At 36.8% G+C, this 72,089-nt stretch overlaps 4 protein-coding genes and 1 long non-coding RNA gene across 7 annotated transcripts; 2 read left to right on the top strand and 3 right to left on the bottom strand.

The window, feature by feature from the left end:
* Window positions 1-23,183: 23,183 nt before the first annotated feature.
* On the top strand, window positions 23,184-23,929 carry LOC121730542. Its single transcript, XR_006036124.1, has 2 exons — window positions 23,184-23,333; window positions 23,685-23,929. It is a non-coding gene; the product is annotated as an uncharacterized LOC121730542 (long non-coding RNA).
* Window positions 23,930-31,650: 7,721 nt separating this feature from the next.
* On the bottom strand, window positions 31,651-32,383 carry LOC121730057 (protein lethal(2)essential for life-like). Its single transcript, XM_042118845.1, has one exon. It carries the CDS (start codon window positions 32,256-32,258, stop codon window positions 31,740-31,742), a length of 519 nt encoding a protein of 172 aa, XP_041974779.1. The 5' UTR covers window positions 32,259-32,383; the 3' UTR covers window positions 31,651-31,739.
* A 2,598-nt stretch (window positions 32,384-34,981) lies between these two features.
* On the bottom strand, window positions 34,982-35,706 carry LOC121730056 (protein lethal(2)essential for life-like). The gene has a single exon (XM_042118844.1). It carries the CDS (start codon window positions 35,613-35,615, stop codon window positions 35,076-35,078), a length of 540 nt encoding a protein of 179 aa, XP_041974778.1. The 5' UTR covers window positions 35,616-35,706; the 3' UTR covers window positions 34,982-35,075.
* A 2,952-nt stretch (window positions 35,707-38,658) lies between these two features.
* LOC121730055 (myrosinase 1-like) lies at window positions 38,659-44,586 on the top strand. Its single transcript, XM_042118843.1, has 9 exons — window positions 38,659-38,879; window positions 39,463-39,563; window positions 40,323-40,515; window positions 40,838-41,009; window positions 41,765-41,972; window positions 42,353-42,447; window positions 42,745-43,047; window positions 43,338-43,579; window positions 44,217-44,586. The coding sequence occupies exons 1-9, from the start codon at window positions 38,791-38,793 to the stop codon at window positions 44,341-44,343; spliced, it is 1,530 nt and encodes a 509-aa protein (XP_041974777.1). The 5' UTR covers window positions 38,659-38,790; the 3' UTR covers window positions 44,344-44,586.
* Window positions 44,587-44,730: 144 nt separating this feature from the next.
* Window positions 44,731-71,282, bottom strand: LOC121730054 (zinc transporter 2-like). 3 transcript variants are annotated; one of them, XM_042118840.1, is made up of 9 exons: window positions 70,610-71,282; window positions 49,732-49,886; window positions 48,849-48,953; window positions 48,267-48,567; window positions 48,020-48,116; window positions 47,407-47,562; window positions 46,565-46,696; window positions 46,062-46,170; window positions 44,731-45,527 (listed from the first exon to the last, which is right to left on the bottom strand). In XM_042118840.1, the coding sequence occupies exons 1-9, from the start codon at window positions 71,218-71,220 to the stop codon at window positions 45,382-45,384; spliced, it is 1,812 nt and encodes a 603-aa protein (XP_041974774.1). In that variant the 5' UTR covers window positions 71,221-71,282; the 3' UTR covers window positions 44,731-45,381. The 3 variants fall into 3 exon arrangements, with proteins under 3 accessions (XP_041974774.1, XP_041974775.1, XP_041974776.1); XM_042118841.1 differs by lacking the exon at window positions 70,610-71,282 and adding an exon at window positions 66,239-66,478; XM_042118842.1 differs by lacking the exon at window positions 70,610-71,282 and adding an exon at window positions 62,421-62,537.
* Between the last annotated feature and the right edge of the window lie 807 nt (window positions 71,283-72,089).

Raw genomic sequence — 72,089 nt, 5'->3', positions numbered from 1 at the left:
ATTATTTTGTGTGCGAAAGCTAGCTAGGTTAGGGATTGGTCATGTCAAATGAGAAGTTACACAAACATTGATTTGACATAGCCCGAATAATGGCCCAAGAACTAACGACAGCCAGACTTTATTCATTTTATAAAAGCTAAAAGTTTTTCTGTTTATGACCTCTAGAGGTAAGAACGACTAGCAACTATTTAGTTTCGGTCGCGGTTGCTTTAGTAGGTATCCAGTTCTGAAGGTCCAATACTTCAATAAAATACTAGCTAAACGCCGAGCTTTGTGAGGGCTCGCGTCGTCACACTTTGACTGATTGATCATAACGCATCTACATATAAAAAACCTTGATTGACTGATGATAACACATCTACATATAAATGAAAATTACTATGTTAAAGCACAAATCAATAGGCGTGATAGTTTTTCCGTAAAGTATAAGTATCACAAAATGTTCAGGATGTGAAGCTCATTTTTTATTCGATTTCCGTATTCGGCGATCCGGATGGACTCAGTAGAAAATACATTAACTGCCGCACACTCGCACACGTTCGTTTCGTTCGCACGTACGTGACATTAAGTGGGCGGGCGCGGCAGCGCGGCGCGTTCGCGCGTAAAGAAAGCGAACGTTTGCGCTAGTCTCACTGAATTCCGAATTCGGAAAAATTCCGAATTCGAAAAAAGCGTTCGCGGCCAACCTAAAACGCCCCGTTCGAAACGCCCCGTGTCGTTTAAAATAAACGAGCATATAATTTGATCCAGCGAGGCATTCAATTCCCGAGGGTTTAAAAAGTTAGTCGTTAGTTCGCCGACTCTCTAGCGGAGTTTCCAAATAGCCCTGATTAAATAAAGAGTTCTTCACTTTAAGAATTTTACTTTAACTTACCTGTCTATGTAGCTCCCGCTAAACGAGATTTTTTCATCAAAAAGTAACTGTATCTAGCATGCGCACAACGAGAAATTTTTGTCTACAAGTTTTCGCTATGTTTGATGGTTTGTCTCTTCATCTCTATTGACCCTTAAACATGACATAATGTTTTTTCGGGTAGTAAGAGTTAAGACTGTAAATTACAGTTTTAAGTGTCAAAATTAATTAACTTGGGTTATAGAATTACTAAGTGAGCAACTGTGAGTGACGAGAAATCAACAGAACAGCAACTTACGAACATTAATTCTTAAAAATACAACATTTTGTATTTTGCTCAAATATTATGAGGCTACTCATTAGCAGCTTCATTTGAGCGATCTAATATCTGTTTGAGTGTCGTCCTGCATTTTTTTCAATATTTAGCAAATGTATTTTTTATAATAAGCGGCATTTTATCTTAAATGAAGTGTTCGTCCTCCGAGTCAAGAGCCACGCTCTCGACCACTGGACCACGGAGGCGTTAATTTTAAAGGTTAATCACACCTCAACAATATTATAGCCGTTTTTCATTTCAAAGCTCCCAAAATTGACTTGCTCTTCCTTAGTAGTTTATGATTCGCCGTAGCCCTCGAAATGTAATTAAAATTACCCTACGGCGGCGACGAATTTCGATAGAAATTCATAATTTAATTACATGATCGTCGACGGAATAATTTTATTAACAGACCATAATTGACGATCGACAGACACTGGTCTTGAATCTCTTGTGTTTTCGTTAATTTCACTTAAAAACAACTGCAATGTATCTTCATCAAAGTGAATAATGAATATTGTAGTATTAGTCATCAAGACAATAACAAAACAATGTCTTAAGTGTTAAGCTAAATCACTATTTTTTTTTTATTTCGACCCTGAAAGTAATAAAATAGCTAAGGGCTAAGGGGTATGAAGATTTTTGTATGGAGCCTGGCCGGCCTACTTTCCGCCATTGTGTTTTTCTGTGTTCACGAATATTTTTTTTCAAAAATGCAACTTTGGCAGCTCATATCTTCGAAATGTGATACCTTACGTGGTTTTGTCCAAGATTATTATTTGTTTCTCTTGATGTTAGCTATCCGTTTTTGTGGAAAAAATATTCGTGAACGCGAAAAACACAACAGCGGTACGGTAGGTCGGCCAAAATCCTCGTACCCTTTCATGGCGCAGGTTTTAAATGTTTAAATGCGTTATTGTCGTAAACCTTTTTAGGGTACAGAACTCTAAAAAGGTTTACGACAATAACGCATTTAAATATGATTGGTACAGACCCAACCGGTAAAAACGTTTACTTCGCGTACGTTACTTTATTTTGTTTAGCTATGATACGGTTGATGGTTTTCATTAAATATTTCATGTACATGAAATCTCGATTTAATAATACATACTTAATTTGTTGTTAAAATTATATTTACAAAAATAATTTCTTTACTAGCAACTAGCAAGTAATTTCAGAAACACTTCATTTAATTTTAATCAAATCAAATCAAATCATTTAATTCAGGCATCAGAGGCCCATATAACAAATACCTTAAATCTAACATACATATAATTATATAATAAATACCTTAAAACTAACATACATATTTTATATATACTTAAAAACTAACACTGTCACATTTTGCCGGCGACGTGACTCGCTTCGTTCCGGAGTCTCCCCCGGAACCTCCGATAGACTACATCCATCGGCCAGAACTCCGGCGCCTCGAAAGTCGACAGAAGATTCGTCGGTACTCTCACCACAAAGGAGCTAAAGTTAACCTTGTGGCGAGACTGCAGACGCTCGACCCTCAGGCGCAGTGTCGTCTTCTTCTGGATGTAGTCCACGACGTCCTGGACCTCCATGGACCAGTGCAGGCGGGATATGTACAGGGGCGTCGCGGGGACCTCGCTCCGCAGACGCAGCTCAGGTACATATGGTGCGGTGCCGCGATGGTTGCGGGCGGCGGGCTTCTTCTTCCTCCTCTCCACCAGTATGAAGCCCTCCTCATCGCACCTCCTGCTCTCGTCCTTGCCAAGCCGAGAAGACTCCACCTTGCGGCTCTTCGTAGCCTTGCCTTTAAAATGTATAACACTGATTGAATGTCATCTGAACACATTAAAGCCGAGTAGTCGGCCCTTTTTGCCGACTATTCGCCGACTACAAAAGTGGCCGGATAGTCGGCTTTACCGACTAGTCGGCACATCTCTATTATTTATACGTGTACTTGAATATTTAATAATAAAATAAATAATTAAGGGTCCCCATACAAAAACAGATTTTTCCCCACTTTCGATATTCTATAACGGTACGGAACCCTTCGTGCGCAAGTCCGACTCGCACTTGGCCGATTTTATTTTTACTTCGCATTACCAATAAAATGTAAAATACAACATTTTCTTCCACGGAACACGGCCTGTATCTGCCAAAACCAAAAATGTATTTTAAATATTTACGATATGCTCAAGGATATTTGGCCGTATATCCTTGAATATAATTTACCGCGCGCGTGTCAATCCTACCTAAGGGATTTTCACATGAAGCTGCGACGCCGTGTTGCAAGACCGCTGCGGTCAATCAACGCGCGGTTGTACAAACTCGAAACATTTTCTTGAGAGTTTAAATTAGCAATAGAGACAGACATGACGAATCTAAATAAGGGTTCCGTTTTTCAACATTTGGCTATGGAACCCTAAAAACGCAGCGTCTGCGTCCGCACCGAAACGCAGCGTGGTGTGCAAGCTCAAACCCAGGAAGAGGAAGCCAATTACCTGGGATGATCTGCGGGTAATTCTGCATTACCGCGAGTTCTATATTAAATGACGTGCCGTGTGGGAAATAGGAATCGAATTTTTCGTGTCCTCATACCTAATTGGTTCGCATATATGAATTTTTCGACGCCGGTATTTGCGTTTTGGGAGTTACACAGACCACAGTGCACTCAGAGAATTAACGTGGATTGAGAAAATTATGAAACAGATTGTTAAGGTAGGTACTTAAAAATTTTCAAAAGTCTAGCTATAGAAGTTCTTGTATAGAGTCAGACAGACGGACAGACATCGAAGTCTCAGTAATAGGGTCCCGGTTTTACCCTTTGGGTACGGAACCCTAAAAAGTACTTAAATAAAAACAAGTTGTCTTCAAACAATATTACAGAGTACTAGATAGCTGACATCCTCCATGTTAATATCAAAACATCCAGATGCCTATAAGAAATTGTCATGCTTGCTTATGCGAATTTTATTCATTGATGCAAGACTTCTTACAGACGAACGGCACGCGTTGACAGCAGTTGACGGCAGTCGACGGCACGCGTCGACGGCAGTCGCTCGATTATTTTCTTTGATTTTTAACTGACTTCCAAAAACGAGGAGGTTATACTTTCGGCTGTGGATTTGTTTTTTTTATGTATGTTCAACGATTACCTACTCCGCCGTTTGTGAACCGATTTTCAAAATTTTTGTTTTGTTATATTAGGTTTCTTTCCAATTTGGTCCCATTTTCACAAAAGTGGTGACCTGATGATGAGATCCATGAGTAATCGAGGGAACTCCTCAAAATTTTTTTGGTTTTATATGAAGTATTTCAGGCATATGTTACCAAAAAGTAAGATTTTGCACCAGGATACTCCATGGTTCGAAGGTGGTGAACAGAACTCCTTACTCCTTATATTTGGGGGTTTCGGCGTTGTCTTAAGAACTGAAAGCATATACTATTATGCAAATTTAATTAATCATCATCATCACCACTATTCCACCATACATCCATGAGTAATCTAGGGAACTCCTCAATATTTATATGGAAACATATAGTGATTTCGATTATATGGGAAGTGTCCTAAGCAAATGCTACCAAAAAGCAAGATTTTGCAATTAGATAATATACCATGGTTCTGAAGGTGCTAAGAGAACTCCGGATTCTTTATAAATACAAGTTTGCGGCTTTCGGAGTTGGTTTAAGAACTGAAAGCATATGCTACTATGCAAGTTACATTCATCATCATCATTATCATCATCATCACTACCACCAGTCACCAGACCATGAATTATCAAATTATAACCCTATTATTGGTACTTTTAATCGTCTTTAAGATCGAAACCCGAATCTGTCGAACGATTTAAAAAATTATAATGTTAATTCAATGTAAATGATTCGAATTTCGACTTTGGTGTGTAGGTTGCCAAGTTAGCAATTTGATCATGAGATCTTTGAGGTATGCTAATCTCCTAAAAATGTATACGGACGATTATAGTTATATTTGAGCATAATATTATATTATGTTGAGCTGATGAGTTTTCATTAGTGTAATGATAGAAAGAAAGTTACTGAACAGAACTTTAGAGCCTTTAAAGACAGGCGTATGAACATTAATTTTATCATTGCTTGATTAACGCCAAGCATATTATACAGTGGTATATATTATAAGTGGTAGTGATCTCAGACAATGAGTTCTCACATCATGAAAGTGTATCCTGGATCCAAAGTCACTAAGCATACTGCATAACATATTAGTCTGTACAGGAAACCTTATAAATGACTAAAAAGAGTAAAATTATTATTTTTAACAAAAAATTAAAACCGGCTTCCAGGGTAAAAACAATAATAATTTCTTATAAATAAAAAAGTATTAAATAATTTAATAATTCTTACTCTTTGAAGTGCCTTAGGCATAATTCTCCTCAACCTCAACTATTTCTGTACACAATATCTTCATTATTTTGAAGTCGGTACCAGTTTTAAATATAAAAAATATTTTGTCATAGAACTCAGTATTATTAGCTGGTACCGTCTTCAAAATAATGAAGATTGTGTTCAGAAATAGTTGAGGCTTAGGAGAATTATGCCTAAGGCACTTCAAAGAGTAAGAATTATTAAATTATTTAATATTTTTTTGTTCATAAGAAATTATTCTTGTTTTTTTTTTATGAAATTAGGGGGCAAACGAGCAAACGGGTCACCTGATGGAAAGCAACTTCCGTCGCCCATGGACACTCGCAGCATCAGAAGAGCTGCAGGTGCGTTGCCGGCCTTTTAAGAAAGAATAGGGTAATAGGGGAGGCTAGGGATGGGAAGGGAATAGGGGAGGGTAGGGAAGGGAATAGGGTAGGGGATTGGGCCTCCGGTAAACTCACTCACTCGGCGAAACACAGCGCTAGCGCTGTTTCACGCCGGTTTTCTGTGAGAACGTGGTATTTCTCCGGTCGAGCTGGCCCATTCATGCCGAAGCATGGCTCTCCCACGTACAAAACCCTGGAAGTATTTGTTTAAATATTTTACCCTGGAAGTCGGTTTTAATTTTTTACACTTGTCGACGCGTGCCGTCGACTGCCGTGCCGTAAGTGCTCTATTTGTTTTGATTGTAAATTTGTTGTGGGTCTAAAAAACCCACAACGAATTTCAGCCGTTTTCGACTTTCGTCTAGGTCAGCCTTTCCCAAAGTGGGCGATAACACCCCCTTGTGGAGGTCTAAAGGGTGTGGGACCCAAAAAAAATGCGGGCGTTGTGTAGAGGCTTAGGGGGGTAATTTGTACTTTCATTTCATCCGGATCCGGATCCGGATGCATTTTAAATTTGTTCTCAAAGGGGGCAGAAAACAAAATAAGTTTGGGAACCAAACTCGCGACCTATTGTTTTTTAGCTGGATTTTTCCTGTTTTTTAGCAAAGCCGCATATATTTTACAACGGATATAATAAAACAGAGATTGGTGACCATAAATTTGACGAAACGATTTGATTCCCAATTTGTGGATACAATAAAATGCCGATTCTTGTGAATTGTGGCGTTTCCAGCTTTTCAAAACGATATAACTTTTTCCATATTTTTTATACCTGCAGGCTTAGCACGGCCACGACGGCCACAGTAGAAATGCGAAAGAATGAAAACGCTGACAATTTTTGCGGACAATTGACATAATATTTCTTTTATTAATCCACCACTTTGTCTACTTTGCCGTAAGAATATACTTTTCTATGGCCATGCTAGGTCTGCTGGTAGACCAACTAGCATCCTCATCGCAATCCCGCATCGCGCTATCGCAGTTTTATAATATTATGTCACGGCGGAAATCAACCAGGCTTCGGCCTGACCGAGGATTTCCTCTCGACTTTACTTTTTTTTAAATGGCTCCTAGGTGGGTTGCCAATGTCAGAGTGAGTGGCGAAGACTGTTGTTGAAAAAGGTCTTATAGCTATGTCCACACTGTGCCTTTTCTTGATCATCAAGGGCGTTCGTTATAGCGCATTCAACAGCGCACGTGAGGTATACCCGCGACGCATGCCCTCTGACCGTATCCAAAACTTTCGCTTGGTTCTTTTTTTTCTGGAATTTCATTTAAAGACCAAATAAGTCGCACATTTTCTACCCAGTACAATGTTCTCGTCACACATGTTTCAATAATCTGACAGACACTACAACTGAACAAAAATGACAATGTTGGCGTTGCGTTCGTTGACGCATACAGTTATTATTGAATGCGCCAAAACGAAAGTTGAATGAAAGAAGATGACGAAAATTGAAGATGAAAGTGCATAGTGTGGACATAGCTAATAATGTGTACAGTACAACATATCGGATTTTGGTCTGATTATTTACTGTTTGTGCTAGTAGTTCTCCGATCTTTTTGTAATATTAACTCTTTCAAAGAAAAAATTAGGCCACACTTTTGCTTTGCAGTCAGTATTTTTTTCCATGCTATTTTTTCTTTTTCGAATAAAAATTTCAAGGCTTTTTGAGTAAAGTTTTATAAAAGGGCTACACCGTTTTGAATTCCTTCGATAAATAGCTAAAATAGGGTAAGGGAAGGGCAATATAAATTTATTACATTTAAAGACATGGGGTAAACTCGGAAACAATATACTTAGCTTAGCAATATCATTTCTAAAATACAAATATTTTCCTAAACATGTTGTCGTGCTTGCGAACAAAGATGCCAAATTGTTGGTTATAATGTTATATCGGTGGTAGGCACCAGTAGTAACGACGTTCCGAAAGTATAATATGATTCTTTATTCAGATATAAACCAATTTTTATTATTTTTCGGGTCGGGTCGGGTTCGTTGAAAAGTAGAGTCTCAGAAAAACCAAAAATTGACGTTGGGCATTTTTCATCTGAAATATATATGAAGTCTAAAGTAACTCTTTCAGCGCTGCTACTTTTACGAACATACACTGTACGCACCTTTATGTAGGTATACAAGATAGTGTCGTTAAATATATGAGATAAAACAATATTACACTCACATTAAAACATATTGAAACTGATTACATATTAATAATATTATATTATGAAGTGCATACTTATGCAATAATCGAACCTTTATCTCTCAATATTGTACGATAATTGGTTTTAAAGCACGGCTTCGATTTCAATTGAATATTAAAATGTAATAACTGAACGGACGTAATTCCACGTTCGATACTTACATTTGTCGATATCAGTGTCATTTCACAGCACTATCTGATCAGTTCCCGAATTGGCACATCCCTATCTGATATGTTGAGGAGGTAATTGCAATGTGTAATCATGTTACAGCGACGTAGTAATAGCATAGTATTAAGGGGGCGACTAACCCTAAAGTGTCGATTTTATCATTCATTTTTATACTTGAAAATAAGCGCCGAATTGTTTCATTTTCTAAAATTAGATACTACATTATATTTCCCAGAATTCGATCTGAGCAAAAACACGATATCTTAAAATTTTCTCGATAGAAAAAAATCACAAAGATGCATCTAATTTTCACAAATTTTTCATTTATTGCCATAACCGTGCATTGAACTAAGTTAATATTTTTACACATTGTATAAAATTCTGTCATTGAGAGATCGACCTATCTGATTTTTAAAATGTTGTATATTTATCGAGTTATTGAGAAAAAACTAATTTGGCGATGAATCCGCGTCGTCCTTTTTCACCTGGCACACGAAAGACGGGTGTGAGTGTGAAGAGAGAAGGACGATGTTAGATTTTTTGGGTTAGTCGCCCTCTTAAGCTGCATTTCCACTGAAGGTGGGCTAAGCGAATAATGTGTTTTTGAGATCCAATAGTATCCTTGCTCTTAGCGAGGTTATGCAAATGGAGCAATTCTATTGGTTCTCAGAAACACATTCTTCACAACGCGGTTTAGCTTAGCACCGGTGAAAACACACCATACGACTTTTTGTAGCGATTCAACGTTTTGTCACGCTTGTTACAAGTACTCCTAAATTTTAAGTTAGAATTGTAAATTTTATTTTAAAAAAGAATAATTTTTTTCTCACTTTTTTGGTAAAAAGTGGGACCCCGTGCGAGTTTCTTACGCCGGTTCTTCTCGCCGGGATAGTTCCCGAACCGGTGGTAGGCACCATTAGCATCAACGTTCTGAAAGTATTTGCTACAAATCTATTCGGAAATAAAACAATTTTTATTTTCATTTTATTTTTATAATAATGCGCATGGAAATCTTCGCTAATTGTCGTAATCACGAAAACACCCAAATCTATGAAACGTAAGAGCCCCAAACAATGCACTTACATTTTGCACCTTGTTCAAAGGAAATAGAAGTAAATACTAAATATCATAATATAGCAGGTGGCTGCATCCACTGTCGCCGTTCCGTCAATAAGTGCCATAACTCACCGGAGACTGGGAAGCCATCGCGGCGTTACCATGGTCACAGAATATATATTAGTAGTACCAACCATGGTAACGTCCAAGGAACGTCAGACGCCTCTACGACGCTGCAAAACACTGTTTTTCTTAAAGTTAAGTTTAAAACAGCGTTTGCAGCGACGTCTTCCGACGCTCGGGAAATACGACCGTAGCCGAAAAATTACGAAAATTTCTTTGCGCATTATCACTTTGGGTGCACAGCAGCGGGGCTAAAATGGTCACATTTAGCAATTCCTCTCAATCAATTCAGCAAATGAATTGTCAAAACTGTCAAACTGACAAATGTCAAATTAATACGAATTACTAGACATGAATTGCAAGCAGACTTGCATTTTGCGATTTAAAAAAAATGAATCATATTATGATTCTCCAAAGCGACCATTTTAGCCCTGCTGTAGTCTGTACTTTTTGCAACGCGCGATTGCAGCTCAGCGATACAACAGATTACAGAGCGAGTGTATGATTACATTTACCGAGTACGTCAATCGGCGGGACAGCGCTCTCGCCTCTCGGACAGTTTTATTGGCCTGTTTTGAAGTGATGTCAGTTGTCACACAGTTGTCACACTTCGTCGACCCCCTTCAGAGGTTGTTCAGAGGCCGTAGCCAAAGTCCCTTCGAAATTTGTTATCAAAATGTATGGGATTTGACATTAGTCTTCGAAAGCGAAATGTAATATTTTAATGATGACTTATGTCAAACCGCATACGTTTTGATAACGAATTTCGTCATCGTTTTTAACGAAAGATACTTTGTCTAAGTGGGCTGGTGTGATATACTCATGCCTGTTTTCACCAACGCTCTCATAACGCTAAGTGTTCGCTAGCGATCTTTGTGGGTCAAATATCTCTTAAAACAAACACATTTAAAAAAAAAGTAATGTTTTGCAAAAATTCTTACGCCCTATGGACGAACGTGACACACAAAATTCGTGAAATCTTGAAGGATATGTACCCTTAATGGCCGCTAGGGGACCACTTAGCGTTAGGAGGCGGTTGGTGAAAACAGGCATCAATATTATCATGATTCTAGTATCACGCGAATCACAAGTAAGTACTACTGCGATACTGCGATTCGGCCTATTAAACCATCAATATTATCACAGAATCGTGATAATATTGATGCGTCATGCGTGTAATATACCCAAATGGATGAACCCGTATTTGACATTAAAAAGTATAAAATACGGTAAAAACTAAAAAGATTGTTTCGTACCAGTTGTTCCCGAAACAATATGTAACAGGTGTGATTCCGGGGCTCGAAGGGTACAAATATTCACTCAATTTGAAAATACAATGTGCGTATGAAATATTTTATTCGAATAACTCTTATCAACGTGTGTTGAATTTTATACATTTTGCTGGAAATTGAAACTGTCAGTACATAGAAAATATTAGATCGAACTCAAATTGTGGTTTGGAAAATCCGAACTGCCAGAGATTTGTGCGCTCGTATCTAATAGCAGTTTATGATCCTTGCTATTATTTGAATTAAAAAAGAAATAAACAAAACGTATCCTTTGTGTTCCCTGATATTTTCTGTTATTATCGAACATAATAATATTAAGGCCAGCCGAACGGATAGAGTGATATACTTATATTACACACAAATTGGCACTTAAAGAGTTCATGGTACAATAATCCTAAGGTGTCGATTAAAAAATAACATTTTTTTACGTAAATACTTTATTTTTATTTATCCAATCAAGTAAGAAAGTGGTACTACCATTCTTTACTGCTCCGCATATTGTTAAGTATTTGTATAATACCGTTTTAAACATGTTTAGTATTTGCATAAGGTTACCCCCTTCCCAGTTAGGTCCTTCCCTTAAATAGCCCTTTGTACTTTTTTTTCGCCGTAAATTACTAGAGCAGGGTAATTCCCAATTAATTCCGGGCAAGATTTCGCGACCGACCGGACAATTTATCTTAGGGTCTAATAATTAACAATTTTAATACCCCACTTTTAAACTAAATTAAGAATTTCAACACAAAAATCCGTAGGATATAAAGGAGGAAACAATTTATCACGGGCTTTGAGCGCTGCGACCGAATCACGTAACGTAACGAAATAAACCTAACACCCCTCGCTGCGCCGGTCGGTGCGGCGTTGCCTTGCATCAGCTTTTAACATCGTTTCAGTTGCGCAGACTTCAGCACGTAAAAATATAATTTAAATAATATCTTATATCTTTAAACGAGCAATTCTTGATTTTCATGAAATTTAGTATATAGGGGGTTTCGGGGGCGATAAATCGATCTAGCTAGGAATCGTTTTTAGACAATGACATTTTATTCGTGTTTTATCGAATACCGAGCAAAGCTCGGTCAAATAGCTAGTAATCTATTCTAATATTATAAATGCGAATGTATCTCTGTCTGTCTGTCTGTCTGTCTGTCTCGCTTTTATATATACGATATAAATAGTTTATGGGTAAAGTTGTGTAATTATGGGCCTAAATAAGCTTTAAAATTTGGCATAAAATATAAAGATTAATTTAAAAAAAATGAAATATTATGTACACACTGCACAGCTGTTTTGATTTAAGGGGTACCAGGGTTTTTTTTATAAAAGCTTTACACTAATTTTGTTGACATCGCGCGCTATAAACTGAAGTCCACGCGGACGAAGTCGCGGGCAACAGCTAGTGATTAATGATACGACGTAGTGTTGCCGCAACATACCGTTTCCGATAAATGTGGCTGCACTCCAACTTAGTACACTAACAATTATGCACAGCACATATTATGTCTAATTTTAAGCCCTTTAGTAAAGGGCCTAGTAACTTCATTAATTTCCTAAAGTAATTTAAGCTGACCATACAAACACGCTAACTGTCCAACTGGCATTAGTTAGTTGGTAGTTGGTACTGATTGTGCCGCCAGTCCCAAGCCCACATGGTACAGCCACAGTATAAGTATTATACAGTAAGCCATATCCTTGAAATCAAACTCTTTTAAGTTGGGGTCAATTCACAATGTAACGTGACGGGGCGATAAGAGGCATTCTTGATTTTAACCGTTGAAAACTGAACTTTATTCGCTACACAAGAAGATAGAGATAAAATTAAAATACTCGCCGCCCGCGGTGTTGGGCTTCCAATTTTGAAAGGCTCATATCATTTAAAAGTGTATCTAGCTATACCTCGGTCCTCGTTACGTTGCAATATGACTTGACTCAATGCGTCTAGTTTTAGACGCATTTTTTGCTACTTTATCGAAAGACTGAAATAGGCGGGTCCACACCAAGCGAGCGAGCGAAAAAAACGACACCGCTTGGCTCGGCCTCGCGCGGCATGCGCCGTACGCTCGCTTGGTGTGGACGTTGCTCGCCCGAGGCGGGCGCATGCTCACGCTCGGGCGAGCGCGCGCGCGTCCGAGCCGAGCGGTGTCTTTTTTTTAAATGCTCAAAGGTGCCTCGGTCGTTTGCCTCGCGCTGTGTGGACGTCATAATATGTTTTGGTTTGTGCCGCGGTCAAAAATAAACGATCAGAGTCGACAACTAATAAGTTTATAGTTTATACGCCGCAAATGTATGCCTTTTTATGCCAGGGATCCCAATTACACTAACAGAGAAAAATCAGCCGCAAAATGAATATTCCTGTTAAGGATCTAAAAAAATGGAGTCGTTGTTAGGATCATACAGACGAGATTCTCCTATTTTTTATAGTTGTGTATAGCAAAAGAAAAGCATAGTATTAAGCTACCATGGCTGTGCATACGTGCGGTGCCATCGTGTCTTTGTGAGCTGGCTCGGGCTGTTCGAGTGAGGCAATCTTGCTGTGTACGCCCGTTCGCGTCGCCCTCGGCGAGCATGCCTCGCCCGCGGCTGCTCGCTTGCCGCGCGCGGCGGGCGGCTCGCTTGGTGTGGACCCGCCTAATGACGCTTATGTGTGCGAGCATTCTAGTAAGAACATGATCTACTGTTTATATTACATTGTAGTCAGCGGTCCAAAACTAATGACTTGACCCCAGTGTATGGATGGATAGAGTAATGGTTATAGTTAAACTTACTGACCTCTTAAATACCTATAATGAAGGTTTTACTCTTAAGCCGTAAAAAAAATCGTCCGCCCATATTGAATTGTTATAGCTGTAGTTCCCTACAATACTTGACTTCTATCAAGCAAACCAGTGTTGCCATATATACAGATTTCTCCGTATTTATAAGTACAGATATTTAGTGAGTAATACAGATAAGTACTGGATACAGATATTTATACAGAATTACAGAATTTTGTAAATATGATTAATTTTGTAGAAATTTTACAACGAAAAAAGCTAAATCGGGCACCATTAAAGGTCTTTGGCATACAAAGTAACTGATTGGTGCGAAACAATGCTATAATCTAGAAGTTTATGAGCAGTTGCTGTCGAAATTTAATAAAAAAATTTAACAAACGAAAATAATATTTCTATCTTATTGCTATGTTTTCTTTTATTATGTTAAGGGCCTTCACCACTTCCTAATAAGTGCCGGTTTCCAAGGCCGGGAGTATGGATATAAACTGTGCATCTATCTGTCATTGAACTTTGTATGTCACTGTCAGGAGTCCTGACGTCACATCGATAGCCAATGGGAGCACTCAAATGTCACTTTTAAGTAAGCGTTCATTGGTTGCACTATACACCACAGATTAAGTAAAAAGTTCAATGACAGATAGATGCACAGTTTATCAGGACGTTTGACAAGTGCAATTTTCGATTCTAAAACTTTTACGCGGCAAGTGCAGCCATATTTTTCTCACGCACGTGCTAACTCGCAATAAGTTTAGCAAAAGTTACAAAAGTGCATCTTATTTAAGAAATATCAAGAAATGCTTCAGGTAGCCTCCTTCATACGCGCGCATCCACAAGTCCTTCAGGTACTTACCACGGGGCCAAACTGACGTGGTGTGAAGCGTCCATAGATATAAAAAAAAATCAACAAGTCCTCGTTGACTACAGAAACCATTTTCTTTTTTTTTTTTTGAGGAGGAGAAATGCATTACGCATCCTCCGCCCCCTCGGGGGAAGGGGCAGGGGTATCTCGGACTCCCTCCGGGTCACCGGAGATTTACCGACTAAAACCCCCCATGCCCTCGTCAACGCTAGACGCGAAGGAGCGGGATCGTTATCGCACCGCGTCCTCCGCAGCGCTTGCCGCTTCTGGTACCACATCATTGCAGCAGCCTGCGCCGCGCGCCGCCGCCTGTGACTGTGACTGTATGTATATGACTGTAACTGTGACTACAGAACCCTACTCGGTTGATTTTTGTATATTGATAGTTTGGTTGATCTATACTTTAATATTATAAATATAATATTATAAATGCGAAAGTATCTCTGTCTGTCTATCTGTCTCACTTTCATCGATAGAGACAACAGGACAAAAGTTCTAATAAAAGAACAGAAAATCTTCGATTCGTTGTCCGCTGATTCCTCTCGAAAACTTAACCGATTTAAGAGCCCATATGACCCTAACTTACTACATACATTAACCTAGATCTCAAAATCTGTAAGGTCTAGAAAACTGATTTTTTGACACAAGTAACTTCAGTTCATAAAGATTAAATGCTCAAGACGAAAACACGATTACTCAAAAAATGCTCGATAGTTTCTTTTTTACAAAAAACCTTGTTTTAGACACATTTTTGCTTGAATCTTCAAAGTTTGCTGTCTTTTCTTTAATATTTTTTAATATCTAAAAAGGTATTGATAAAACCTAAATTTGCTCAAAACACTTTTTTCATAATCATTATAGTTCGTCTTTTATTCAAGTAAAATTAAATCGGCGATGATACCGCGCCGTCCTTTTTCACCTGGCATATGAAAGACGGGCGTGAGTGTGAAGAGAGAAGGACGATGTTTGATTTTTAGAGTCAGGTGAGCTCTTAAGTACTTTTTTCATTAAGAATTAAAGCAAGGCTTGAGCTGTGTTCCTATGTTTTTTTTTTTTTTGTATATTCTAGCCAGTTTTGTTTTCTGGGTGTTTGAACAGAGGAAAATCTGGCCATTTTTTGGGTTTTTAGACGTTCTTATCTTTTTTAATAATAAAATTATGAAAAAAAAGAAAGCATAGGGACATGCTAATTAATAATTTTTCAAGAAAAAATCATAACTCTACCGGCATTATCCAGGGAGGAAACAGGGGACAGCGTTTGTATGGAAAAATGGCGGTGTGGACTCCTCTTAAGGCATTTTGAATCTTTTTCTATGGTAGGTAGGTGAAATAAAGCAAATAAAAATCGCCCAAGTGCGAGTCGGACTCGCGCACGAAAAGTTCCGTACCATTAAAGTGCAGAAATAGACCAAAGTTTTTTTCTTTTAATTTTTTTGTCCCTTGGTTTTGGTGCCCCTAGAAACGATGTGGATTTGGCGCCCCTAGAGGGTGGCGCCCGTGTGCATTGCACACATTGCACATAATATGGTAGCGGGGGCCCTGTCTTCTAGTCAAACTTGAAATCAATTTATTTCGCGGAAAATCTATTAGAGCAACTTAAAACCACTGGATCATGGAGACTAGAGAGACTAGAGAGACTAGAGAGATAATTTATAAAAGAGCCATAAAAGCAAAATGCGTTGATAAATTACCCATCTTCTACTTTGCAATTGTTTTTGGACCATTTTGACATTGACGTACATGATGATTAATTTTTTTTCTTGTGTGGATATCTACTCGTATTTCTAATCTACTGACGTGGGTAGTACCACCTCTCATAATACTTTTCTCACACACTTTACCATCTATTTAAATAACGGCTAAAACGAGAATTGAAGTGACCTTTAAGGGCTTCTGTTGCTCCTTAAATTTGGTTGAGCCCTTTTAAATAAAAACTTTATTTAATTAGCTAAAAGAATGTTAAGGTGAGGCTCTAAATTAATTTAATTTACTCGATGTCAGTACGAAATTAACAGAATTAAATTTAAACACCAGCCGAGCGAGAATTTATAAGATTAAGGGTCGAGTGACACCGAATTGTCTGTGTTTATTTGTAGCTTGTGGCTACTCAGCTATAAACAAATACACAGATTACAGCTACAATTCACAAAACTGCCAAGGAATCTGACAATAATTTTGATTTATGAAAATTACTTAAAATTTTATTTTTTCACTAGCTGTTGCCCGCGACTTCGTCCGCGTGGACTTCAGTTTATAGCGCGCGATGTCAACAAAATTGGTGTCAAAAGCTTTTATAAAAAAACCCTGGTACCCATTAAATCAATACAGCTGTGCAGTGTGCAAACAATAAGTACTTCATTTTTGTATGTTAAACTTTATATATTATGCCAAATTTTAAAGCTTATTTAGCCCCCCAATTACACAACTTTACCCATAAACTATTTATCATTGATAGGTATAGTCCCAATTTCACCAACGTCTGTTAGTGTTAACAGCTTGTTAAAATATCCTGTCTTCTCTTTCATTCATATGAAAAACGAAACAGCTAACGTGATACTAATTCGAGCATTAACTTTAACAGTCGTTGGTGAAATTTGGTCTTAAGGTTACGTCACTGCCTGCACAGATAAAGTACTGAGTTATTTAATACCGTAGAATAGATATAACAATCGAAAAAAATCGAGATTTAAATGTAGGATGATACCACCTCTTATAGAAAGACTTTTGAGCAAGCGTCAGCGCGATGTAGAAGACGCACGGCGCCATCTATTATGAATTTTTTGAACAAATTTACGACCCTTACAACCCTTTTTTCCAGTAAAAAAGTAGCCTATGTCCTTTCTCAGGCTTTAGACTATCAGTATACAAAATTTCATTACAATCGGTTCGGTAGTTTTGGTGTTTGGCGTGAAAGCGAGACTGACAGACAGACAGACAGACAGACAGAGATACTTTCGCATTCATAATATTAGTACAGATTATGTGCACACTGCACAGCTGTTTTTGGGTATTTTGATTAATTAAGAGGATTCCACACCGCCCTTTTTTCCATACAAACGTTGTCCTCTGTTTCCTCCCTGGATAATGCTAGTAGAGTTATATTTTTTTTCCTGAATATCTACGGCCACTAATACAATGTGTTTTATTTTTTTTTTCATAATTTAATTATTAAATAAGATATGAACGTTCAAAAACCCAAAAAAATGGCCAGATTTTCCACTGTGTTCAAACGTCCCGAAAACAGATTTGGCTAGATTATACAAAAAAAGCAAAACATAGGAACACAGCTCAAGCCTTTTTTTAATCTTTAATGAAAAAAGTACTTAAATCGGTTAAGTTTTGGAGAAGGAATCAGGGGACAACGAATCGTTGATTTTCTGGATTTTCTGCAGTTGTCTCTATCGCGTTCTGCGGTATAGGCTTGAGGTAAGGGAGACAGCTATAGATATTACACGTACTTTTTTTTCATTTCTCTAGCCGCTGTTGTATCCTCTTAAGGGCCGCGCTACACCGGAATGGCAGCGGCGAGGCGAGCACTTTCAGCGCTGCCATTCCGGTGTAGCGCGCTGCGCGGCCCTAAGAGGGGTACCACTTACCAGGGTTTTAAAAAGTTTTTAAATTTGACACAAATTTTGTTGACACCGCGCGCTATAAACTAAAGTCCACGCGGACGAAGTCGCGGGCAACAGCTAGTTATGAATAAAAACAATAATATATAATAAAGTAGGTATGATTAGTTCTGTTATAATAATGAAGTAAAAAAATAAAGCGCCATCTGTTTTCATATATTAGAATTAAAATGTTGATTGCTGATTGCATTGATATATTTTCTGGATGGAATATAGGCCAACACAACACACTCGAACTCCTTAGAAATGCAGTAGGAGTTCTATAAGATAAGATAGATTGATTATTATTATAGCAAGTGATAACATTATTAAACATAATATTCTAACGTATTAAAAACTATAAAGAAAAACATAACAACTAATAAGTATGATTAGTTCTATGTTACAACGAAGTAAAAAAAGCGCCATCTGTTGAATCGTATTAGAACTAAAATTGCATCGCGTCGATATATTTCTGGATTTTTTATAATATTATACATAAAATATATTTAAGATTTTTGAAATATTATTTTAATACACATCCAAGACCCAGGAACATTGAAAACTTTTTGTTCCGCCTGCGGGACTCGAACCCAGGACCCCCGGGATGAGCGCTGGCCACGTGCAATGCGAAGTAATTTTCATCGATATTTTCATGGAAATAAAATATTTTCCCACATCAAAATGTAGCCTATGTCCTTTCTCAGACTCTAGAATAACTGTGTACAAAATTTCATTGCAATCTATTCAGTAGTTTTGGCGTGAAAGCGAGACAGACAGGCAGACAGACAGACAGACAGACAGAGATACTTTCGCAGTATATTTCGCAGTATTTATAAGTCGCGGGCAACAGCTAGTTATGAATAAAAACAATAATATATAATAAAGTAGGTATGATTAGTTCTGTTATAATAATGAAGTAAAAAATAAAGCGCCATCTGTTTTCATATATTAGAATTAAAATGTCGATTGCATTGATATATTTTCTGGATGGAATATAGGCCAACACAACACACTCGAACTCCTTAGAAATGCAGTAGGAGTTCTATAAGATAAGATAGATTGATTATTATTATAGCAAGTGATAATATTATTAAACATAATATTCTAACGTATTAAAAACTATAAACAAAAACATAATAACTAATAAGTATGATTAGTTCTATGTTACAACGAAGTAAAAAAAGCGCCATCTGTTGAATCGTATTAGAACTAAAATGTTCATTGCATCGCGTCGATATATTTTTGGATTTTTTATAATATTATACATAAAATATATTTAAGATTTTTGAAATATTATTTTAATACACATCCAAGACCCAGGAACATTGAAAACTTTTTGTTCCGCCTGCGGGACTCGAACCCAGGACCCCCGGGATGAGCGCTGGCCACGCGCAATGCGAAGTAATTTTCATCGATATTTTCATGGAAATAAGATATTTTCCCACATCAAAATGTAGCCTATGTCCTTTCTCAGACTCTAGAATAACTGTGTACAAAATTTCATTGCAATCGGTTCAGTAGTTTTGGCGTGAAAGCGAGACAGACAGACAGACAGACAGACAGAGATACTTTCGCATTTATAATATTAGTATAGATTTATTTAGCAAAAAGATTACTATTAGTTCTTATTTAACGTAATCGAGCGTGGCATTCTTAAATGAGCCATTAAAATAGCAAATATCGTGAGCCCAAAATATACCCAACTCGTGTACGGTAAGTCTGTCAATTCAATGTGTTATATTGTGTTCAATCAAAATATATGTGTCCTTCTTGTGTTATATTGTGTAGTAATAAAGTTCAGTTTTGAATGGCTCTGATCATTAGATAGCATTCTAAATTCAAAATTTGAGCTGTGCCACTTTTGCAATGCATGCGGTCCAAGAATTTTTATAAGTAATATTTTGAATAACTATTTTATAAACGCAGCACTACGTCACGTCTCAGTGCGGTTTGATCCTAAGATTAAACAATTAATTTAGTCTTTGCAGAGAGCACCTTCGTAATTTGTAGGCGTAGGTTTAAGGCTCCGTACACAAAATATTAAATTAAGGGTCCAACATGGGTCGTTAGCACTACGTACTATATATAAAGGCTTAGTTAGCACCTTCACTAACGCCGCCATCTTGTAAATTGTCACTAGAGAAACAGTTAATATTTTTCAAGAATTATTTTGCATGTTTCAGAGTAATAAAATAAAATTGATTCGTGCTAGGGTTCAAAGGATTTGGAGAAAAAGACCTACTGAGTCAATCCCAGGATAAGGTTTTACGTTACTATGGGGGAGAGCTGTACCCTAGCACTAGGATCCCTATCGCCTACCACCCTAATGCCCTACAGCCATAGCCCTAACCATAGATTTTTGTAATATATAAATATATATAATTGGTCCAGGAAACCTGCTACCATGAGACCTAAGGTAGCAAGAGGATAGTTGAAAGGAATAAAAGGATGATGAAAATGATTTTCTCACTGTCCATCACCCAGGCTCAGGTGACTGGTTAGGCTAAATAAAAGGTGTCTTGGCCACAGTGAGAGGTTGTCAGTTTGGATTTGGGAGTCGGTAGGAACACTTCCAGAGAGTAGCCCTGGACGAGTGTTTAAGGGAGGGAAATGGGAGAATTGAGACACAAAAAGAAGTTGATATCTGATTTATTATTCTCAATGATTACAATATATACTTGTTCACCTTTACACATACAAATATTTACAAGTTTCCTAAACGCAACACACATAATATGTACAAATTATGCTATTATATATGGCTGCTGTTAAGCATTAGTGTTTCATTCCACATAAAATCGGATTTTGAGTTAATAATGCAGTTTTGTCCTTTATAACATAAGGTTTACGACAGTTAAACCCATTTTTTTGAAAACCAACTGTAGCATATTCTAGAGTACAAAAATGGTTAGTGCTTATTCCTGTAAGTGAGGTTTTGTATATAGCATTTAAGTACTTTGTTTCTAAAATGATTTGCGCTTAAACCGCTGAAGCGATTTTGATAAAATGTTGTATGCAGATACTTTGAATCAATTAAAATGACATTAGATACTTTTTTCCCGGAAATGTACGGTTCCCGCGCAGTCAACAAAAATGAATTTGGTTTATGATATCGATAGAGAGTACATGTAGATATTACGTAAGGTTTTGGAGAAGGACATAGGATAATATTTTTAATCATGGAAAATGTTCGGTTTTCACGCAATAAACTTTATTAATTTGCGTTTAAACTGCTGAACCGATTTTGATTAAATTTAGTTAATGTAGAAATAATTAGTTTATCACGTGCAGAGTTGGGCAAAAAGTAATTAGTAATTTTAATCAGATTACAAATTAATCAGATTGATGAAGTAATTGTTGTACATCTGAAATTACCAAATTATATTTATAATAATATGTATAAAATGTATAATAATTTTAGTTTGCAATTAGATTAATAATTTAATTAGACTAACGAGTATTTCAATAATTATGCCCAATGTCCAATGCTGGTAATTATAATAAATAAAAAGCGGTCAAGTGCGAGTTGGACACGCCCATGAAGGGTTCCGCAGCAGCAATAAGGTTAATTTCTATGAAATAAAAAGGTTTTTGATTTATTTTTATATTCAGTTGATTTAATGAAAGATAAATTACAGTCTGTCAAGAAAGTGAAGAAATTAAAGGTTTACCATTTATGACGTATAAAAAAACTACTTGCTAGATCTCGTTCAAACCAATTTTCGTTGGTAGTTTTTATAGTAATGAACATCATATATTTTTTTTAGAATTATCATGCCCCTACTTTAGAAGTTAGAGGGGGGGGGGGGGGGGGGGGCACACATTTTACCACATTAGAAGAGTCTCTCTCGCAAACTATTCAGGTTACAAAGAAATTATATTAGAAACCTCAATATGATTTTTGAAGACCTATCCATATATCATACCCTACACGAATAGGTTAGACAAAAAAAAAATGTTTCAGTTGTACCTAGGGGAATCCCTAAAATTTTTGATATTTTTTAAATTTTTGTATCAAAATCTTAATGCGGTTCACAGACTACATCTTCTTACCAAGTTTCAATAGTATAGCTCTTATGGTTTCGGAGAAAAGTGGCTGTGACATACGGACGGACAGACATGACGAATCTATAAGGGTTCCGTTTTTTGCCATTTGGCTACGGAACCCTAATAATTCCCACACCGGTTTCGGTGGCGGTGGCCGGTTTCAATAAAACCAGGCCAATTACGCAGGAGTAATATCATAGTGCGGGCAGTGCGGGAAGTGCGGGAAGTGCGGGAAGTGCGGGAAGGGAAGAAGAAGCGGGAACTCTCTATCTTTTCCCGAGACATAACGTATATCTGCATACCAAATATCATTAAAATCCATTGTAGCGGTATAAGCAGAAATCATTTTATTTAACGCCTGGGAACCGTACATTTTCCGAGATAAAAAGGATCTATGGCCTTTTCTGGGACTCAAAGTATCTCCATGCCAAGTTTCATCAAAATTTGTTCAGCGGCTTAGGCGCAAAATAGGAAAGTTTATAACGCGGTAACCGTACATTTTTCAAGACAATAATTATCTTATGTCCTTTCACGAGAGTCAAAGTATGTGCACACAAATTTTCATCAAAATCGGTTCAGCGGTTTAGGCGCAAATCATTTTTGTTTATCATACGGGTACCGTACTTTTTTCCCGGATGTAAAGTATCTTATGTCCTTTCCCGACACATAACGTACCTACATACCAAATATCATTGAAATCCATGTAGCGGTATAAGCAGAAATAATTTTTATTGAATGTCTGGGAACCGTACATTTTTTCGGAATAAAAAAGATCCTATGTCCTTTTCAGGGACTCAAAGTATCTCCATAACAAATTTCGGAAAAATCGGTTATATGTAATAAGCCCTATAGCAATATAGCATTAACCATTTTTATACTTTTTCTCTTAAAAACGAATGTAAAATTAATTTCATTCATTCATAATCATAATCTACGCATTTCAACAAAAAAAATAATACCGCACAATAACATTTTTTTGTTTAAAATAAGCAGAAAATAAAGATTATTATTACGTCGTAGCCGGCCAACGACGAATAGCGGGCCGTCGCGCGCGCCATTTATTCTCACATAACACATTCACTCTCGGGACTTGCTGGAGCCGCGTCATAATATTAACTTTGTCTCCGTGAAGTCTTAACGTTCTATCACCGCATTTAAATGTTATCAGTTAAATCAGTATTTGATTTTTAATAAATAAGTCCTAGTAACATTAATTATAGACTTCGGAATTATTATTTTGATAATATAAGTGTCGTCTTGCACCCCGATAGGGTAAGTGTTGCATATTGTTGAATTACGTAGATTTCCTTTGCTTTATTCGCCACCATTTTGTTATAAAATTTAGATATGCTTCGTCATGATTTTTGGGCGAATTCATCATGTACTTATCTAATTATTAGTTTCAATGTAATATCTCATTTTTCATCTCCATCTTGCTTATCATATTTTTTTACTTAGATGTAAAAAAAAAACTAAAAATATGTAACTCCGTTCTGATAGTTTCACCTCTGCACCGACTATCTACTCTTTTGGTTATAATTCGCATGGTCGCGCGGAGCAGGGTGTCACTATCAGAGGAGTCCCATAGGATATATTTCTAAAAGTGGACGATGGGTATTCCAGGGTCCGACCTTTGGATTCGAGGCTGAAGAGGTATCTCCTAGTCCCTTGAACCTGTTCTGGAAGAGGCTTCCGTCCGATCACTCCCCAGGGCCATTCCAGCTTCCTCGCAGGCTGGACCTCCATATGGTTTCTGCTATCGCCGTCGCCCTTGTTCCCCGCCAAACCAGGAGAGTAAAAGTACTTCCAAAACCAGATCAGGCCCTTAGTACCCCGACCCCTTATTATAAATAAATTGTAATATATTCTGTTGACGTTTTGTTTTATTTTACTCGACCAAAAGGACAAAACGCCACAGTAACAATATAATACACTTTCCATGCACTTATTTTACTTTTTTAACTAGTGCGGAACTTTTTTTAACATTGGTTCAAAAGCTACGTTGTTTCGCGCGAAGCTTTTTCCCTGGTGTATAACTCCATACACTTTTTTCCAATTTATTTCTATGATTGTGAGCCTTATGTGCTTATCATAAAGGTGTTACCAACGGCAAAATAATCTTGAACTGTCACATTCGTTGGCACCAGATCTGCTGAGCGGGACGACCCGCTGTATGTTGAATAATAATAAGCTGAGTTTATCTCACAATGTACAGTGAATCTACATAATAGGCACCGTCAGATTCAATAAATTTTTACAACATTTCTGGCGCTGATGAGCAGATACGTCCTATTTATGTAAAATTGTTATATTTATGACGTACATATAAAACTATATTTACATATCAACAGACTTCATATTTTGTATTTTAATGACCAGATGACGCCCGCAACTCCGTTGCGCCAGCATTCGTTTATTTGATAAAAAGTATCATATGTCCTTTCCCGGGACTCTTAGTATCTCCAATTCAGCAAAATCGGTTTAGCGGCTCCGGTAAACTCACTCACTCGGCGAAACACAGCGCAAGCGCTGTTTCACGCCGGTTTTCTGTGAGAACGTGGTATTTCTCCGGTCGAGCCAGACCATTCGTGCCGAAGCATGGCTCTCCCACGTATTTCGTCAGCCATTTCTATTTACCTGCTTTTCCTTGCTAGATTTTTCGTAACATTGCAGCCACAACTCATAAGTCTATAAAACTAGAGCAATTCAAAAGACCTGAAACTCCTGCTTAATATTCCAAATAGTAACAGATATAAAGTCATAATTTTCGCAAAGTAATAAAGTTAAAACATGTAACGATGCACGAGCACATACACGAGGAGGCCAAACTGTCCAGTGCGATCACTCAGACCGATCTGATAAAAAAACATCCATACCTACTAATATTATTATAATTAATACGAAAAAGTGTCTGTCTATCTGCTACCTCTTGACTTCTTCACGTTCAAACCGCGGAACTGATTTTGATGAAATTTGCTATGCAGATACTGCAGAATAATTTCTGCCAACCGAAATTCTGCAACTCACGACTCACAAAATTACGCTCGTTTGGCTTCACCCTACGCCCTACGGTTACAAGAAACAAAATCATCGTATCAGCCTCTACTCTCCATATAATATGGTTGCCAGATGTAAAAAATAAATTCCTAATATTCAGATTCTTCATTCTTGGCGTATTTATTCTAACAAAAGCTGGTACTTTTTAACAAAGCTTACATACCTAGATAATATTTGGAATGAAGAGGGGAATATTTTGAACCAGCTGTTGCCCGCAACTTTGTCCGCGTCAACACAAAATAACTATTTTATAATAATTTTCCCCTTTTTTTCACATTTTCCACTGATTCTTCGTCCCTTTCGGTCTCATCGTGATGTTATTCGCACAAAAAGTTTTTTAAGTTTGCACCATTAGTCGCAATAGTTATTATAGTCGCAAAAAACATTTTTTTATTCGAACCACTAGTTGAAAAAGTAGAGAAACTCCACATACAAATGTTTTTTTTTTATTGGAACTGGTTATAACTGTTGCTGAGATCAGCGCGTTCAAACAAACTCTTCAGCTTTATAATTTTTTTTTCTTATGAAATAAGGGGGCAAACGAGCAAACGGCTGATAGAAAGCAACTTCCGTCGCCCATGGACACTCGCAGCATCAGAAGAGCTGCATGTGCGTTGCCGGCCTATTAAGAGGGAATAGGGTAATAGGGGAGGGTAGGGAAGGGAAGGGAATAGGGGAGGGTAGGGAAGGGAATAGGTTAGGGGATTGGGCCTCCGGTAAACTCACTCACTCAACCGGCGTGAAACAGCGCAAGCGCTGTTTCACGCCGGTTTTCTGTAAGAACGTGGTATTTATCCGGTCGAGCCTGCCCATTCGTGCCGAAGCATGGCTCTCCCACGTATACAGGGTGTAACAAAAATAAGTGATAATACTTTAGGGTGTGTACGTGTTCCTTGTAGAGAGTTAACTGTGAAAGTAGCAGCTCTGAAAGATGAAAAAAAAATTCACTTTTGTATGGGCAAGGGCCCGAGCGTCACGAGTTTCCCCATACAAAAGTGAAAATTTCTTTTGGTCTTTCAGCGCTGCTACTTTTACAGTGAACTCTCTACAAGGAACACGTACACACCCTAAAGTATTATCACTTTTTTTTGTTACACCCTGTATAATAATGAAGTACCGTACTAAATGACAATTGCAACTCCGTGTCGCCGAAATTCCTACCCGGGAACCGAACATTTCTCCGCATAGTCTACTAGATGACGCCCGCAACTCCGTTGCGCCAAAGTTCGTTTATCGCGCGGGAACCGTACATTTTTCCGGGATAAAAACTATCCTATGTCCTTTCCCGGGACTCAAAGTATCTCCATGCCAAATTTCAGCAAAATCGGTTCAGCGGTTTCAGCGTGAAGAGGTAACAGACAGACAGACACACTTTCGCATTTATAATATCAGTATAGGATACCAAAATTGGTTCACCCATTGCGTGAATAGGTAACAGACAGAATTTCACATTTTAAATAATATTAGTAGGTAAGTATAGATGTGGAGGGGATGTTCGTATGTTCCTCACGTACCCCTCTCACTGAATATCAAGATAAATGAAATCGAAAACGCGAAAGTGAGAAGCGCGAAGTGACAAGATTTCGGATGCCGCACGCATACTGTGTTGCTATTTTATTGTGCTATTTTTGCATATCGATTACGATTCACGGCATCTTAACTATAAATACTTGGAAAAGAAAATCTGGATTGAAAATTTTAGAAAAGCCTTTTTAAAATCGGTAAAATCGGCATATAAGTAGTTACGATGTAGCTGAAGAACTGGGGATTGACCACAAAACGGTTTTGGCGCATTTGACAAAAGCTGAGTACACAAAAAAGCTCGATATTTGCGTGCCACATGACTCATGAGCTCACTGAAAGAAACCTAATGGCCCGTGTACTCATTTGTGATTCTTTATTACGACGTAATGAAACCGAACCATTTTTGAAGAAGCTGATAACTGGTGATAAAAATGGCGGTTCCCCGCGATAAGCGAATGTTCGCGCAACGGAATAGGCATGATGACTATTTTTTTTTCTTATCGGAAATTGAAAGACACTTAAAAAATAGAAACATCGCTGAAAGAATGACTCTAATAGCTTAAAAATTCACCAAGATATGACAATTGAAATATCTCATAAAAAGGACCTGCCCGAAACGCTCCATACAAAGTACTACGAAAGTATGACGTCACTCTTTCGTAGTTTGTATGCATCGGGAGAGAACTTTGTTCGACAGGTATACCTATTAAATATTGCGTTTATGAAAGTGGTATTATAACAAAAGTTGCTTTTAATTGCATAAGTTATCGAATGGTATACAAATATTAAGAAATTTCATTGAAAAAAAAATCGACTTGAATATCCAACTTTGAAGGCGCATAACAAAAAAAATACAAATGCTATCAAGCTGAAATTTTGGGAACACATATTTTCTACCATGATTTCTTAATTTTATTAACAAAATTCGCTAATCTTTGACCTTGTCATTATCCCTATTGTGAGCGTCTAACCAGCTGTTGCTACGTAGCTTCGCCTGCAGCCCTAGCACGGCCACCAGTAGAAATGCGAAAGTGTAGACAAACTGTGGACATAAACTAAAGGTGCAGTTCGATCTTTACCGCAGCCAGTCGCGACCGACAAAAATTCAATTAAAATGCCACTTTACGACAGACTATAGTATATGTCATAGAGTAGGATATTATTCAAATTTTTAGGACTATAGTCTGTCATAAAGTGGCATTTTAATTGAATTTTTGGGAACGAAAAAAGATCGGAACGCTACCTTAAGTTTATCTCCACAGTTTGTCCATACTTTCGCATTTCTACTGGTGGCCGTGCTAGGGCTACTGGTGGCCAGTGGTAGGTAGAAAAGTATCGGAAAAATTACCAGGCGGCGTTTCATAAGTTCGTTATACGATTCGAGTCTGCCTCCTAGCGGCAAATGAAATATCGAAATCCCTCATTACTTCTCATAACGCACCAATCATTATAATCGTTGTATTACCAGAACATACTGGCTCAATAAAGTATTCGTTCAAAGAGCGTTTTGCATAATCCCGTCCGTATCGTGCGGGGCCGGCGCGGGCGGAACGCCGCACGGAACCAGCGCAAATTAATGGTCGGAATGCATGAATTGCATGTGTTATCCCCGATTCCGACACAGCTATTGGGTTTATGCATTGCGAAGCGGAACTTTTGGGTGTATTTTTGGATTTGCATGTTGTGCGTGTTACGTCTTTCCGATTCAAATTCAAATTCTTTATTAAACACACATAATATGACATCCATACTAATATTATAAATGTGAAAGTGTGTCTGTCAGTCTGTCTGTCTGTTACCTCTTCACGTCCCAACCGCTGAACCGATGTTGCTGTCCGGGAAAGGACATAGGATAATTTTGATTCTCGCGCGATAAATAGTTTTTTGTGAGAGCGTGGTATTTCTCCGGTCGAGTCGGCCCATTCGTGCCGAAGCATGGCGCTCCCACGTATATATTATATTATATATCCCACTTATGTATTAAATAACTTCAGTTTTGAATGGCTCATTTAAGAATGCAATGCAATTGCCGCGTGAAGTTGCAATTGAAACTACTTAACATGAAACAAAAAGGGTAGCAACTTTTACGTCCGTGGGTAGCAATTGTGGTAAAATTCTATTCTAGAATCAGAATTCAGATATCGGATAGTAACCGGGCCTTTAAAGTAGTTTAAAATTCATTTTTGGTTAGCAAGTTGTGGAAGTGACTTTTTATAAAATACATTTTGTTAAAATATTTTAAATGCGAAAGTGTGTCTGATTGTGTCTGTCTGTCTGTTACCTCTTCACGTCTAAACCGCTGAACCGATCCTGCTCAAATTTAATATGGGAATACATTGGGTCCCGGGAAAGGATGTAGGATACTTTTCATCCCGGAAAAATGTACGGTTCCTCATCTAGTTTTGTTAAATAAAAAATCTCAGGATTCCGGGATCGGCAAAAATCGGGAATGAAAATTTTGTCGGTGGTATGGTTTGCAACGACTCATTTAGCGTGTTGCACTAAGTTTAAAGGCCGGCAACGCGTAGTTGCTTTCCATCAGGTGACCCGTTTGCTCGTTTGCCCCCTAATTTTAAAAAAAGTTCAGGACTCCGGGTTCATTTTCACAACTATTCATACGTATTTACTTGAGTTTCGTTTCAGACTTCAGTTTCATATGCGATTTTTTTCCCGAAGCCGCTGTCATACTTTGTCAAAACTTGTGGAAACACTTTGCATCTAGTATTATTACAGGTAGATAATCTAATAGCCCAAACTCTGTCTACAATCCGTTCAGAGATAATTCACCTCTGCACTTCCATTATGATACTTATGTCTTCGGAGTAAAGTTCGTGGCAGGGGTAAAATAATTCTGAACGGTCTCTGAACAATGTATCAATGAGGCCAAGTCTGAAACTACAAGTGCAGTTGAGAACTATTGTTACTGAGTTACTGACGCTTGAACTTTAAACATAACAAGCACGTTGCTAATGTCTCTGTCAAATTCGCAATGGAAATAGAGGTAGAGAAGTGTTAATACCTAGTACCTACGTTAAGAGGATACACCAGAGGCGAGAGAAATTGAAAATAGGTATTTGAAAATGTATTGCTGTCTCACCAATCTCAAGTCTTCCACGGCAGAGCGCGATAGAGACAACACGACAAAAGTTCTAATAAAAGAACAGAAAATCTTCGATTCGTTGTCCGCTGTTTCCTTCTCCGAAACTTAACCAATTTAAGTACTTTTTTCATTAAAAATTAAAGCAAGGCTTGAGCTGTGTTCCTATGTTTTACTTTTTTTGTATATTTTAGCCAGTTTTATTTTCTGGGTGTTTGAACACAGAGGAAAATCTGGCCATTTTTTTGGGTTTTTGGAAGTTCTTATCTTTTTTAATAATAAAATTATAAAAAAAAGAAAACATAGGGACATGCAAATAGTGGCCATAGATATTCAGAAAAAAAATCATAACTCTACCAGCATTATCCAGGGAGGAAACAGGGGACAACGTTTGTATGGAAAAACGGTGGTGTGGACTCCTCTTAATTAATACATTTAAACAGTCTCGCGGGCCCTATAATGTTCCATATAAAATATCGCCATTTTTTTCACTCATATGAAAAGTGTGGCCTACCCATAAAGTTAACATGATTAACTTTATGGGCTTATCTGATCTCGTAAAGTCGTAACGTCATCCACGAGCAACTCGATTCATAGCATTAAAATATTCTAGAACGAAACAAAAGAACAGAGCACATGCACCAAGACGCTGTACCTATAAAGTTTTTCGGTCTCTATTTGGTACCTACTACTAATATATTATAATATTATGTGTCTCTACGATTTTATAAATTGTAATAATCGAAGAATAAACGAAATATGTGAATGAATTGTTAGAGTCGTCACATTGCCAAGTTAGAACAAGGAAATTAACAGTAAATACAGTTACTGTTATAAACTGTGTAAATTGGAACCATTATAGCTCGCTCCGTAATCACTGTTGATTCAGTTGTATTGCATAGTAAGCAATAGAAAATCCGAATTGCAGAATAGATGTAGAATAATTAAATCCGTTTTAATATCCTTGAGAGAATTCGTGTTAACCTAACGACCGATGTACTTCGAAACCGATTAATGCTCAGTATTTTACTACCGACAAGCACGTTTAAAATAAAACCTTAACTGATCGACACACGGTTCACTTTCCAACGACATGTTATGTTGCTCATGTAAATTCTTTTGTACGGTTTGAGCGCACTTGAAACTAATACGATTTCGTTTGCAATAAAGCATTTGGCTCATGTTTTGAGTACTGTAGTCTGTAGTAGATAAATAGGTGATGTAGCAGTATTCTTTGATAAATGAGTTCTCAACTCAGCTCTTTATTACCCATAAATTTCATCCCCGGGCCGTCTAGTAAATTTTAGGCACTGAGATAATATATTTTAGGACATTATATTACTATAATACATCCCATTTATACTTTGATTATTGCTCAATCTGCCCTGGTACGAGTTTTTAAAATATACTTATCTAATTTTATTAAATTCAAAATATTAGACTTAGTTTAAAATATTTTACCGAATATCTTACAAGCGCCATCTAGAGACATACACAAAAACCATTTCAGTACTTCAAGTATCTCGTAGTATATGTATGTAAAAACAGATGGCGCTAATCAACTACATTTATAAAATTATTTCCCGTGAACACTGAACATGACTGAAAAGGGATGAGCAAACAAGTTTCTTTAAAATAAGTTATTTTTTTAAATGAAACACCTGCAGGCTGCAATCTCCATAGCCTACAAGAGCGTAGTAGTTAGTAGGTACAGTTAAATTTTTTAAAAACAGTTCTATATAGATAGGTCTTTTAGGTCTTTAGTTCTCACAAGTCAATGCATTTCTAGCTCAAAAATTTAAAAAATCCTCAATTTTCTACTTGTTTACTTACAAGACAGAAAAGACATTCTCATAAACTCACTGGATGTTAAAAACAAATCTAAAACTATCGTAAAAAATATTAGAAACGTTAAAATGACTAGAATTTATTCACCTCAAAAATAAATGCACAATCTAACACAACACATAATGGAATGATCACGATTCACGAATCAACACTTAGGAGCTTTCGCCTTCCGTCTTCCTCACGGGCCCGGTCTGCACGATGGGAACTATTCTCTCGTTGGACGCCTTCGGTGGAGCCTTCAGAGGTGCGACGACAGTCAAAACCCCATCGGAAGACAACTTAGACGTCAGCAGATCCTCCTGTACTCCGTCCGGCAGAGGATACTTCCGGACGAAACTCCGCGAGATGAACCCGTGCTCGTCTCTTCTCTCCTCATGTTTGGCCTCCACGATCAGGAAACCATCGGCCGCCTTCACTTCAATCTCGTCCGGTGCGAAGTGCTGGACATCCAGGTTTACTTGAAACTTGTCTTTGTCTTCTTTAATGGTGGAGCCCGTGTCTCGATTCGCCGCCTGCATGTTCCGCCATTGTCTCAAGTAGTTACTATTGCCCTGCGGTAGGGCCAGGATCGTGAGATAGTCGCTCGGAGTTAGGCCCAAGCCGAAATGCTGATCGGCTAGCCGCTGCTGCCGAGGCTGTTCGCACTCGATGTAGAACGGAAAGTAGGACATTTTTTAAGTCAGACGCTTGTAAATCGCGATATAATCAGAATTATTAATGTTGTTAGTGACCGGCAAATGGCGATTCACAATACTCAACGCAACGAAGTTGTCGTTTTCGCTGTTCGCAGTTCACTGTTCACAGTTCAATTCAGTGCCAGACAGCTGAAGTTGCCGTTATTTAAAAGTAAAAGCGCCATCTAGTACAGTGCAGAAACATCTCAAGAAATCTAGAACACTACGTCAGGTATTACAAACAATTGGTAGCGCCATAAAGAATATCATTGGCAGAAGCTTAGAAAAGATTTTTGCCATAATATTACTAACATGTTTGAACACATTTATGACTTTTATTTTATTAAGAATTTCATTGTTTGAGTATAAACATGATTGTAGACAAATTATTATATAGTAATTAAAACAATAATTAATAACGTAAATAATAATGTAGACCCTTCGATCACTAATATACAAGATACACAATCCCATACAAAACTGCTCGAAAATCTGTCGCCGAGTAAAAGTGTTTAAAAAAGTATACATTTATCTAAAATCAACCTTAATAATAGTTATTAAATATCTTTTTATAAAACAATATACAATGTGTTTTTACAAAGCAATAATTTTTTACGAACGACGCACGCTTCAAACTAAATTCAACCATCGTCCATATGTCTTAAAGTTTAAATTATTACAATTCCAAAAAAGCACTTCAATAATTTTACGGCCGCGCTTCGCCGCTGGAACAGGGTGAAGTGAAGTATGAGTGGAGTCGAACTGTTCAACATTTTTTGTTAATTGTAATAATTTTAATATTCCATTTTTTAATTTTTCCAAAGTTTAATGTATAAAGTGTGGAGTAATTATTTTTACTTGTAATATTATGTTGTTCTTATATGTTTAATTTTAAAGTTAACTAAAATATACGTGTATACATTGAATACAAATGCTTAGAACATACAACGCTCGCTAAAGTCGGCTTGAAAAATTGTTCGTATCTTTGCCGTGCTCTAACTGATATCCAATCTCCACATCTAACTGGATCTCGAGGAAACCTAAAAAAAATATATTCCTCAATAAAATAAATAATAATTAATAGCGACTCCACCAAGTGGAACAGAAACACAGTGTATAACCCGAACATTTCAAGTAGGCATGATAAACTACGATAAGTACCTTTAGTATGAGTATTTGCAATTGAGATGGTTTATACCACGTGTTGATTTATTTACAACTTAATTTTAAAACTGTTTTTTGTTGATTTTTTAACGAAATAGCAATATTTATAATACAATTGTGTGAAATATATTATGATAAAATTAATACTTATAAAATATGAAATTCCATCCTTTTTTGCGTTTTAAACGTATGATTTTTACAATTGTTGAACGAGAACGCTCCGCTGGGAAATATGTCCCATATTTCCCAGCGGAGCGTTCGAGCACTACTAAATCGAAAGTCCACCAGAATGTTGCGTTTGGTGCTCTTTTAGTGAGGTCGTTTTTTGCCGCGGACTGTGTATCTTGTATATTAGTGATCGAAATGTAGACCTGACCAATTGTTTAGCTTATATGTAGACTGTTTATTGCTATTCGCCAAAAGATGGCGCTTTTAGAATCTTCTGCCATCTTTTGGCAAAAGTAGTTTCTTATGTCAAAAGATGGCACTGCTGGGGTCGAGCTACTCTGATGTTCTAATTTTTATAATTAAGTCATTTATTGATAATAAACTTGTAAATAAATAAAATAAGTATACTTGAAAACGTAAACCAGTGGCGTAATATTTGAAGTTATTGTGACGATATTCTAATAATGTTGTATGATCGTAATTAAGTGAAATGTGTTATATATTTTCTAAATAAGATTCTGAATATGATCCAAAGTATTATAGGGTATTAAGTATGTAAATTACTCTACAGCAGCTGCTAGCCGCTGTTTACTATGCTCGTCACCGTTTCAAAAGGTAGCATAATATCAATGTTGTTTATTTTTGGATAACGCGATACGTTGCATTGCTGCCAAGTGTTAACATTTAATTTTATGACTCAGTAAGTAAGTAGAGATTAAAAACAAAACAATCGATTGGACAGTAATAAAAGTACTTAAATAAGTAAAATAAAAATAAAAAACTATATAAATTTAATACTTACTGTAAGTAAATTTAGAAACAAACATTATAATTTTACACTAGAAAAATAATATTATCACGTTTAATTTCATAATGTCCTTAGTGTTTAATGGTTATACAGTCTGAATAATTATATTTCTGTATTCAGGCAAAACATAAAGCTTTCTTTGTGCCTTAACTTTCGACTCAAAAAATAGATGTCCTTGGACACCGCTTTCGTTAATTTAAATATTGTAATTACTACGAAAGTCAATCTGTCTGTATGTTACCTCTTCACGCCTAAGCCACTGAACCGATTTTGCTAAAATTTGGTATGTAATGAATCCTGGGAAAGGACTAGGATACTTTTATTTAGTATATTATTTTAATTATTTTAATAATAAAAATACACCCTCACATATCAGATACACCCTCAGATCAGCGCAAAATGTAAACGCGCGTTTTCTATTCTATTTCTCTATCTATAAATTAATTACTTGATTCTTTTTTTATGCTAAAGTACAGTTTACTGCTACGTTTACTACTTATATATTTAATAGTTCACTGTTATGTGTACAAATAATATCGTAATTAAAATCTGCTATGTACTTATAAATGAAAGACATATATTCTTACATATACAGTATTTATTAACTTAACTTAAAATGAAATATACAAGGAGGTACACAGATCAGTCTTAACTAAATACAACAGTCCACATGTTTATTGCGACTCAATTTGCTTCTTGATGGGTCCAGTTTGCACTATTGGAACGATACGTTCGCCGGTCGATGGCATGGGCAGGACTTTGGGAGCTGTGATGACGAGGACTCCATCGGAGGAAAGCTGGGACTGCACCGTGTCTGGGAGACAGCCCTGGGGCAGGGCGTACCTTCTCACAAACTGCCGAGATACATATCCATGCTCGTCCCTTCTCTCTTCGTGCTTGCACTCCACCGTCACGAAACCCTCGCCGACTTTCACCGAGATCTCTTCCGGAGAAAAGTGCTGGACGTCAATGTTCACTTGGAATTTCTCGGAGTCTGACGAGATTTTGGACGCCTCCCTCAACGCCATGTTATTCATTATAGACGACAGCTGCTCCATCTGCTTGAACATGTTTTCGAACGGCTGCAGGCTGGCCCACGGCTGGAATAGTTCTTTGGTGACTAGCTGGCGGAATGGCTTGAAAACATCAGATCCGAACATTTCTCGTTCCACGGGGAGAAGCGCTCCATTGTTAAAATACGGAAGCAACGCCATTTCAAGCACCACTAATGTAATTAGCACGGCTCAGCTGTAGGTACTCTTAGTTTTACTTGATGTCTGTTCGAGATATTTAACTCGAGACAAGGGCGGCGAGCCAGCTTTATATAGTCGGGAAAGCGCCACCTATCATTGAAGTGACGTTACTAGACGAAATTTCACGAAAGCGCTACAAGAATCTGGAAAGGAGCTAGAAGTTTCTGTGCGTGCGCCATCTGTTGTTCAGTAGTATAACTAATGCGAGTGCTCTAGAATAAACTGCATGACCTACGGACCGGCACATTAGTTGGACCGCTTTACCGTTTGGCGTTTACGTAGTACGTGACGTCACGTGTTTGTTTTGATCATAAAATATATAAGTCTATGGTTTTGATATAGATGTGTACGGTACCACAGAATATATTATATTAGTTGTACCAAACGGTACGCGAATTAAAAAATTATATTAGTAATTGTGTGTACTTAGATTACGGTAGTACTTATTAGTTCCATGACTTAGATAAATGATATGTCTCGCGCGCGCGCTCGACTAGATCAGTGTTGCCAGATGGTTTCGACCTTTTATCTGTAGTAAGAACTGCTAAAATCTGTATGTCATATTGTCTCAATTTTCTGTATAAAATCTGTATTAAAGTCAACAAAAAAATACCTCTTAATCATTATCCACGCTTTTTTATGAAAAAAAGGGATATGTATTGACTAGATAAGGTGATAATCGTATAATAAATAAAAATATACTCGTGCATAAATTGGTAACTTTTTATATTTTATAAAAATTAAAAATCTAATAGAAAAAAAACTTAAACACACTAAGGGCCTGTTTCACCACTTCCTGATAAACGTACCGGCGGACTTTTTTTTCCACAACTTTTTTGACAGATTCTCCATACTGACATGTCGAGAAAGTTAAGTATCCGGCACTTATCAGAAAGTGGTGAAACAGGCCCTTAACATAATTAAAAAAACATTACATAGCAATAAGATATAAATATTATTTTCAATAATTTTTTTTATAAAATTTGACAGCAACTGCTAATCAACCTCTAGATTAAGGGCGGCTTTTACCAAACCTTATTTAAAATAATACTTGGACACAGTTAGTTTTTATTCTTCGTAGGACACAGGTTATATTTTATAAAGTCTGCAAAAACAGTGTGTCTTTAACCTTGATGATGCGACCCCCTAGTTTGTATGAAAAAATGTTTCGCGTTGTTTGTTTGTTTTTTATCAATTAATCCATTTGTTAAAATTAACAATCTTATATCAAACTAGCTGGCCCGGAAAACATTGTTTTGCCATAATATAAATAGTTTTAAATTAGATCATATTAGATCTTATAGAATTATACATTCAATAAATAACTTTATACGTGGGAGCCATGCTTCGGCACGAATGGGCCGGCTCGACTGGTGAAATACCACGTTCTCACAGAAAACTGGCGTGAAACAGCGCTTGCGCTGTGTTTCGCCGAGTGAGTGACCGGAGGCCCAATCCCCTACCCTATTTCCTTCCCTTCCCATTCATACCCTCCCCTATTACCCTATTCCCTCTTAAAAGGCTGGCAACGCACCTGCAGCTCTTCTGATGCTGCTGGTGTCCATGAGCGACGGAAGTTGCTTTCCATCAGGTGACCTGTTTGCCCGTTTCCCCCTTATTTAAAAAAAAGCTTAAATTTTTTCATAAAATATTTTTTTTTTCTACTTCCGGCGAGCCGCGAGTGGCGACTTCTGTAGAGGACAGAAGCTTCGCAACTCCCCCAGGGGTCACGAAACTTTTACTGTAACTTCCTCTTCGTGGGACAAGCCAAGGGAGTGGTTGGCACAATGTTATAAATTGCGATTACTAATAAGCACTAGAAAAAGTCAATGACATATTTTCATCTGTATCATGTATATGTGATAGCATGTTGTAGACAAACCTAGTTGTTCTACAAATTTTCTAGTTGTTAATATTATCATAATATGATATAAAATAATAATTATTTTTATTGTTCTTATGTCTTTCGTTTGGATATTATTAAAATATATTGTTACCCCCGGAAATCACCTGCGGTTTGCCTTCAGCCATCAATACGGAGGGATATCCTGGATCTGTCTAACACAGGACTCCCTCCACGACCGGCCTGCCTCAAAAGGGGAAAAAAGGGTCAGTAGAATTAGGCCATGTACATTCTTCTGAATTCTATAATTTTCGCTTCTACTTGGCTCTACAAGAGATCTCATATCTTTTTCACAGGGTAAACCTTATATGGTCGTCTCGGCAACATTTTAAAAGAATTGTTTTGGTGGGATTTTAGTTTTTTTTTTTTTTGTAAGTTGGTTCTTGTACTTACAATAGGTTTTTTTAGTTACTGTCCACAGTCCCGTGTAAACTCTTATGTCCTTATTCATAAAATTGGTGAAGGTCTTTTATAACCTACACCACCCATTTTGGTGCGGGGCGAAAATTATAAGTTTACAAATTTTTTGTTAGGTTTATACCAAACTTAGATTGCATACCAAATTTCAGCTTCCCAGCACTTCAGGAATCAGGTAGTGCTCTTGCGCTTCGCTTGACTCGTCTCGGCGGATGCACTACCGTGCACCCAAATACATAACTGGTTATGTTATCAGTATCCCAATCGCGAAATGCGAGTTATTGACTCTTGCCAGACACCCAAAAAACATCACTGCCGCCGACAATTCACTAAAACCGGTTTTCTCAAACACAAACTCTCCCAACGTTAAAACTTATAACTCAGATTGCTTCATTAAATAATTCCGTTTTAATAAAATAGTGGGTTCTGTAATCAACAAAACTTAGTTGACTACGGAACCATAAAAAGGTAACCCTAACCAGCTGATTTTGTATCTTCTTCTTCTTAACAAAATGAAGCTACTTACGAAAAATTGGCTTGATAGTAATAAAAAAAAATTCTAGGGAACCCTGACTATCAACTCTTTCTTTCTATATTCTGAAGATTTAAGTTCCCTTGCACCTATTTAAACGATTAATAGTTATTTCGTTACTACTGCAACGCAACAAAAACGACTGCGACTCTTGCGGTGCGGTGTGCATCTACTCTACATGATCCGAGCCACACCGAACTCTCCCGAAGATAGCCGAAGTCAACGGAAGCTGGACATTAGCGATTGCACCGATATTCACATACGAGCAGCAACTGATCCAATTTATGTATGCTGTAGATCAGAGGGTATCAGTTAGTGGCTACCGGTCGAAGATGCAGGACCGCTTGTTTGTACTACTAGCATTAGTGTTGCAGTAAGTTGTTTTCGTCACTTACTCATAATAAACTAGAATTTCCGCGCGGCTCCGTCTTCATATACAGGATGTGTATGAATCGTTAAAGTTTTCCGTGAAAGTAGCAGCGCTGGAAGATCCATTCTTTGTGATTTGTAAGGATAAGCGCCCCAGCGTCATGAATTTACCCTACAAAAGTTAAGAAAAAGTATATCTTTTAGCGCTGCTACTATCACAGTGAACTTTATGCAGAGGACACATTATACCACCCTTAAGTATTATCATTTATCACTTTGTTTTGTTTCATTCTGGAACTCTCCGGGAAGCGTACATTTTCCCACTCAACCATATCCTAGGTCCTCCCCCGTGGGCCGTGATCTACTCTATATTAATTCTAATCTGAATATTCTGTCCGAATCGCATGGTAGGTAGTTCGCAAAAAACTCTTCAGCTTTATAATATTAGTAGAGGTAGTAATTTAGTCCGCCCGAACGCGCGGTATGGCCCCCAAACCGCGCTTTCGGGCGGACGCATAAATCCAGTCTTTACAGTAAACACTGCCGCATGAAAGCAAAGAAACAATTATAATGTTCCTCCTTTTCAGAATCGGCGCAGGCGCTGAGGAGCGAGAGCTATGCTTCCAAAACTTCAAGTTCGGAGTGGCCACCGCGGCTTACCAGGTTGAGGGGGCTTGGAATGTGTCCGGTAAGCTATTCTCGATATACTGGCACGGGAAACTATAATTGAAGACATGAGTGGATCATGTGGGTAATTCACAATTTGAAAATTGTCGTTTTTTTGTATAAATAGAGGCTTTGAGACCGGGGGAAATTTGATGTAAAATGTTATCGCGTTCATCCGCGTGACTCTATCATGTGTCCATGGGCGGCGGCAGGGGGGTGCCAGGTGGTGCACTTGCACCCCTTGGGAATCTCGGGACCAACAGGAATTATTTAAATATAAAGCCCTCAATTGGAAACCATTTTACCATGCCGTACAAATATTATAGTTCGTAATGTTTCGGCACTAAATGTATTCTGTTGACGTAAATAGACAGTCACATGTTGTTCGTAAAACGTGAAAAGAAAAGAAAGAAAACTAAAATCTGCACCCCTTGGAAATTATTTTTGCCGGCACCCATGAATGTGTCTGTGGAAAGAGAAATTTGTGCTTGAGTGTCAGGAATTATACCCAATACTCGTAACCACACCTACATCTAATAGTATAAAATATGCAAAAGTGTGTCTGTCTGTCTATCTGTCTTTTACAACTTTACGCCCAAACCGATTTTACTGAAATGTATGCAGATACTTTGAGTCCCGGGAAAGGACATAGGATACTTTTTATTCCGGAAAAATGTACGGTTCCCGCGCGATAAACGAATTTTGGCGCAACGGAGTTGCGGGCGTCGTCTTGTCTCGTCATATAATTTTAATCAAGAGCTTTTTTCAAACAATGTTTCAGGTAAAGGTGAGAGCATATGGGACAGGTATACCCACGAGCGCCCGGACCGCATCTTCGACCACCAGACCGGGGACGTGGCTGCCGACTCCTACCACCTGGTGGAGGAGGACGTGAGGCTGCTGGTGGACCTTGGCGTCCAGTTTTACCGCTTCTCCATATCCTGGCCCAGGATACTGCCGAGCGGGTTTAGTAAGTGAGTGGTTTGTTTTTTTACACGAGTTACTAACGTCACGAAGCAAGCCGTAAAAGTCTACGCAAACGATTAATATAATGAACTTTGAACTAACTAAAAATAGGCATGCCGCCTGTGCTATCAGTAAATCTGATACATAGGCAGCTGGAGGACCTTTATAATTTGATCGGTCTATGAGTTATGACAGTGTAATGTAGGTCGTGATGATCTGTTAGCTGGGTTATGGGTATAATATGCGGTGAAATTACGTAGGTCCCCCTTTTACCGAAAAATCAACTTCTCTGATCGATCTACCCACCTTATGTAGATAATTGGTTTCCAGCAAAATAAACCCAGATGGCGTAAGGTATTACAACAAGCTATTGGACCTGCTCAACCAGCACAATATCCTGCCGGTGGTGACGATGTACCACTGGGACTTGCCGCAGACGCTGCAGCAGCTAGGAGGATGGACCAACCCTCTGATTGCGGATCACTTCGTCAGCTATGCTAGGGTAAGAGATAGACTGTCACTGGAGCTGAGCTAAGCTGCTGCGTTAGTAAACTTTTTAAAGATCCTAAAGAATCTCTGAGCTGAGCCGAGTTTAGTAAAATGAAGCGATTCTATGAATACTTACAAAACTTATTCCCAACACAGCTTAGCTCAGGGTGTTGAAAACGCGACATTTTGGGCCATACCCCGTGGCTCATATTTCACTAAATGGGACGGATGACCAACATGGATGGTGGGAGAATGTGCAGTGTCGACTTTGCACATGCCCATCCAACGTGGGATATCCCTCTTGTCACTCAAATCAGGTCAGTTTGCATTGTGCAGACCATATTTGAAAGCAATGGTTTGTTATTCCAATGTGGAAAGCTTCAAACTACGACCGTCAGAATCTAAGCTTAAAGCCGCAACCGTTGGGAACCAAGTTTGAAACCACGATCATCTCTTGATGTTGAACCAACTGTCATCTCTTGATGATCGTGGTCTGTGGATGTAGTTGGATGTCGTTTAATGGTTGGAGTTTGGTTCTTACAAAACTCCAACCATTGAACCACAGATCTGACCAGTGCCGGATTTATATTTTTTATGAGTGTAGGCCTCTTTATTCCCGTTGCCCCATAATTATACGAAATATGCCGCTCTCATAGGACGCTGCCGCCCCTATAGGTCGCGGCCTATACAGCCTGTTTATAAATCCAGGGCTGGATCTGACAAATATATTTCCTTTTTTAATTGAATTTCCCTTTTTCCCTTTTTCAGGTGTTATTCGAGAACTTTGGTCCCCGTGTCAAGACGTGGCTGACTTTCAACGAGCCCCTCTCCTTCTGCCAGGGGGGCTACGGCGGGATCGAAGCGCCGGGGTTCGGCGCCAGTGGGACGGACGACTACCTGTGTGCGCACACTGTATTGCGCGCACACGGCATGGTGTTTAGGATGTATGATAGGGAGTTTAGGAAGAAACAGCAAGGTAATCATGTGGGAATAATTAGGATTTAGGGCGTGAAAGCAGAGCACATTTTCGCAACTATAATGTTATTATACTAGTAGATATGCTTTCATTTATGAAAGACTAATTTCAATAATAAATAATTATATTAGTAATCTACCGAGTTATACTAACATCAGAATAATAAAATTATTTAAAAAGTATCTGAATTCATTTAAAAGTAAACATATTTAATTGTTTTGTAAAAAAACATATTTAATTTAAGTTGCCAAGTTTGGAAAGCATTCTAAAGGTTTCCTTACGTTTAGAATGCTTTCGAAACTTGGCAACTTTAATTGAACAGAAGGGAAAGTTGCAAACAACACAGTAGCACTGAAACAGTAAAATATTTCGTATTTTAGGGAACGTGGGCATCACACTGGACTTCTCGTGGCCGGAGCCGCTCACGACCTCCAAGAACAACCAGATAGCTGCTGAAATTTTCAGACAATTCTCGGTTAGTATCCGTTAATATATTGAAAGAAAATGGGCATTCAATTATAAATTTGAAGATCTCTCCTACATCCAAGACGTCAATTTTGTTGTGCCCATCATTACTTTCGTACTTATAATAACTTTGTCTTCTCTAAAATTATGCTAAGAGTATTTAACTTTGAAACGTTTGTGAACATTGCCGAGAACCGTTTATAACTGTACAAGTCTCGTTTATCTATAACATTTCAAATATGTTAGGTTAGAAAAAAGTTCATGTTATAAAACCAGTAATTAATCCTACCTACTTAATATATTTCAGCTGGGCTGGTTCGCGCATCCAATATTCTCCGAAACAGGAGACTATCCTCCCATCATGAGGAAGAGGATTGACTACATCTCCAAGCACCAACACTTTCCCCGCTCCCGACTGCCGAAATTCACCCCCCAGGAGGTGGAGATGATTAAAGGTTCCGCAGATTTTCTGGGCTTCAACCACTATACGACTTACCTGGTAGAGAAGAACTACCAGCCAATCCCAGCTCAGCCATCGTTTGATTATGATATCGGTGGTATTAAAACTCAGAAAGATGACTGGCCTAAGAGCAACTCGACGTGGCTTAAGGTAAGATTTTATAATGCTTTTAACTTTGGATGAAGTAATACTTTTAATTGTATTTTATCAAAATAGTTATCTGGTCACTGATCTGAACTTAAGAGGTTTACCAAGCATGTTATTAGTTAGTAATAATGTATCTAAGCTATGCCTAGCAATTTTAAAAAAGCTCTGCATGCTTAAGCAGCGAAACTGATTCAGATAAAATTCGGCATGGAGCTAATTTGAGCCTCAGGACCTTACCCTTGCAGGATAGTTTTTCTCTTCTCTCTTTCATCTTCATCACCTCTCCCTTCCAGGTAGTCCCCTGGGGCTTCAGGAAGGCCCTCAACTGGGTTCGTAAGGCCTACAACAACCCACCCATCATCGTCACAGAAAACGGAGTGTCCACGCGCCCGGGCACGCAGGACCTAAGACGCATCAACTATATAGAGGGGTACCTCAAGGCTCTACACTCCGCTATTTATGTAGATGGGTGTGACGTCAGAGGGTATACCTACTGGAGTCTGATTGATAATTTTGAGTGGACCAGGGGATTCTCGTAAGTCTACACATTGTTTAAATTCTTAAAAAGTGTCGATTATAAAGAGGAGTACCTCAAGGCTCTCCATTCTGCTATTAATTTCGATGGGTGCGTCGTCGTCGTGCGGACGTCTGAGGATATAATTACTGGAGCTTGATCGATAAATTTGAGTGGACCAAGGATTTCTCGTAAGTCTATAGATTGTTTTTTTTGTATGTTTCAATCTTAATTCTTAGAAAGCGTCGAGTTATTAAGGGGTACCTCAAGGCGCTACATTGTGCTGTCAGATATTTTATACTGTTGAGTGTGTATACCTACTGGAGTTTGATTATTCATTTTGAATGGACCAGAGAATTCGTGTAAGTCTATAAGGTATCTAGCAAATATAGGGTACTATCTGCAAATATACACTGAGATATCACAATTAAATAGAGTTGAATCAACGCAAATATACACTGAGATATCACAATTAAATAGAGTTGAATCAACGACTTAGACTGTAGCAATAAAAATAAGAATAATGTGTACTAACAGACAGACTATAGTGATCCTAATGAGAAGGATTTAAGGATCACTATACGAACACCAAGATGAATGAACTGAAAAAGTATTCCTATAATTCTAAAGTTTCAATACACACAACTTTGATTTCCAGGGAAAGGTTCGGACTGTACGAAGTGGACTACGCCTCTCCAAACAAAACGAGGACAAAGCGTCTCTCCGCCGCGTACATCGCTAAAGTAGCCAAAACACGCTGCCTGCCGCAGTCTTGGACGACATAAGCAATTAGAAATGAGAGTATAGTCGAAGATAAGATTCAGATTACAACTTTGTATCTTGGTTGGGTTAAATTGGCAAATAACTTCTTCTTAAAAGTATTTGACTGAAAAAATAACAATCTCCATACAAAAATTTGTTTATATGGGGGAACCTTAGGAAAGGTTACCTTTTTACCTTTAAAAAGAGAGGCATAATGTTTCTAAAAACGAAGCTAAGTGTAAATAAATTATAGAAAATTAAAGACACATACAAACTTGATATTTTATTTCTACAATTAAAAGTATTTATACAGTAAGCGATGTGAAAACATCTTGAATACCATTGCTTAAATTAAAACTAACACTTGACAATAAATTAAAAGTTATTTTAAATAATACCCTTATGTTTTCTCATACTTTCATAGATGTTGATGTATTTACAATAAGCTCGGCAAAAAAACATTGAGCACTATCGAGAAATGCAATTACATGAAATGGCAAAGTCGGTAAAGATAATGGCATGTTTTTATATCACTTGGTAGAAAGTAACAAAATAGAAACATGGAAGCAAACAGTGTTAAAGAGATTGCTAGTTACTCAAATATGCGAGAATTTCTAAAGTAAAAAAATAACAGATAATATCAAGAAACGGAGAAAATATGTCTCAGCAACTAGATATATCAGAACAAAGATTTCAACTGTAATACTTAAAATAAGTAGCAAACATAGCCATCACATTCCGAATGAAACCATTGAAACACATCCATGGAAACTTTATATAGCACGGGATGGTTCTCATACTTCCGATTGATCTATGTTGTAGGTAATTGATCAACGAATATTGTCTGATCTATGATGTAGGTAATTGATCAACGAATATTGTCTGATCTATGATGTAGGTCATTGATCAACAAAATATATTGTCTGATCTATGTTGTAGGTAATTGATCAACAAAATATGTTGTCTGATCTATGTTGTAGGTAATTGATCAACCAAATATACTAAATTCGTGTCTATGGTATGATAGTGTATGGCTAAGCCAGATTCTTGTGTCTGTGTGTTCAAGCCTGTGGCATCTTGCACTGGCTGCAGTCTTCCATGCCGTCGTTAAACTCCTCGATCTGCAGCGTCATCTCAAAGAAATTGTACTTCTCGTGGACTAACCTCGTCGCCTGCTCTAGAACCTTCTGTGGGCTCACTCCGCTACCTGTAGATATAGTTTGATAAAGAACTTGATTTGATGATATTAGAAGAGGAATATTATGCTTATCTGGAAGGGATATTGATACTGTACTATCAGAATCGATTTGGAAGCACTTGACGCATTTATATAATTTAATCGGGTCGTCAAGTCCAACGACTAACATTGACTCGAAATTACTGGACCGAAAACGAAGGTCTACCATTTGTCTGTGATGAAATCTCTTAGATAATACCTACACCTAGTCTACGTACTAGGTTTGCATTTAGTTAGAATAGAATAGAAAATTATTTATTTGTACAACTGATGAAAACTAAACTTAAACTTAAAAACACAATATAGGAAAACTATGTACCAATAGGCGGTCTTACTGCTAAGTACAGTTTCTGCCTTTATATTGAATTCAATCGCAAAGCACTAGTGGTAATCGTCCTTAAGGAATCGTCTAAAATCGACTAAAACAACACTCAAAGAACTCACGCATACTATCTCTGCCACAACAAGACGATACGGGTAGATGTTAAAGTTTATACTACTCACGTATAGCGAGATGCGCCGCGAGCGCGGTCTTGTCTAGCGACAGCGCCCACATGCGCAGGTTGTGTACGCGCAGCACGCCAGGCAGGGATAGGAAAGTGTTCGCTACATCCTGGAAACAGATACAATTAATAATGTAATGTAAACATTTAATTATAAGTGGTATGCCATGATTTATAATCGATGACGCCCTTTTTCTACCGGTCTATTGGTTAACGTTTTGACGTCAGCCAATTAACCTTAAGCGGCAGCCAGCTGCCGCATAACAATTGAAAATCTATTGTGTCTGCGATACCCACGATAGAGGTGTTAAAAAGAGCTGGTGCTCTAAAACTTGACTAGTCTACAAACCTCGGAAACCGGTAATTAGTCAGGTCCATTCGTCTCTTTAACTCAAACATGTGAACACTTGCTTTTACGAGTATGTTTTAAATGGTTCGTACTTCCCACCATTGCATGTCCCTATAAACCGTGTTATAAAAACATTATAATAATTTTAATATTACCTGGAAGTCGATTCCGGTTGGAGATCCCTCCATCAGCACGATGAGAGTGTCCTTGATGATGTTGAAGGTGGTGATGAGCACCAGGATGGAGAACAGGAACGTGCAGATCGGGTCCACGAGATTCCAGTCCGGCTGGAAACGAGAAAAGGAATAATCAGGCCTAAGTATTGGACAACTCTAGAATCCATGGTCTACAAAAGTATAGGCTACAGCTATTTCGTGCACTCCAAAGACGTAAGGACAGCTGTCTGAGCTGTCAGATCATAGAAAGAACTCTAGTATTTTAATGTCACAGCCTAAAATATAGTCTAGCTGGACTGCTTCTAAAATATAGTCTTATGTCTTCCTTTAATCATAGTTACATAGTACAGTCTGTCAAAAAAGTCATGAAATTAAAAAGTGGCAACATCGTAATGTCATCCCTTTCAAATCAATCTAAGAAAAACGGGATGACACTACGATGTTGCCACTTTTTAATTTCATGCCTTTTTTAATAGACTGTATGTATGGCAAAAGCCCTTTATTTAAATAAAGATATAAAAAAAGTCTTCCTTAGAATTTCAGATAGGGTAAAGATAGAGGTATTTGATGTTATCTGCGATGTTTTCCTGTTCAATGTAGAATTTTTCTATTTGAAATTTTGTGTTGCAAACCACGAGTCCAGTCATAAAATTTCACACAAATTTTACTTAACATTTAGTATTATGTAGTTTTATGGCTATTGCCATAATACCGGTGGTAGGCATCATGTAGACGTTCAGAGAACATTTGCAAAAATTTATTCTGAATAAAAAAGTTTGAGTTTGAGTTGTATGGACATAGTAGACGTTACTGCAACTCACCTTATAATAAATAACAATGGCAGCAATAAACACGCCAAAGCTCTGCAGGAAGTCACCGAGCACGTGTATGAAGGCGGCCCGCACGTTGATGTTCTCCCGATGCTGTTCGTGCTGGTGGGAGGAGGAGCTCTCCGTGTCCAACTCTCCGTGCTCCTTCTAGAAGATTGACAGAAGGAAGATAAGAAAAAAGAGGATGAGACAAAAAGTGCTTAAACTCCTTGACGCTTTTTAAGATTAAGATAATGATAGATTGGAAAGGAGCAGACAGTGAAGAAGACGGGCCTGTTTCACCACTTTCTGATAAAGTGCCGAATAGGCTATTCACAACTTTTTTGACAGATTCTCCATACTTGATCTGCCAAGTTAATTGGTGGATAACCTATTCGACACTTATCAGGAAGTGGTGAAACAGGCCCAAAAAGTTACAAAACCCCCTGACGTCTTTTGAAAGACGCCAGAAGAATCGAGTGATAAATTCAGCTCATATCTCATATTATAATATTATGATCATGTGCTAATGTTTAATGAGATAAGTTGAAGTATGCGCTCAAGATAATGATAATGTTCTAAATACACAAAACCTTAGAAAATACCAGTTTGGGATGTCTGTTACCTTATTATTGAGCACTGGATTGCTGCTGCCGTGGGAGTGACCGTGTCCACCACCACCGCCGTGGCTGTGCCCGTGTTGGTGCAACGTCAGGCCCATACTGGAATATATTACAAAAAACTACTATTGGAATAAGGAATGGTCGATCATACTAATTTAGATTTCAGGCTCCACATAGAAAAATATATAAAGTTCTGTAAAAATATATCTAAGAATATTGTTTACAAATTGTTAATTATCATCAACTTACACCAAATTGACGGCGACACCAACAGCCGAAGTAATCAACATCACCGTCGCATCAATCTCAAACTGCTTATATATCACCCTCTGGATCGCCATGTACACGAGCACTCCCGTCACCACCCAGATGAGGAGCACCGAAGTCAATGCACCGATCACCTCAGCTCTGTACCATCCGAAGGGCATCTTCCTCGTGGCTGGTCTACTCGCCACCCAGAGCGAGAATAACGATATCATGAAACTCGCGAAGTCTGTGAGTAAGTGCGCCGCGTCGGTGGCGATCGCGAGACTGTTTGATAGGTAGCCACCTGAAATTAAAGAATAATTATTTCAAGATAGGCGTACCAAAAAGGATCCCTCAAAAGTGCAGCTGTTAGAAGTAGTCAACAAGCAAGAAAAGGTATGAATTATATCCAGTCTCTTAGGCATATTTAGGAGCGTTGAGGTAAAACGTAGTGATTATATTCTCTTTGCGTTGAGGCCTAAGATGTTGTCTCCTCAAAAATTACGTCGAAGCAGATTCTGCGCAGTGCGCATGCTTGGAAAGAGGTTTTAAATATAAAGTACAAAAAAGTTTTATACAACTTACCGACAATTTCACCGACCATGAAAATGACGCACAAAATACTAGCTATGATGAGTTTTCGTCTGGCTTTCTTGTCTATTTCTTCATTTCTTGTTCTGTGACAATGCCCTGAAAAATAAAATAAGTACTTATTAAAATGTAATTTTACAGCCATTACTTATTTTATCACAAAACTAAACAACCTATTGGTATAATTTATACTATGGTTAATATAATTATTATTATTCTCAGCTAACGTTCTTTCACATTCAACATTTTCTGCGCCTTTGTAGATTTGGTAAAACTAAACTGGTTCGACTTTAGAAGAATTTGGAGGTACCGCCTTCTAGATACGTAACCAAAATAATATATCCAAGTTCAGTGACTAAATTTGGATTTTATGGCCCCATTGACCAGATAATACTCTAAGAAGAGGAGAATTAGATATTTAACTGGTATGAGCTCCTAAGTGCTATTTTTCGTATCCTCATTGCTACATGGACATTGGACAGTCAGTAAGCTCTAGTTTATATCCTCTTTGGTAAGCTGTGCTACATCTTCACTATCTCGTCATTCATTAAAATTATGAGACATTTGTCACTTTACAGATCTTCACAAATTATTTTCAAGCATATATTTTGTACAGTCAACATTTAAAAAAATATCAGTTAATTGCATATTAGGCTCCATCAGAATTATTATAAGTGATGGTAGAAGAATGGCTGAAGTTCTATTAGCTGGAGTATTTTTATAACGAACCATTTTTTTAAGCACAAACTAGAATCTTGGATCTTGTCTTGATGCCCCAGTGCTAAGGTTGTGTTTGGCTTGAGAACCCACCCGAAGTTTCAGTTTAAATCTCTAGTCAGCTGACAGATCTGACGCAGACCTGTTCCTTGATACTTACTTTCTACTTCAGTAATACTCGGTGGTTCGTTCTCGGCGTCAGGGTTGGTCTCTGTGATGGCGCAGCAGCCGGTGGAGGGGTTCCCGTGGACGCAGAAGATGACCCGTCGGCCCCGTGGACTTTCAGTGCCGTAGGTCGCCTTGCCATTGTTGAAGCTGGAATGTGAGAAAGTTATTAACGCTGCAATTCTACTGTTAACAATAAAAACACATAAAGAGTTATACCTGTACCATTCTGGGTTTAACTCTGCCCACCGTCCCCTTAATCTACGTCTTATACGTTTATGAAAACTGGGCGTTAACATTAAGGCGGGGATTAATCTCAATCAAAAACGATAACCTTGCACACAACCAAAGACCAAGCGTATACGCATCGCAATAAGATTCATTTTAGCTTAGCATAAAACTACAGGTTCTCGGGCGGATCTTCTCTATTTTTCATGTTTTTTTTTAAATATTTTTGGAAATAAATATTAAGAAACAAAATTGTTCGGTTAAAGAATTTTTAATATAGATTTACTAACAATTTATTCAAATAAAATGTACAATTATCCTAGTTAATACTTATATTTCGATGAAATAGAGTTTTTTCGGAGGTAAGTTTGTAAATTAATTACAGCCAAAGTATTACGTTTTATTAAAATGTTTATGGTTTAAGGTATTTTAAATATTGTGCTTTATATCTCATATTTTTTAACACTTCGTTATTATATTGGAACTAGGTAAACCGGGAGTCACGGAATAACAAATTGGGCTTTATCCTCGCCTTAAGAACAATAGAGCTTCACTTATAACTAAATATGTGTGTTAGAAAATCTAATTTGATCCACTTCCCGGTCTTCGATTAGGATGAAATTTTGCAAACGCTGTGAGTTCTGATGACAATACGTGACTAGCTAACAAATCCAATATGGCGGCTTCCCCAAGAAGGCGGACAGGCTATTCTTAATTCACCCCCATGAATCATGATATAGGTATCAAATGAAAGGGTTTGCTGTCAGAAATACGAAAAAATTGTCATGTGACTAAAATCCAACATGGCGGACATCCAAGATGGCGGATTGGCTTAGTGCGTGCTAAAGCGTGTTTTTAGTCTTTTAAAATTAATTGTTTATGTTACATCTTAGGTAATACTGTAAAGATAATAATAGACATATTTCTATTATCTTATGACAATCAAGGGATACTAAAATATTGTTTTTAACTACTTTTGCTATTACTTTCAGAGGGTTCAAAACAGAAGATTTATACTGAAAGTAGCTGACAATTTTAAAGAAACGCACGAGTTGCTCGCGCTTGTTTATCAATGGAAAACAAACGTTTACAGTAATAGTTCCGCTTGTGATCAATTTACCACAATCATGGACGCCATTTTTGTGATTAATCCAATTAATCATGCAACGAGACCACAGCTGATGTGTGTGACGACTCTCTCGTAGCTGCCATCAAAGAAATTGATTCATAGTGGACCTACGTTATTTAGTCGAGTTACTTAGTCTACACTATTTGGTCGGCCAAGATTGAAATAACCCTATAAGAGTAAGTAGGTCGTCGTTAAATCCATTTAGATTCATTTGTCTATGAATCCAAATAGTAATGAATACCTTGTCGAAATTCAATGGATTTCGAAGGTATATTCATTTCTATTAGAGAAATCTCTGATAGTAAAGGGTAAGTATATTTTGTCGAGAATAAATTGTCACATAATATCTTTGTATCGACAATATTATAAGGATCTTAAGGCTCCGTCAAATAATAAATAGGTCACTTCGATAAACTCCGATGACCGATATTTGATTTGCTTTGAAAATCAAAATTAAGAGCGTCCGTGCCGACTTTAGGTTCGCACTTGCAGAGGGTGCAGGTTCGATCCCCGGTGGAGGCGTGTACCAATGACACATTTTCTGATCTCAAGTACATAATATGGATGCTCGTACGGTAAAGGGAAACATCGTGAGGAAACCCGCACATAGTTGGTCCCAGACGTATTGACCTGCTCATTCCTTTGGACTAGGCCGACTGTGTTGCGAGAATGCCGTATGTGCTCGGGCAACCATACGGACATTTAAATGCATGTCCCAGGCACTACAGTATAATAGGAGTAGCTACTTCGCTCAGAAGATACTGTAAAATCATCCACTAAGGGACAAAGGCCTAGTTTTTTTATCAAAATTGTTATACAGCTACGTCCACGTGCTACAAAAATTTCAGAGCAATGATGCTACGGTGAACAAAATTTTGTATGGGAATATTCTGCCAATTCATTGTGATAGGTACTTTATTATCTAATTCAACTCTTCATCACTTAATCGGCTTAGACATTGTTTCAATTTTTTTACGTGTTTATTTGTTGAGTAATCCGAATTCACTGACCGTGGAAGTTTTTTGGTCATTTGTCATTAAATCGGTTGCGACAAAAACATAATGAGATTATAACAAACGAGTGATTTCATTAAAAACTCATAAGCATTTTGAGGTAACTTGATAAAGTATGATAAAGTTAACCGTTATCAACTAAAATCAGTTAACACTTAAAAGACCGCAAGTAAATATTTATTTTCATATCGGCATCAACTTTTTAGTCAATTCGTGCCAGCCCCGGATTTATAAATAGGCCGTTATAGGCCACGGCCTAGCACTAGAAAGACCAGAACGGTCAAATGACCGCATTTTCGTTTTTAGTTTGTGATATTTTTGTTACCGTTGCATGAAATTCGTTTTCCTTTCGTGACATTTAATAATTTTCGATTGTTGAAATTGTTATAAAATGTTTTTAATGATAGCTCAATAATTATAAGTTTTAAATAATAACCTACCTAGAAAGACCGCAGCGGTCAATTGACCGCTTGAATACAATTTCTAAAGAAAATGGGTTTATCTTGCATGTTTTATTTTTGTTTCAAATGTTTTATTATTATTTATGCTTTGTTTGTATATCTTAATATATATATTTCTTGTGTGCGTGTGTATGTGACTGAACTCCTCCTAAACGACTGGACCAATTTTGATGAAATTTTTTGTGTGTGTTCGTGGAGATTCGAGAATGGTTTAGATTTACAGTTTGGTCTACTGGAAAATGTTTTTTCAATTAATTTCTTATTTATAAGGAGTTGTTGATTTTGGAATGTTTTACATTAGATCCATCGGACGGCGCTATCATCGCATTCAATATTATTCTATTTCAATTTTAGTTTGTCCTGACAGATGGTGCTACGATTAATTTGAAAAAAATTTTGTTATTCAATTCATGTGCTGATTAAAATATTAAATAAATAACACATAGGCTACAATTTTAACCGACTTTCAAAATGGGGGAGGTGTTATGTTCGTTTTCTTATATTCAACGATTACTCCGCCGTTTGTTAACCGATTTTCAAAATTTTTCTTTTGGTATATAGGGTATCATCCCAATTTGGTATTATATTCAGAAAAGTGGTGATCTGATGAAGGATCCATAAGTAATCGAGGGAACTCCTCAAAACTTATAGGGAAACATATGGTGACTTCGGTTTCGTGAGAAGTATTCTAAGCATATGCTACCAACAAGTAAGATTTTGCACCGAGATATACCTGGTATACCGTGGTTCGGAAGGTGCTGAGAGAATTCCTGATTCTTTATAGATACAAGTTTGGGAGTTTCGGCGTTGTTTTAAGAACAGAAAGCATATGCTACTATGCAAATTACATTCTTCATCATCATCATCATCATCATCACTACCATATTATACCATTTCATAGTCTTTTAGATCGAGACTCGAGTTTGTCAAGCGATAATTAAAAAAAATCTATATCTACCTAATATTATAAACCTGAAGAGTATGTTTGCTTGAACGCGTCAATCTCAGAAACTACAGGTCCGATTTAAAAACTTATCTCAGTGTTAGATAGATCATTTATCGAGTAAGACTCATCATTTATCGAGAAGGTTATATTATATTATTACTCTAAGACTAATACGACAGAAGAAACTCAGGAAAATGTGGGAAAAACGGGGGAAATATTTTTTATGGGAAAATGTACCTACGGATTCTGTAAAATTTCTAATTTACGCGGGCGAAGCCGCGCGGGACATCTAGTAATATATGAAATTTGATTTAAAATTTATTAAAAACTCGACTGAAATAGATTTGTGAATGACTCATAGGACAAAGACTGGGATAAATACTTTTATTTATGTAAATTGTCTAAAATTTTACATTTTGATATGTAAACATAATGGGAATATATTTGCAAATATATTATCACTAAAACGTGTATAAATAAAATTTTTTGCCTTGCCTGTTTTGGCATTGTAGTGTATTTCAAGCAATGAGTTTCTAAAATACTAGAGTAGCAATGTCTTACAAAAGATTCTCATAAATGCGTAACCACTTTTTTGTTCAAAAGACAATGTCAAGTCATATATTCGTTATGTCATTATGTATGTGAGATATGCCTGCAGGCATCTTCGAAGTGGCAACGCGTTGCTACCGTAAACTTCCAATCTAGTTACGTTAGTAACATAGAATATCATTGATTTCAAGGGTTTTTTCCTAGTGAAACCCTGTTTATTGAAAAACATCAACGTTACTTCAAATATCAGCGTAGATTTTCGTATTATTGTTGCCTGACTTGGCCTAACACAGCCAGGGTTTATTGGTTGTTCGAATTGAAATAAAAAATTTATGCTTATTTGATGTTATTTTTTTTGTTTTACTTACACAAACAAAGCAAATAAGAAACTAAAGGTTGTAAATTGTAGTTCTATGAAAAATTTATAAAAATTGTTATTTTTATGCAATTTTTAAATATATTTTATTTAAAATATATTTAAAAATTGCATTTATAGCTTTAGTGATAATAGATTTTTAGAATGTGACTAAAAATACGATACCAAAAAATTATTTTTTTGACCTCAAATAGGGTATTTTCACCAAGATGCTCATAGCTTCTTGGCATGATTTACTGTATATTCATGTAACTTTACCATTCTATGCTAAAATTGGAAAACATAAAATATGTAAAAAACTGAGTTTTATGCTCAAATATAGGAACAAAACCTTCAAGTCTTGTGGCGTCATTATAATGTCAATCATATCAGTAGTAGGTCTATAAAATGCTTTTTTAAATATATGTTTTAATTATTTTTGTTCTATAATTTAATTTAATTACATTTATAAATAATTACATGATCAACAAAATGCAAAAGCAAAATAATAAGACACACAAAAAACGTCAAAACATATGATGGGTCATTTGACCGCTCTTGGTCTTTCTAGGAAGTTCAGAATTCCGATCTTTCTAGTGCTAGGGGCGGCAGTGTACTAACTCCTAGTCCTAGCAGAGGTCCTACAGATTACATGGGGCGTTGGAAATAAAGTGGCCTACTCTCATAAAGAATAGATATTCAGCACTGGGTCGCTCGAGAGTCGAGGCTAAAGTTAAACCTATTGGATTACATTAGTTTTTATTATTCTTAGATTACATAATATTGATATCCCTTAAATTTAAATACAGAAAACTACAAAGATGACATAACTCAGAGTTAGCTTTAACCACGGAGCTAGCTTTAACCCTTTACCCTGCGCCAGTGAGCCTATAGGCTTACTTCTATTGATGTATTGGTCGCAAATGCTTCCAACACCAAAAAAGCCTTTCCCTTTTTTTGGAACGGGGTAATATGCATTACGAGTTTACCGCCTGCAAAGTAGCGGCGTGGCAAACAAACTTTTTTTGCCACCACCCTGGGCGCCGAAAAAAAATTCGCCCAGGAAGCTGGTAGTGCTAACCGGCACTGGACCTACGCATTCCCCACCTCCCCATCTCTACAGGGATATGACCACGACGGACTCCCCCGATGACGGTTTACTAAATGGGGGTTTTCGCAGCCTTTCTTTGCGTAGCGCGAAACAGGGACGATGTGACATAGTCAAAACTCCGCCCCTGCGCTAGCTGTCTCAATGGATTATTTGACAATTATTTTAATTATGAATTATTATGTACTTGTAAAGAAAACACGTGCGACCTTGCCTTTGTTCTCGAAAGCCTCCCCTAATCACGACAAACAAGCGGTGCTGATAAACAATACAATGTGATGTATTTTGACGCGGGACACACCAGAAAAACAGTGCAGACACATCCTTACAAGATCGGCCACATAAGTTATTAATATTCGTCAGAGTATGCCAGTGAGACTTTATTAATTAGTTCAATTTAATGAAGAGTTTGACAGAAAATGTACGGAATTTATGTCGTATGTAAATATTCATTTAACCATCATCATCATATATAATATTAATACGCGAACGAAAAACTTTGTAACCCTTTTTACGAAAATTGGGGTTACGTAGGTGCATGAAATTTTGCACAGTTATAGTTTATATGGTGAAGGAGTGCATCGAACTAATATTATTTTGAAATTATGCTTTTATCAAACATTTTTTTAACAAATAAAACATTACACACACTACAACACACCTACATGAGAAATGACAGATTTTTGAGTGACAAGCCTATACACACGAATTGTACTCTTTTATTTATGGTTGAAGTCTGTTGACAACAAGTTGACAAATAATTGAAAATGGATTAAAGTTTTTTTTATTGAATCTAAGATACTATTAGACAACTAGCTGTTGCCCGCGACTTCGTCCGCGTTAGCGTAGTAGATCACATCCCAAGTATTATTTATTGTACAAAAATATTCAATATACAGAATTGACTTTCCTACGACTTTATTATATACTAGCTGTTGCCCGCGACTTCGTCCATGTTAACATCGTAGATCACATCCCAAGTATTATTTCTTCATGTTTGCCAAATAACATATAAATTGCTCCAGTAGTTCATAATATAATATGCAATTCCATATAATTTCCCCCGTTTTTTCCACATTTTCATCTATTTCTTCGCTCCTATTAGTCTTAGCGTGATAAAATATAACTTATAACCTTTCTCGATCAATGGGATATCTAACATTGAAATAATTTTTCAAATCGGATAAGTAGTTCCTGAGATTAGCGCGTTCAAACAGGCCCTCTAATATAATTTCCCCCGTTTTTTCCACATTTTCCTCTATTTCTTCACTCCTATTAGTCTTAGCGTAATAAAATATAGCTCATAACCTTCCTCGATCAATGGGCTATCTAACACTGAAAGAATTTTTCAAATCGGGCCAGTAGTTCCTGAGATTAGCGCGTTCAAATAAGCCCTCTCAAATAATTTCCCCCCGTTTTTCCCACATTTTCCTCTATTTCTTCGCTCCTATTATACTTAGCTTGATAAAATATAGCCTATAGCCTTCCTCGATAAATGGGCTATCCAACAGTAAAATAATTTTTCAAATCGGATCAGTAGTTACTGAGATTAGCGCGTTCAAACAAACAAACTCTTCCCAATTATAATATTAGTATGAATGCTTACACGGCCAGTCTGAGATCAGCTTAGTCTCAGAGACAAGAGTTGAAAAAAAAATGAAAAAGTCAATATTTTTTACAAAATATAGGTAGTAGTCCTAAATATGTCGTTGAAACTAAGGTCGAATTTCGACCATTGGGCGATCTCTAGTTAATTATTATTTGTCAAAGTTAAGTAAGTAATCATAATATCTCTCAGAGTGCGGCAGTTAGGCTTTTAAGAGGATACACCAGTCGCTAGAGAATTGAAAAAAAAGTACGTGTAATATCTATAGCTGTCTCCCTTACCTCAAGCCTATACCGCAGAACGCGATAGAGACAACTGCAGAAAACCAACAATTCTTTGTCCCCTGACTCCTTCTCCAAAACTTTACCGATTTAAGTACTTTTTTCATTAAAGATTATAGAAAGGCTTGAGCTGTGTTACTATGTTTTTTTTTGTATAATCTAGCCAAATATGTTCAGTTCAATATCTGGCCATTTTTTTTTTTTTGGGTTTTTGAACGTTCATATCTTATTTAATAATTAAATTATGAAAAAAAAAGAAAACATAGAGACATTGTATTAGTGGCCGTAGATATTCAGGAAAAAAATTATAACTCTACTAGCATTATCCAGGGAGGAAACAGGGGATAACTTTGTATGGAAAAAAGGGCAGTGTGGACTGTGGCGGTGTGGATAATGAGCGATAATGTTAAGAAATAGTTTGAAAGTGTCAAATTCACTGCAGCTAAAATTGGAATTTTTTTAAACGCAATTTTCGTTGATCAATAATAGTTTCGGCCTATTTAAGATTTTAAGGCTCAGGCTTACTTCTTCCGTACAAGAATTCTCTTTCAATTTTTAATCTGATTGAAGAAAGAATACGTAGGAGAGCCATGCTTCGGCACGAATGGGCCGGCTCGACCGGATAAATACCACGTTCTCACAGAAAACCGGCGTGAAACAGCGCTTGCGCTGTGTTTCGCCCAGTGAGTGAGTTTATCGGAGGCCCAATCCCCTACCGTATTCCCTTTCCTACCCTCCCCTATTCCCTTCCCTTCCCTACCCTCCCCTATTACCCTATTCCCTCTTAAAAGGCCGGCAACGCACATGCAGCTCTTCTGATGCTGCGAGTGTCCATGGGCGACGGAAGTTGCTTTCCATCAGGTGACCCGTTTGCTCGTTTGCCCCCTTATTTCATTAAAAAAAAAAAAAAGAAACCCTGGGTCCATGGAGCTCTGGTGCTAAGATAATGTTCAAAGAGTTATAACAAATAATGGTTGAGAAAACCAACGATCCCAGAGCTGGCGCTTACCTCGGCCAACGTATTAGTCTTGCGCATAAACATATATGTCTTGCTCAGGCCTTTGTTTCTCTATACCTAGCGGAATAGAGAAACAAAGGCCTGAGCAAGCGAGATGTCACTATCAGTAACACTGCGTGGTAAAAAGAGACGTGTGATACATGACAGCAGCACCCTTTTTTTGACGTCCATTCGGCACGTGCCGCACGTTGACAATTTCATCTCATAGAATTTATGTTCAATCATGCTTGTGTGAGTGTATACGTACACATATTTTTCACACAAATGAAAACCAATTTTGGTTTCGTTTGACAGCTCGAGATTGTTGCTCGATTCCGCTAGGTATTAATAACATTATGGTCTTGCGATACAGCGAGGTAATGCTGCCAGCCTCTTGGGTACGTTGCCTCCTCCGACTTAGATTCAGTTTTTTTACATGATATTATAGTCTTTCTTTTTTTATTGTCACTTTGTTTTATATTTTAGTAATATTTATAGCAATTACTACAAGAACTTTATAATTTTGTATAATATGTAACTAATTAGCTGTAACGATATTCTATTTATAATTATCTAGTTATGTGTAATACAGAAGGAACGTTCTCCCAACTATCATAGACATTTAAATAAATATATAATCATAATATTCTTCTACTACTACTATCTAGGTACTTCTACTAACTTAAAATAGAGTTCTTGTTAACATTAATTCAAAATTAAAATACGAGAATAGAAATAAAAAATAATACTAAACTTCTTAGGCCCCTAATTACACCATAGTAGGGTAGACTGGGTACGGTTGTGACAATTTTGGTTTGAAAGACAATAATTTTGTTAATTTTACAGCTAGCCAGGAAAATTTTGTCACAAACCATAGTCAATTTATTTGTCTACATAAAAATACTAATATATCATGCTAAAATGCGATGTATTAGTCATGGAATCAAATTTAAAAGAAAGAGGGAAATTGTCACAACCGACCACAACCGACCCAAGGACGGTTGTGACAGTGGTTGTGGTCAGTAGTGACACCTTCAAAAAAATGATTTATATGATTTTTATTTCATTAAAAATGTACCATAAAACATCATAATCTTATTCTTAACAAATTCATCTAGCGTATCAAAACATAAGTCTATTTCAAAACATATTTATCGACCAAAACAACGACATCCAATTCATTTGATGAATTTCGCCGTTCTCTGTAAATAAGTCCTACATTTGACTTCTTGGTAAGTATTTTCGTATTGACTGATAATATCCTGCGCTCGTTTGGTCTTCTGCAAGCGGTTTTAGGACATCTAAGAAAAAATATCTAGGACAAATGTATCTCACAACCGTACCCATAAGGTTTGTCACAACCGTACCCAACACAGAATTTCAATTATCAAACAAGTGCCACGAATCGACTAAACGATTTACGTAAAAAGTAATCACTTGTAGTTCACTACTAATGATCAATTTATAATAAGAAAATACACGACATAGGTTATTTGTATGCAAAAAATAGTAAACATTGAAATAAATCAAGCAAGAAAACTTACTTTTGACTGTTAAAAAGCAATGAAGGCCCCTAATAACGTTATCGTCAAGTGCTGGCGGAAGCATTGCTAGGAGAAGCATTCAGACTTGCAAGACGCGTCTTTCTCTCTTAGCACCCATCCCCATATTCCGTATAGTTTCGCTGTTATGACGACTGTCACAACCGTACCCAGTCTACCCTACATAGTGAGTACTAAGTAGTAACCAAACAATATTATCAGTGCCAGAAGGAGAGTTTGTGTCAACATTACATTGTATTATCTCTGTTACCGAAACTAAAGTAGATGCCATTGTTAAAAATTATATTTTAATCTTCATTGATAGTAATAACATTATCTTGAGGATTATTTCAAAATTACAACCAATTTACTTGTATTAGATAAAAATGTTATGTAAAGCTACTTGGAATAGTTAATATTGTTTTGTTAATGGGTTACACACACTTTGAGTTATTTTAACTTAGTTAAAAAGTTAGAATGAAGTTATATTATCTGTGTGGATGACGAAAAGTGACCACAACGACAACAGAAGTGATTAAAATGCATAAAAATTTACTTTAAAAAATTACATCATGGTCGTATGTATTTAAACTGACGTAGCGATTATATTCTCTTTGCTGTCGATTGTACCATCAGAAAATTCATAGGCATCTGGCGGACCTACATTATTTGGTCGTATAATGTCAAGTCATTGTTAGACGTGATCTGTTGTCTTGGTTTGTCATAGCCCAACAAAATAACGTAGGTTCGCCAACCGCGTATGAAGCAATTTCTACAATGGAACATACAGGGTGGGTTACACCAACTTACTTTAACTATAACTGTAACTTTAACTACAATGCAAAATGTCAAATCTTTGGTTAAAGTTAAAAATGGACGCCATCAAGACGCCATATTTAACCATAACCATAGAGCTTGACAAGGCTTTAAATGCACGTGGCGAAAAAAAGAACTAACGCTGTCATCATACAAAAACGCTATTTTTGACAGTTCTCCTTTACCAGCAGCGCCCCCGCCCACGTTCATAAAAAGCCTTGTCGGACCAGCAACGTCTTCTGTCAAATTATGTGGTCAAAGTTAAGGTTAAAGTTAAATTAGCCTTAACTATAACCATAACTTTGACCATAACTTTAACTTTAACCACGCCTCTGGTGCAACCCAACCTAATACGTTAAGAAAAAATGTTTAAACCAAGAGTACATAACCTTACTGAATACTCATACAGTCACTCGTTAAACATTTACGTTGGCATAAAGAATGACGGATGAAATGGTCAATGGTGGAACCAATTAGCTAATTCATGTGTCGATCATTTATCTACTGGAAGCGTCAAATTTAACGACGCGTCCATTCAGATTTATTTAACCTCTAACTGGACCTTCACGGTAACAACATAAGGAGCAATTTCGCAAAGGAAAAAAAGATTTGAGGTAAAATCCTGAACGCACTCGTTCTCTATGTAGTTTTGTTGACACATGTTATTGTTGGATATATTTTTGTGACGTATATGTCATTTTCCAAACATGGCTAGTTTAAACACTGCCAAAGTTAATGTAAAGGTTAAACAGTCTTGTACAACATGGAGATGTAAATTTTGGAGAAACGCGCATCTTCTAGACGTTGGCACTGACGAGAAATGCCTAGTTTCTAGCCATAAAGTTAATATACCTCGCTAGGTATTCCGCTATTCCGCTGAATAGAGCAACAATCTCGAGCTGTCAAACGAAACCGAAATTGGTTTACATCTGTGTGTAAAAATATGTGTACGTATACATTTACACAAGCATCATTGAACATGAATTCTATGAGATTAAATTGTCAACGTGCCGGTAAGTGCCGACTGGACGTTCATTAAAAAAAGAGTTCTGCTGTCATATGTCACAAGTCTCTTTTTACCATGCAGTGTTACTGATAGTGGCATCTCGCTTGCTCAGGCCTTTGTTTCTCTATTCCGCTAGGTATATTAATTAACTTTATGTTTCTAGCACTCCAAAATCCTATGCTTGTTCAGAATAGAATTAAAAATATAGTTTAAAAAATCCACTTTGAAGTAATTTTGTGACGAAAGCCTGCAGGCTTAGCATAACAATATTAGCAACGGGAAAGAATGGACATATTGACAGATTTTTGTGACAAAATGGCGGATTTTCTTTGTCCCACTGTCACTTTGTCTAGTATTATAAAGCTACACTTCAAATAGTATAACAATAAAACTTTTCTTTACACTTGAAGAGTGTTCCTGACACTCTCTAACGGCTGCAGTCACGCTGCACTCAGAGAGATCTAATAATTACTTACTTAACTTTAATTTAATGAAAGACAAAAATGTATTGTCAGTTTGTACCTAAGCATCATTAAATTAAGTAAACATATTATTATTTTAATCTCTTTGAGTACTGCTTTATGTGATATTTCTACGCGCGGTTTAGCTTTCTCTCTTCTTTCTTTCTTCTTCTATTCTACTACTCACAGCAGAAGTGGCTTGGTATCCTCTGTCATGGTCAATCACACGGTTTCACATCACCAGCCACACTGCGGCAACAGCTACTCTTATCAATCGACTATCAGGCGCGCCTTACTATTATCACTACACAAATACTACGTTGATAAATACAGGGGTTATTCTGATCGTGAGAAATGTTCGAGACATTTTATATTTTATGGTGTAACCTGCAACTTGGTTATTTATTTATTAGGTCAGCTACCTGCAGGCTACAACCTGTGTGCATCTTGTAAAGAGTTAGGTATTACAGTAGTCTCATCAATTATTCTATTTTATCAAACATTTTTGCAGCATCGTTCTTTGCCATACAGCCTGAACTTAAACCAAAAAACATAATGGTATTATCATGATATTATCAAACCTCATCTACCGCCATCTTTAAATGCAGTCATTTCATCAAAGATAGCAGTAGATGTTAGCTATCACGATGAGAATACATCGTCTTAAATAAATTGGCTAAAAACAAAGAGTGCAACTGTGGAAATTAGCCAAAACGTCGTCGCGTTGGGGAAAAATAAACCGCGCAAAAATTCTCGGGTAGGTTTATTTATTAATATTGTGTTTCTTATGCTCATAATAATTATTATAGCCTAGAGCAGTTTTTTGATTTCACAGAATATTGATTTTAATAACTATGTAAGAAATCTCATCATCAACATTCAACGAGATAAATCAAGTTTCATTCGTACAAGACATGAATTAATTTTGATTCTGCATGATACGACCAATTTCCAAAGCATAAGTACAGTGTTCAATTTCTTTTATTGTTAAGTCGTTGGACCAAAATGAACTGCAAATCAAGTACCAAAACCTTTACCAATGTTTTCTACTTTTTGCATTCACCGTACACTACATCATGTTTCAGAGAATCAATTTTAAATTTTTATCTTCCATCTCGCTTTTATTAACTGCCAAGAGAGGGAAGACAGTAATTCTTGGATCTCGTATAAATTTTTGAGACTACAAATCTTTTAATAACTGTATGCTTATTGCTTAGTTTTCTGTTTATTGATTAGTATTATTCATACTATTTTCTTTTACTACCTTTATGTCTACAATAGTTTTACGTTCATAAATTAGGCTAGATCCAAGCAAGGTGCAAACATTATTCTGTTTTAGTTTCGTATTATATAAAGTTATTAAATTGTAGGCATGTAATGTAATATTTTGTAACGCGTTTGTATGCGGGCCGCGCGCAGGTTCACTAGAAAATGTGTTCAGAATAAAGATCCGTGGTATTGTCTGATATCAATAGATTTGGTTATTGGTTCTTGATTACTACTTAAGTATGTTACTACCGAAATATGAAGTGTTTTGATGCTCGATAAGATTTTAACTTCTACACATGTAATATGTGTGAGTACACCACTGATTTTGTCCTAATTCTCTTCTAAGGAGATCAAAGTTTACTTAGTTGTCATCAGCTCGCTATTTTACTTATGGATAATTAATGCATTTTTTATTTGTTATATTATTTACGGTTTAGAAGTGTTACTGTGAAAATTATAAAGTATATTTTGAGTGTAAAATGAACAAACACAATAGAATCGCCCATCTAAGTGCAATTAGTAATGTCAAAGTTCGCACGCTAATTGCAACAGATTACATCCATTGAGACGTACAGAGCAATGAGGATATATTATAATGATACTATACAAGTATACAATGCCCCTTTCTTCGATCACTCGATCTTTAATTGAGGTATAGTCAGAAATCCTTTAAAAATTTTGAGGGTCAGATTTTCCTAATAAGGTATATTCAAATCAAAAAAAATCCTTTGAATAATTTTGAGGAATCAATCATTATGGATTAATATTGGCAGTAATGTTACCAACATATTTTGTACTACTGGTACTGGTCACAAAATCTAAATAATGGGTAACAGTGGCACCATATTATTGCCTACACAATACACATAATAGGTATTATAATAATAATTATTGAATAACATCTTATTTGTATTTAAGTTACCAAATCTAGCAGATTGTAATCTTTTTGATCACATTATTTAGATTTTGAAACCAGTACCAGTAGTACAAAATATGTTGGTAATGTTACTGCCAATTTTAATCCCCAAAGAAATAATTGATCCCTCAACATGTTTCGAAAACGAATTTCTTGATTTGATTGGGTCACATTTTCCTGTTAATACCTTAACAGGAAAATGTGACCCCTCAAAATGTTTAAAGGATCTTTGATATAGGCACTTTAAGGGTGGGTTGTACCAGAGGCGTGGCTTAAGTTAAAGTTATGGTTTATAGTTAAGGCTAACTTTAACCTTAACTTTGACCACAGAATTTGAAAGATGACAGCTGGACCGACAAGGCTTGAAATGAACGTGAGCGAGAGCGCTGCTGGTAAAGGAGAACTGTCAAAAATGGCGTTTTTGTATGATGATGCGTATGATGATGACAGCGTTAGTTCCTTTTTTCGCCACGTTCATTCAAAGCCTTGTCGAGCTCAAGGTTATGGTTAAATATGGCGTCCATTTTTGACTTCCAAAGATTTGACATTTTGCATTGTAGTTAAAGCACAGAAAAGATAATAGTACAAGTAGTTAAAGTTATAGTTAAAGTTAGTTGGTGCAACCCACCCTTATAGAAGATCAAGTACAAGTTATTTTCTAACGGTAATATATAGTTCCGATTTACGTTTCAAAAAATTAATAAAATTAATAATGATCCCACTTTAATATAATACTTTATAACGATTAAACCATTATATTTTATAGGTATATCTACAAGAAAATGCATTTATTGTTTTCGCTCTTTCCAGATCTTTCATTATTTTTCACTTAATTTATTTACATCGATCTATTTACCTCTTAACTATCCTTGACTTGAGTCTCGTCTTACTAAAGTGGTTGAATTATTGTAAGCACTGTCAGTTCTCCTGAATTTGACTGATATTGCCTTAACGTAAAACTAGCCAATATTAAATACATATATTGCCTATTATTTATTGAAAGTGTATTATAATTTTAGCACCATTAAAATTGTTTTGTTGTGCAATAGAATCTAGTAAAATAATATTATTGATTAATTTCTGATTAATGTCACCTGACTCAATAAGATGTCGATCTTAATTTTTGATCCTTTTGGTATACCTACTTTTTAATAACTAAGTAGGTAATATTGGTTTTTGCCTACGAATAACAAAAACTAGTTTTTGCAATAGTTTTATTGTATTTTGACGCAACATCTTGATGATGTCAGGAATTTAATTAAAACAGAAAATGCATTATTTATAAACAAATTGCGAAAAATAATGAAAATTTACCAGTGAAAAGTAGAAGCGCGATAACATCGTGCTCCTTATAAGTTTTTGTTACGTTTTGCTACCATAATTGCTTAGCACTAATTGTTTTTTTTTTTACAAATTTGTTGTTCCAAACTTGTACCAAATCATGGAAAATATTAATTAGGTAATTATTGTTATATTAGGTTATTCAGTTAAAAATTCTATTGTTAAAAGATTTTGTATTTCATTTTTTACTCGTTTAATTAGGTATTCTTATTTATCTATTTTCAATTCTTCTTTACTCGTGTAATAATTTTAAAATTCGAATTGAAATATACACAGACAAGAAGAGAATTGAGATATACACAGACTTTTAATCTGATTACTTTTCGCTTAAAGTAATCGGACTACCTAGCTACTTTGTGAACTCAACTTTGTTACAACAATTTTTAACTTCACTTCCATAACGATACATAATATTAACATTGATAACAACCTCAAATAAACCAAACATTGTAAATGTTTATGCCGGTAAACAAACATACCCCAAATCCATGTTTTTGACGCAGTTCACTAAGCCCGGTGTCTCCATCTTGTCTGTTATGTACTGCGTGTCCACATCTTGGAGGATGGCTGTTTTGTCGTTCAGTTTATCCTGGGATAGGCTTTTAGATCTGCATCTTCCGTTGAGTGTTCTTTCCACCAGCGCGCCGTTGACACTATTCTTATCAACAGACATTCTGCGCTCGCGCCGCGGCCTGAGCGACTGACGTTTGCATACGCTGTAGTAGTCGTTTTGCCGTACCTAAACAAAGCACTGCACTACCGAATTGGGGAGCTCCACTGCGTGAAATAATTGGTCCGATACAACGAATATTTGATTCGGTAGGATTGTGGTTGTGAAAAAATTGGAGAGTCAATGTCGTGCAGGGTGAAGGTAGCCCATTGTGTAAGTTACAGTGGCTGATCTAATATAATTATGTGTATTTAAAGTATCGGAAGCAGCTTCCTCGGTGGAAGTCAAAGAATTTTTTTGGACTTTATTTTCATTAGGCAAATCACTAATAATTAAGACAAATGAATCGTTGTTGCTTGTTTTCGTTAATTTTTCAAATGCTATGACCAAGACTGTTATTCTTATCTTATTCATAATCATAAATCATAAATATTCACTTTGAAAATGCACCTTTAAGATATTTTACGCTCATGCGTTGAGCTGAGAGTTGTTTTTTATTTTATTTTTAGAAAACTATTTTTTTTCCATCTCCTCTTTTGTCTTCACTTCTTCTTACGTCTTTTTATTAGCAGGTTCACTCAAAATATCCGTAATTGATTTCTTCACACCTTATACTTAGTTGCGGGCGTGAAATCAACTTAACATCTTAATTGGGTAAGCCCCTAGAATAAAATTGATTACAACTGTAACAATAGAAACAAACAATGGATGTGTGCGTAGTGTCACTATCTATAATTCTAGTGTTATGTAAAGACCCTTAGCATTCCTGACCTAGTGAGTACTTCGACAAGCACTAACGAGGCCTCCCCTATCTGATACAAATAAACATAAGCACTACAACAAAGAGAAAATATAAGTTCTTTTTGACCAGAAAGATGATCAGATTAAACTCCATATTATTGTGTTTGGTGCTAAATTTTAGCATTAGCCGCAGGACTGATATTTAACTACAATCCACAGTACTAGCTAGCTATATCCAAGGCCCATAGTTTTAGGTATAAATAGTATTGAGTATTAAAGAAATACATATTTGTAAAAGAAAGACTCAAGTGTTGACGAGGAACAAAAATCGACTAAATGTCTGTAGAGGTTTTACATAATAAATAGCATACATCTTCAGCCAAAATGCCTTACAGGATATTCAGTTTGATGCCCATGGGTTGCCCAAAACTTCAAAGGTTACAATGACCAAAGTGTCATTGTCAAAGCCATTTCACAATGGTGGTCGGGTGGTCATTGCGATGCTGCCGTCGTCGAGGCCGGCCTCCTACGTGCGCGGCAAGACAACATGTCATAGTAATATGACACCTAGTGACCTAGTGCTGGTGTGGAATACTACTAGTGGTGTGAACCTAACCTATCCTAACTAGGGCATTTTGTTATAATATGTAGACGCGGTTGTTCTACGATAGAATATGCAAAGTGACAGATACTATCGATATTAACGATATTCAGAATGTAACAATACTAATTACTAACGGCCGTTCCCAATATTTGATCTATCTCTGGTTTTGCCCTACTAGAGATAGGAATAGCTCACAATTGACATAAAATATATGTCTCTAATGTCTAATGTGAGCTATTTCTATCTCTAGTAGGGCAAAACCAGAGATAGATCAAATATTGGGAATGGCCGTAATTGATAATAATTTATTGTGTGTCCCTTACATAGAGATCACTGTGAAAGTAGCAGCGCTAAAAGAGCATTTATTTTGAGTTTTGATTGGGCAAGCGCCTCAGCGTCATGAAATTTTCCATACAAAAGTCTAAAAAGTTACTCTTTCAGTGCTGCTACTTTCACATCGAACTCCATAGAGTCTACCCATACACACCCTAAAGTATTATCACCTTGTTTTGTTATAACCTGTATTTAAAGGAAATCTGTCAATTTCTTCCTAAAATTATCTGTGTTTTTATTGTTATTAATTACTTATGTTGCATTTCAACAACAATTTAAATCTGTAGCTACACCCTGGTTAGCGGTACACCGCTAACCACCATGTAAAATTACGCTCGCTACAGGAAGCGTAATTAATTTTACATGATGATTTTGTCAGTTATTTAGATTTTCAACAAAATGCAAAAGCTTGAATATTTTATACTTTACAGGTTCCAAACGTTAGAATACTGTAGTCTGTGTCTACCGTGTTACGTGTAAGCATGCGAGCGTAAGAAGCGAGTCAATTTTTTTTTTCTAAAAAAAATGTTGAATCGGGCATTACAAAATAAATAAGATTTTATATGATGACTAGCATTTGCCCGCGACTTCACTCGCGTTAAGAAGTACTTATTATTATTAATGAGGTATCAAAGTCTCAGTCCGATCGGTTTAAAATTGACAAACTTTCATCCCCTATTTAATACCCTTAGGGGTTGAATTGATCAAAATCCTTTCTTAGCAGATGCCTACGTCATAACATCTACATGTATGCGAAATTTCAGCCCGATCCGTCCAGTGGTTTGTGCTGTGCGTTGATAGATCACTATGTCAGTCAGTCAGTATTATATTAAGTATATATTTAGATTTATTTCTATCGTATCAATGTCATATTGCCAAAAATCTTAGGAGAGGCTCGCTAAGAAACAATGCTATATTTTTTGCGAAATATTCATATTTTTTTACTGATCTCCACACCTATTTATGGTGTTTATGAGTTTTAAACTAGATAGTTATTGTAATCAGTTTGAAATTCAGGTCATAAGTCCTATTGGTTTAGCCTGTGGCAATCGAACATCCTTAATCAGTATCCTTTACAATTTTGAAATTGTTTACAAAACACGCCTACCTCTTTACCAAATGGGTATTAGAAAATGAATGTTAAGAAGCTATTAAGTAATACTTAAGTTGTCATTAATCTATCAGACTTTGTGGCTACAGCTGGTTTACTGATAAGGGTGAAATATCTTGGAATTTTGAATTTTTAGTGCAATTTGTTAATTATGTTTTAACTCTCTAAAAGACAATAATAATTTAAATATCATTACAATAACGTTAATACTGTATATTTTGTATATTTTAGTAGTTTAGTAGTTGTAGTATAAATTAAAACACCCAATTATTGTCAACCTATTAATGACTGGGATTTTTAAACAAAATCTTAGATCCCAATAAAAGAATGACTTACTATTTGGTAATTGGGTGGCTAATAATTGGGTAGTTTGTCCAGTTATATAAAATTAATATCACTCGTTTTCATCTACAAAGACAACCCATGCAATTTTAACAATTGACAAGCATAGTCGATCTTGGTATTTTTGTTTAGGTTGAGATTAAATTTGTGGTCAGAGAATGTCTCTCGTCTCTTATCAAAATGTTATCACTGTCAACTTAGTGACAGTGTCACAACTCACAGCCCTCAGGCGACGCGGGCGCCGAATGAGCCGATTAGTGGCCGTCGATCTCGAGAATGCATAGTGCTAGTTTTTCCACTAGTGCTTTCAAATTGTACTAAAATACTCTCTTGAACACTAAGATAATGTAAATCGGGCCTAATTGGTAGTATTGTTTTAGTGCCTTAACTTAAAGGCTATAAAATAATACTTCACATTGAATAGCTGAAGTCAAACGAATTGTTCAACAATACAAACCTCGTTAATGATAACTGATAAGGCAGGGTGTACGCTACTGGAGCTATCAACGTGCAGCGTCTCGAATCACTTTAATTAGTAATTGCCGTGAAATTTTCATTGGGACATATTTTTCCACTTTAAAAACGCTACTGATATAATCAATCATCATGATGCTTCGATATATGCTACGACATCCAGATAAGGAAATAATACCTCCTAGAAATTTATCTCTGTAAGGCTTTTATACACAAATAGCTTATAGTGTAAGCTATTAGCACAAAAAGCTGCTCTTTGCGCGAAAAAACACAAAAGATATGGAAAGGGTTCATTCTATGCATAATATTTTTTAAGATTGGAATGGACCAAAATTTTAAGATAATAATATAATTTAGGTCCATTTGCACAAGACGTACGAACGAGAGTAGTAACATATTAATTTTAAGATCAATAACTTTGACGCCGTTAATTATAAAGTCTAAATAGTAACTACGTAGTAATTATTACTATAATATTAAAAGGGCTTGTAAAATATGCCACTGTAAAGTCGGGGTTTACAGAATTACAAATTTAGAAAATATGTAAGTTCTTCTGATTATAAAAGTTAACTTACCTTACATTTTTCTCGAATTTTTTCCTCAAATCCCGTACCGTCTTGCTCTCCTCAATTTGCGGCTCATCCTTCATTACGATCTCACTACTTTCCTGTAAAGATCGGTTATCACTGTTTCGCTGTGTATCCTGTTCACTGTTCATCTGCATAATCCTCTTATCAGGATTTGACTGTAAACTCTCTTCACCATTTAGCTTTACATCTCTCTTCTCACTGTTCTGTTGTAAATCTCTCTGCTCACAACTCTCCTGCATATCTCTCTTCTCAATATTTTCCTTTACATCCCTCTTCTCACTGTGCTGGTGTGCTTTATTACAATTCTGCGTATCTTTCTTCTCATCATTTTGCATATCAGTTTCACCATTCTGCTGCGCATCCCTCTTTTCATCACTATTTTGCTGCATATCTCTCATCTCATTATTTCGTTGCATCTTCTTATTTTTCAGCATATATCTCTTCTCATTATTTTTTTGCATACCTGTCTCACTGTCTTCCTGCGTATCTCTCTTCTCTTTGTTTGTCTGCATATTTGTCCTCTTTTCTTGATCTTCTTTCTGCATATCTTGCTCTCTTTTCTCACAATATTGAGCATCAACTTCACTTATCCTCATCCTGTGCGCGCACTCGTAACAATAGCTCGTATACGCAACACTACACGCCCACCGCTACTAACACGATCTTTTCCACTAATGCATTATCGGCCAAGGGTTTCGGTTTACTTATTGTCTGCTCGACGAGATTGTTAAGGGGCTAAATGTTTGTTTGTAATTTTTACCTGATTAAGGTAAGGAACGATAGTGATTTTACAATGCACTAATAGGGTCATTATTATTAATCTGTCAATAGATTCATAATAACAACCACCATTGTATTAATGCCATTATTGGGCCAATTCAAAAGTTATACTTAAGTACTTAGTTCTATAGTTTCAATTTACTTAAAGAAATGTAAAAACATGCTCACTTAATACTCTTGTTAATACTGTTAAATTAAGTGAGGATGTTTTAACATTTCTTTTGAAAAGTACAGCCCAGCCCATATCAATTAAAAACATAAACAATTCAAAATAATTGTGTAATGGAAAGTTATTATACAACTTCATACAGCTGTACTAATTATTATGCTGTTGTTGATGTGTGACAAGCATGGTGAAAAATTACGACGATGTTACATAACTACTAGCCTATAGCCAAGCCCCCATACTAAAATTACGGCTGCACTAGCACCTCTGCTAGCACAGACAGTAAACAAAAAGTTTTGTTCGACGTTTGACAACGTTTCTTTCAATACCGTACTTTGTTATGACGTATGCAACATGTCGGATTTTGGTCAGATTATATTTACTGTATGTGCTAGTAGTGCTCTGACCTTTGCGTAATATACCCTGTTGCACCTCCGTGGTCCAGTGGGTAAGAGCGTGGCTCTTGACTCGGAGGTCGTGGGTTCGATTCCCGCGTTGGAAACATGTTATTTCCAAGTT

This window comes from Aricia agestis, chromosome 9 (genome assembly GCF_905147365.1).
Source record: "Aricia agestis chromosome 9, ilAriAges1.1, whole genome shotgun sequence".
Classification (NCBI taxonomy): Eukaryota; Metazoa; Arthropoda; class Insecta; order Lepidoptera; family Lycaenidae; genus Aricia; species Aricia agestis.
The sequence above is the reverse complement of the archived record's forward strand: the minus strand, read 5'-3'. Positions and strand labels throughout refer to the sequence as shown.

What these genes read in the sequence shown, in the direction of transcription:
- LOC121730056 (XM_042118844.1), bottom strand. Translation starts at nt 35,615, where the DNA reads ATGGCGTTGCTTCCGTATTTTAACAATGGAGCGCTTCTCCCCGTGGAA.
- LOC121730057 (XM_042118845.1), bottom strand. Translation starts at nt 32,258, where the DNA reads ATGTCCTACTTTCCGTTCTACATCGAGTGCGAACAGCCTCGGCAGCAG.
- LOC121730054 (XM_042118840.1), bottom strand. Translation starts at nt 71,220, where the DNA reads ATGAGGATAAGTGAAGTTGATGCTCAATATTGTGAGAAAAGAGAGCAA. An exon ending in AAATTCGAGAAAAATGTAAG is followed by an intron (nt 49,887 to 70,609) that starts GTAAGTTAACTT and finishes CTCACATTCCAG; the next exon opens with CTTCAACAATGGCAAGGCGA. An exon ending in CATGGTCGGTGAAATTGTCG is followed by an intron (nt 48,568 to 48,848) that starts GTAAGTTGTATA and finishes CTTTAATTTCAG; the next exon opens with GTGGCTACCTATCAAACAGT.
- LOC121730055 (XM_042118843.1), top strand. Translation starts at nt 38,791, where the DNA reads ATGTATGCTGTAGATCAGAGGGTATCAGTTAGTGGCTACCGGTCGAAG. An exon ending in ACTTCGTCAGCTATGCTAGG is followed by an intron (nt 41,010 to 41,764) that starts GTAAGAGATAGA and finishes TCCCTTTTTCAG; the next exon opens with GTGTTATTCGAGAACTTTGG. An exon ending in GAGTGGACCAGGGGATTCTC is followed by an intron (nt 43,580 to 44,216) that starts GTAAGTCTACAC and finishes TTTGATTTCCAG; the next exon opens with GGAAAGGTTCGGACTGTACG.